This window comes from Solanum dulcamara, chromosome 2 (genome assembly GCF_947179165.1).
Source record: "Solanum dulcamara chromosome 2, daSolDulc1.2, whole genome shotgun sequence".
Lineage (NCBI taxonomy): Eukaryota > Viridiplantae > Streptophyta > Magnoliopsida > Solanales > Solanaceae > Solanum > Solanum dulcamara.
In genome coordinates this window covers 67,379,588-67,451,676 of record NC_077238.1, presented here as the reverse complement: position 1 = coordinate 67,451,676, position 72,089 = coordinate 67,379,588, and the positions used below count along the sequence as shown (strand labels likewise).

The 72,089-nt window shown below is 35.2% G+C and overlaps 3 protein-coding genes across 8 annotated transcripts; 1 reads left to right on the top strand and 2 right to left on the bottom strand.

Moving 5' to 3' along the window:
• Window positions 1-34,365: 34,365 nt before the first annotated feature.
• On the top strand, window positions 34,366-43,317 carry LOC129880637 (thymidylate kinase-like). 3 transcript variants are annotated; one of them, XM_055954754.1, is made up of 5 exons: window positions 34,366-34,790; window positions 35,635-35,746; window positions 35,825-35,884; window positions 36,197-36,301; window positions 42,901-43,317. In XM_055954754.1, the coding sequence occupies exons 1-5, from the start codon at window positions 34,378-34,380 to the stop codon at window positions 42,901-42,903; spliced, it is 693 nt and encodes a 230-aa protein (XP_055810729.1). In that variant the 5' UTR covers window positions 34,366-34,377; the 3' UTR covers window positions 42,904-43,317. The 3 variants fall into 3 exon arrangements, 2 of the variants coding, with proteins under 2 accessions (XP_055810729.1, XP_055810730.1); XM_055954755.1 differs by lacking the exon at window positions 42,901-43,317 and having other exon boundaries at window positions 35,635-35,741; window positions 36,197-36,222; XR_008765460.1 differs by lacking the exons at window positions 34,366-34,790; window positions 35,635-35,746; window positions 35,825-35,884; window positions 36,197-36,301 and adding an exon at window positions 40,784-41,009.
• Window positions 37,644-46,054, bottom strand: LOC129880638 (uncharacterized). 2 transcript variants are annotated; one of them, XM_055954757.1, is made up of 4 exons: window positions 45,719-46,054; window positions 45,566-45,647; window positions 38,982-39,140; window positions 37,644-37,943 (listed from the first exon to the last, which is right to left on the bottom strand). In XM_055954757.1, the coding sequence occupies exons 1-4, from the start codon at window positions 46,019-46,021 to the stop codon at window positions 37,852-37,854; spliced, it is 636 nt and encodes a 211-aa protein (XP_055810732.1). In that variant the 5' UTR covers window positions 46,022-46,054; the 3' UTR covers window positions 37,644-37,851. The 2 variants fall into 2 exon arrangements, with proteins under 2 accessions (XP_055810732.1, XP_055810731.1); XM_055954756.1 differs by having other exon boundaries at window positions 37,644-37,949; window positions 45,719-46,049.
• Window positions 46,055-49,572: 3,518 nt separating this feature from the next.
• LOC129880636 (probable serine/threonine-protein kinase WNK11) lies at window positions 49,573-53,246 on the bottom strand. 3 transcript variants are annotated; one of them, XM_055954753.1, is made up of 3 exons: window positions 52,923-53,246; window positions 50,921-51,455; window positions 49,573-50,279 (listed from the first exon to the last, which is right to left on the bottom strand). In XM_055954753.1, exons 2-3 carry the CDS (start codon window positions 51,422-51,424, stop codon window positions 49,899-49,901), a joined length of 885 nt encoding a protein of 294 aa, XP_055810728.1. In that variant the 5' UTR covers window positions 51,425-51,455; window positions 52,923-53,246; the 3' UTR covers window positions 49,573-49,898. The 3 variants fall into 3 exon arrangements, with proteins under 3 accessions (XP_055810728.1, XP_055810727.1, XP_055810725.1); XM_055954752.1 differs by having other exon boundaries at window positions 50,921-51,432; window positions 52,923-53,244; XM_055954750.1 differs by lacking the exon at window positions 52,923-53,246 and having other exon boundaries at window positions 50,921-52,896.
• Window positions 53,247-72,089: the final 18,843 nt, after the last annotated feature.

Below are 72,089 nucleotides of genomic sequence, written 5' to 3'. Positions count from 1 at the left end.
GAAAAATAGGAGAATATATAAGTAGTTTTGATGATTGATAAAGTGAGCTCGGTTTACTACTAGTTGTCTTATGTGTACTCTATTAGGTGAACCAGGTCCCCAAATATGAATGCGGACCACATAGGATATTGGAGCAAAAAAGGAAACAAATAAAGGAGTGAAAAAAGAAATAAAGAAATAAGTGAAATAATGGAGTAAAGAAGGAAAGAAATAAAATATTAAATCAAATAGTAAGAGCACAATTAAATTCCAAAGAGGACTCAAGTTTCCTTATAGAGTAAAACTCCTTTCAAAGAAGGAAATCAGAAATTTCCTTATAAGAGGACAAGTACTATTCAAAGTAAAAGTCCTAGTCTGTGATACATTAGGGCATAACAAATCTCCAGTATATAAATGGCATGCAGAACATTGAGAGCCGCACCTATTGTATATTGATGAAATTCATCATCTTGAGAGCAATAGCGATTGAAAGAAAACTACCCACCAACAATTATTTATAGGAACCTAGTTCCTAGAGTCGTATTAGAACAAAAAGTAAATAACACTTAATTTTTGTTGGAAAAATTCCTTGCTCAAGGGAATAAAAAAAACCACGAGCTACAGTGTGTAGGATTTTCAGCACCCTCCACTAACTTCAAAGAGAGGTTTCAAATTATAACTCTATAATCTAAGGGACTAACTCTAGTACCTCAACTTAACAGTTCACTCAAACTCTTCTAACTACTCTCCAAGAAGTCAAACTCGCTTCTTATTATAAAACTCACTAAAAAGGAGTAAAGAAGAAAACAAATAAAGAGTACAATTAAAGTCCAAAGAGGAGTCAAGTTTCCCTATAGAGTAAAACTACTTTTAAGGAAGGAAATTAGAAATTTCCTTATAAGAGGATAAGTCCTATTCGAAGTAAAAGTCTTAGTCTGTGATATACTGGGGCATGACAAATCTCCAGTATATATATGGCATGAAGACCCTTAAGAACAGCACCTATTGCATATTCACAAAATTCATCATCTTGAGAGCAATAACCATTGGAGCAAAACTGCAACATTTCATCACAGCAACATTGGAACCTGGTTCATGAGTTGTGTTCGAGTTTGAACTATTGAATATTGAAGTTTGATCAATTAAAGTCTAGGGTTATTAGTCTTTATTAAGTTTGTAATAAGATTATTATTGAGTTGTAATAATTTCTAGATTGAAGAGAGTAGTTGTGTGGGTGAGGTTTCTAACAAAAAGCGAATTTGACTTTTTGAAGAGTTGTTAGTGAGGTTTCTAACAAGAAGCAAGTTTGACTTCTTAGAGAGTAATTAGTGTGGTTTGTAACAAGAAATGAGCTTGAATTCTTAGAGAGTAGTTAGAACAGCTTGAGTGAACTGTTGAGTTGAGGTACTAGAGTTAATCCCTTAGATTATAGAGTTGTAATCTGAATCCACTCTTTGAAATTAGTGGAGGTTGCTAGAAATCCTACACACTGTAGGTCATAGTTTTTTTACTCCCTTGAGCAAGGATGTTTTTCACAAAAAATTATTTACTTACGTTCTAATAAGACTCTAGGAACTAGGTTCCTAGAAATAACTGTTGGTGCATAATTTTCTTTCACAAGGAAAACCAAGGTGAAGGGGAAGAGCCTCGCGATGCCAAGGCTAGGGCGAAGCCCACTGACTCACTCCCGCAAGGCTGCAAACATGGGGAAAAGTTTTCCCTTTCCCAATTCTACTTGGGAGGGTCCTTTTAGGTTTTTTTACATATTATAAACACCCTATCCTTAGATGTTTTGAGGGGAGGATCATTATTTCTTTGGAGATGAGCCCTAACGAGGCTTTGAGGGGAGGATCATGTCACGACCCGATTTCTTAGGTCATGATAGTGCCTACTATGACCCACTAGTAGGAAAGCCAACCCATATTCCGGAATAGTGAGTAATGGGATGTTAGGGTAGAAGACCAACAATTCAATCTAACAATAGTAATGAAATAATAGGACCATACATAAACAGGCAGAAGCAAAGCTAAATATATACAAATAAAAAATCCCTCTCATAACCTGGACGTCACATTATAGAGCTACTACAAAAGAGTACAAGTCCCCAAAGTGGACCACGGAAGAAGAGCTATCTCAAAAAGAAAAAAACATGCAAAATATATGTACAGAGGGAGATAGGTAGATCCAGAATGCAATGTGCTCACCCTCCCCTCCGATCACCACGGCAACAGGCTCGAATCAATGTCGGTAGCTAGTACTTAGACCTGCATCACAAAAATAGATATAGAGTGTAGTATGAGTACTAAAACAATAAGTACCCAGTAGACATTATAGGATGACTAAGTAAGAAAAGAAAAAGTAAACAGATATTTGAGTAAATAACCACAACCAAAGACGAGAAAAGAAGTAAATATAGCTATGTACACAAGAGTACTCAATTAAACAAAGAGAAAGAATCTAGCTAAGTCCGCCGGGCTCCCATAAACCTGACGGGTACACTCGTGCACAAGGATAAGGAAACAACCTGAACGGTCTTATGTATGTTCGTGCACAAGGATTAGGAAAAAACCTGAATGGACTCCCATAAGCCCGACAGGAGAAAGAATAGTGGAAATAAAATGAATGGAGCCCATAGAGTTGTAATAATACCACCGATTTCCCAGACTTGAACTGAACCATCCTAAAATCCTGAAACTTTAACCCAAAGCCGAAAGTAGATGAAGACTTGAATTGAAGATTCATTAGGGACTCAAGAAATTGAACCACGTGTAAGCTGGACCATGGACTTTAATCGAGTAACTGTAGCAAATGAGTCAACACGAGTAGGATAGAACATGGACTTCAACCAGGTAATTGTAGCCAAGGGGTCAAACATAGGTAAGCTAAATCACGGACTTCAATTGGGTAACTGCAGCTAACTAGTTGAACTCTAGTAAGCTAGACCACGGACTTCAATCAGATAGTCGTAGCTAAGGGATCGAACTAAATTAGAATCGACGGCAAACCGAGCATCACAAGGAGTACCCCCAAATCGAGTTCCATCAATACATCACTCCAGCCTGAACCATATACAATCAAAATCATTGAGAATACTTCCAAAATCAAGAGCCAAGCGGTACAAGACCGATAGAAGAATAGGGCATTATGGAGGTAAGGTCACAAGTTGTGTTGCTACCTAGATAAAGCTCAACTCTTTGACTCAAGTTAGCTATATCAGTCTACAGGGAACTAATTTTCTGAAATGACGTAGGAGAAGTTCTAAGGCCCAAAAATAATAAAAAAGCACTCTAAGGCAACACTAGTCTAAGCCTAGACTAAAGCCAAACATGCTTCTAGACATATAACAACAGGACCAGCATACACCACAAGGCACGTCTGATTAACAATAATAGGAGTCATGACTGGCCGGTCCAAGAATTTTCCGAAGAACAACACCTGGGACATGAAATCTAGGAATTTAGCATGCTCGATGCCCAAACCCCTCCAAACTCATACAAATCAATATAAAATTTCCTAGACATGCTCAATCTCATGAGAGAAAAATTGTAGTCTACCTATAGGCCGACTATGTGCGCTTCTACTCACTAAACTAGAGTTTTTCCCTTTCGATCAGCCTCTGAATGCTACCACGCTATCAATAATATAATCACAGTATTAATACGGTCGTTATGACACTAGAATTATCAAATTTCAAAATAGGCCAATTTCGGAGTCAAAAAATGGAAATTATGGGGCCCACTCCATATCTCACAAAATTAACTCCGAGAATAGGCTCTAACTACTACTCCCATCTCATGTTCCTTAAGGGAACACAATTCACACACCAAAACTGAACAAAACCTAGTATGGATAAATGATCAACTTCAAGGCCTAAGAGCTTAGAAACACAAGGGGGAAAAGTTAATTTTACCTCAAAGGAGGAGTCAACTCCTAATTCTGAACACATCACTGGGTTCCCCTCAAAATCTACACAATTTCGCCTTTTGAATAGCCTAAATCCCATTAAAGGAGAAACAAAGTTTGAAATTGGAGAGAAATATGAAAATTGGGTCTGAACGACCCTCTGATATTGCTTTAGTGATACCCCGGTGATCTCTTAAGCGTCACCCACAAAAAGGTGGGCATCGCTTTAGCGACACCTTCCTAAGAGGACTGGTCGCTTTAGCGAGCTCTTGCCACTGCTTTAGAGACCAGGAGTCTCTTTAGAGACGGCACCAAACCCTGCTGGTGCAAAAATGAGCTTAGCATGCCAAATCCTCAGACGGAGTGCTCGGGATTCACTTAGAACCCTGTGCCTTCAAATAAGATATATTACCCCACCAAATTCGACATTCTAGAATTAATGGTGCATTTGAAATTCCTACATGAGGTCATTTTAATGAAAAGTGAGTCCCACACCCAAGTGCCATTTTGAGTCCATTTCCATAACGAGGCTGCGAGATTAGACTGAAAGTCTTGGGAAGCAAACGAAGGGTCATTCTAGACCAAACTCGACATTATGGAGCTAACTGTGCTATTAAATTTTCATCTAAGCACATTTAATAGGAATGTTGACCAAGGTCAAATATAGGATAAATTTCAAAGGCAAAAGTGCCAAATGGTCCTAAACTCATACCGATTTCCTCGATACTTATGTCGATCATGAAACTAGCCTAATTTGGCCATTCTAAAATTGATGAAATCGTTAGAATTCAATTCTTAGGTCATTTTCTTGAATTTAAGACTGAAGTCAACTTTTTAGGTTATGAAAGATTAAAAACAGGGAAACAAGCCTAAAACACAAACGAACGACCAGGAGACCAAACAATCAAGGCCTGTAAGTCATAAATGACTTGGGGTCGCTATAGGAACACTCTAAATGATGGAATGAATGCTTTAACTCAAAAATGACCCAGAGGGTTATTACAACATTCACTACTAAAAGAACTTTCATATACTAAAGTAAGAGTCAAGAAGTACCTAAAGGATCAAATAAGTCGGGGAACTATGCCCGCATCTCATGCTCAGTCGCTCAGGTAGCCTCCTCAACTGGACAATGCCTCCAACAGACCTTAACCAGAGAAATGGCTCTGGAATGCTACTGCTTGACATCTCTGGACAAAATAGAAACTTGCTAATCAATACAGCTCAAATGAACAACTAAGTCAACCGCATTATACTGAAGCACATGGGACTCGGTTGGAACTTATCAGCGTAGCATCAAAACATGAAAGACTGTGTGAATAGTTGAAAAGGCCAAAGGTAAAGCTAATTCATATGCAACCTCTCCAACTTCCATCAATATCTCAAAATGGCCAATATACATGGGACTAAGCTTGCCCCGCCTCCCAAATCTCATCATGCCCTTCATGGGCGATACACAAAAGAATACTCTATCACCAACGGCAAATCTCAATAGTCGATGCTTATGACCGCATAAATCCAGTATTTACTCTAAGCTTTCCCGAGCCTATCCTAAATCATGCTCATATGATCTAAGGCCTCCTGCTTCAAGTCTGTACTGTGCGGCTAGGCTCCGTAGACTCAAACCAACCAATCGGAGAGCAACAACGCATACCATACAAGGCCTCAAATGGGGCCATCTAAATATTGGAGGGGTAGCTATTGTTGTGCACAAACTCAGCAAAGGGCAAAAACGGATCCCACTAACCCTCCCAAAATCCATGACACAAGCCCGCAACATATCCTTGAGAAACTGTATAGTGCACTCTGACTGGCCATTAGTCTGATGATGGAAAGTTATGATGAGGTCGACATGGGTACCCAACTCCTCTTGAAAAGTCCTCTAAAAGATGGATGTGTATTGTGAAACCCGGTCTGAGATGGTAGAAATTAGCACACCATGAAGGTGAACAACCTCTCGAATATAGATCTGGGCTAACCTCTCAGCACTATAGGAAGTATGATTGGGAAGGAAGTGTGCTGACTTAGTCAATTGATCCACTTGACCTAAATACTATCATGGCCACGGGAAGTACGAGGCAACCCCATAATGAAATCCATGGTGGTCCGCTCCTATTTCTACTCGGGAATGGATAATCTCTAAAGTTCGCCACCAGGCCTCAAATGCTCAGCCTTAACCTGCTGACAACACAAATAACGCGACATATAATCCTCAATATCTCCCCTTATGTTGCTTCACCAATAGTGCTGCCTCAAGTTATGATGCATCTTAGTAGTGGTGGATGGATAAAATATCTAGAATCATGGGCCGTGCTAAGGATCAACTGAATCAAACCCCCAACTCTCAAAACATCGACCTCCAAAACTCAAAACCCCATCTGAATCTAAGGTAGCCGGGCCAAAATCACCTCCTAAAACCTAATCTCAAAGTGTAACTAACTCTTTATCCTCAAACTGACGGCTATAAATCTAGTCCAACTGAGATGAATGAGCTGTCACATAAGATAATACACACCGAGAATCAAAGATGTCAAGTCGAATCATCCGGTAAGCTAAAAACTAGATATGCAAAGCTAATGGTCACTCCACAATAGAAAGGAAGGCTAGAATACCCATACTCACTATCTTCCGACTCAAGGCATCCACTACTATATTTGTCTTGCTTGATGGTAGAGAATAGAGAGGTCATAGTCCTTGAGGAGCTCAATCTAGCGACGCTGCCTCAAATTAAGATCCCTCTGGCTTATAATAAACTGAAGGCTCATGTGATCAATGTAAATCTTGCATCGAACTTCATACAGGTAGTGCCTCTAAATCTTAAGAGCAAATACTACCGCTGCAAACTGTAAGTCATGAATGGGGTAGTTGTGCTCATGGAGATTAAGCTGCCTCAATGCATAAGCAATAACTCGGCCCTGCTGCATCAGTACACAACCCAAACTAGCGTTGTATGCATCATAATAAATGGTGAATCCCTCGCCCTCCACTAGAAGAGTCAATATAGGAGTGGTGGTAAGCAACTCCTTGAGGCTTAGAAAGCTCATCTCACACTCCTCTGACTATACAAATGGAATATCCTGCCCAGTCAACAAAGTTTGAGGTGTCGCTATAGTAGAAAACCCCTCAACAAAGCACTTCCAATCCGATGAAGCTATGAATCATAGTCATAGAGATAGGCTTGGCCCAATCACGGATAGCCTCAATCTACCCCAAATCTACCATAATGTCATCCATAGACACCACATCCCTAATAATGTTATGGACTTAAGAGAAAACTCACTCTTTGAGAACTTAGCATAAAGCCGATGGTCTCTCAAAGTATGGAGCACTACTCTCAAATACTTCTCATGCCCATCCAGGCTCCACGAGTATACTAGATTGTCATCAATGAAGACTATGAAAAATGAGTCCAAGTATGGCCTAAACACCCAAGTCATCAAGTACTTGAATGTTACAAAGGCATTAGTCAAGCCAAAAGACATCACCAGAAACTCATAGTAGTTGTAACAAGTCCTAAATGCGGTCTTATGGACGTCCTCTACCCTAATCCTCAACTGGTGGTAGCCGGATCTCCAATCAATCTTAGAAAATACCACGGTACCCTGAAGCTAGTTGAATAGATCATCAATCCTAGGCATGGGGTAAATATTTTTCACCGTCACCTGGTTCAACTACCTATAATCGATACATATCTGCATAGTACCATCCTTCTTCTTAACGAACAGGACTAGGTACCCCAAGGCGATACACTAGGCCAAATAAATCCCTTATCCAAGAGATCCTGAAGATGTACACTAAGCTCCTTGAGCTCTACGGGGGCCATATGGTACGGTGGGATAAAAATAAGATGGGTACCTATATCTATATCAATGGTGAAACCAATATTGCGGTCAGGAGGAAGGCCAGGCAGATCGGCAGGAAAAACCTTTCACAAACTCTCGTACTGTAGGTACTGAATCAACTATAGGACCCTCCCTACTCACATCTCTAACATAATCCAAATATGCCAAACACTAGATAGATAATAGCTTCCAATCCTGAAAAAAAAAAGAAATCACCCCAATCGACGTGCGACTATAGAAGCCCTGCCACACCATCGGTGGAATACCTGGCATGGCTAAGGTAACGGTCTCGGCATAGCAATCCAAGATTGCTCGATGAGAGGATAACCATTATATGCCCAGAATCAAATCAAATTCCACCATATCAAGTAAAATGAGATCAACCCTAGTGTCACACCCCTGAATAGTCACCACAGGATCTAAAGACCTGATCCACTACTAAAGAATCACCTAATGGGGTCGAAACACGCAATAGCTCAACTAAGGTCTCCAAGCTCATACTCAGTCGAGGGGTACAATATATAGATATATAAGAATATGTGCAGCCTGTATTAAATAAAGCTAATGCGGGCTGATGACATAATAAAACCGTGCTTGTGATCATATTGTCCGAGGCCTCAGGCTCTGCCCTAGTTGGCGCTGCATAGAAGTGGGTCTAGGCTTCTCTACCCTGTACAGTGACTCTGCCTTCTGATCTGCCTCCCCGAGGACCTCTTCGTACACCCTGATGTCCACCCCTATGGTCCTGGCCTTGGCCTCCACCTCTAACTAGAGGTGCTAGTGCTGGCATATGTCTAGCTACCTGTGGAGCTCCTAAGGCTAGCCTGCGATGAGGGAACTCATGGGACCAATAATCTAGCTACCCACACTCATAGTACCCCCGGGACTGTCAGCTAAAAACTGGAGGTTAGTCACCTCAGCCAGAAGAACCCATATGCGAACCATCTCAGTCCTGAATTGGACCGGCACTAGAGCCACCCTGACGGTATTGATCACCCTCTGAAGTATGAAGAGAGGCCTAGAAGGGGCGACTGGACTAACCCGACTGAAATCTCTGGCGAGATCCTTCATAGGACTACCGGGGTCTAAAGCGGCGCTCACCCTGACCACGGTCCTGTCTAGCGCTCTTACTGCTGCCCCCTTGTCCTCGCGATGGAGCTTCTTAATCGTATGGGCATGGTCTACCACCTACAAAAAATAAGCAGCCCACCAAGACTAAGGACTGAGTCTTAATTCATAGCTAGAGTCTTAATCCTCTGATGAATCACCAAACTCTCTCCTCCTTTGTAGATAAGATCATGGTGGCATGTCTGGAAAGCTCATGGACTCGGGCCTCGTACTTCGATACAGTCATGGAGCCCTACTCCGATCAGGAAAACTAATCTCAAAGTTGATCTGTAATGTTCCTGGGAATAAAACGAGCCAAGAAGGTCTCTAAAAACTATGCCTATATCATCGGTGGTGACCCAACTGACCTAGTCTCAAAACATGTACGCTACCACTGCCGGGCGAGATCGTCTAGCTAATACGCAGTAAAGTCAGCTCCTCTCAACTCCACTAGACTAAAGGTCTACAGCTGCTCATAGCAAGTAACTAGAAACTCATGGGCATCCTCACCTATAGCACCAGAAAACCTCAATGGTGATAGTCTAAGGAACACCCCAAGTATCTTCTACTCTCGAAATGGCATGACACCCTCTAAATCATTTGGCTGAGCTATAGGTGCCTATGGCTACTGAACATCCGGTGCCTCTGGCGTAGGTTAATCCTACGGAACTGGAATAGCTAGAGCTGGGGCTTGCTGTATTCCCCCAATGGCAGCCAAAGTCTAGGAGAACATCGCTTATAAGTCTAGAGTTATGACTGGCTCGGGCGGTGGCTAGGCTGGTCTTGGGTCCACTAGCTACTTACATGTCGAAGATACTGGCGGCTCCACCTCCGGCTTTGGAGTTTGCTCTCTACCCCAGTCTAGTTCTATAGCCCTGGCATGACCTCAAGGTCGGCCCATACCTCTAGTGTGTATGCTAGCTATCTTGTAAAAGAGTGGAACAAGTGACATTTTTGGAAACAAATAAGACACACACTGCTCGACAATGATACAAAAGAGACACGCTCCTAAATACATCATGTAGCCTCCCAAAGATAAGTCACGACCGTCTCTATTCCCATCAGTAAGACTCTACTAGACGTTAGCTCTATAGAAGTGAGATCAGTGAACCATGGCTCTGATACCAACTTATCATGACCCAATTTCTCAGATCATGATAGCGCCTACTATGACCCACAAGTAGGCAAGCTGACTCATATCCCAGAACTGCGAGTAATGGCATATAAGGGTAGAAGACCAACAATTTAATCTAACAATAGTAATAAAATAATAGGAACATACATGAATAGCCAAAAGCAAAGCTAAATATATACAAATAAAAGATCCTTCCCAAAACTTGAAAATCACATGTACACAGCTACTACAAAAGAGTACAAGTCTCAAAAGTGGACCATGGAAATAGAGTTTTCTCAAAAAGCAAATAAAAGAAAAATATATATACAGAGGGAGATGGGTAAATCAAGAATGTAATGTGCTCACCCTCGCCTCCGATCACGACTATAGCTGGCTCGAATCAATGTCAGTAGCTAGTACTCAAACCTGCATCACGAAAACATATATAAAATGTAGTATGAGTACCAAAACAACCGGTACCTAGTAGGCATTATAGGCCAACTGAGCAAGAAAAGTAAAAGTAAACCAAAATATAAGTAAATGAACATAGCCAAAGATGGGGAAAGAAATAAATGTAGGTATGTAAATGAGCGTACTCAATCAAAGAAAAAGAAAGAATCTAGCTAAGTTCGTTGGGCTCTCATAAACCTGACAGATATGCTCGTGCACGAGGATAAGGAAAGAACCTGCATGGACTCCCATAAGCTCGATAGGAGCAAGGATAGTGAAAGTAAAATGAATGGAGACCATAAAGTTCCAATAATACCACTAATTTCCCAAACTTGAACCGAACCATCCCAAAAGCCTAAAACTTTAACCCAAAACTAAGAGTAGATAAATACTTGAACCAAAGATTCATCAAGGAATCAAAAAATTGAACCACGTGTAAGTTGGACCACAGACCTCAATCGATAGCTGTAGCTAAGGGATCAAACTAAATTAGAATCGGCGGCCAACCAAGTGTCATGGGGAGTACCCCTAAATCGAGTGTCATCAATATATCACTCTAGCCCGGACCATATACAACCAGAATCATCATGAAGACTTCCATAATCAAGAGCCAAGTGATACAGGACCAATAGGAGAATAGGGCATTATGGAGGTAAGGTCACAAGTTGTATTGCTGCCTAGCTAAAGCTCAAACTATCAAACTCAAGTCTGTTATATAAGTCTACATGGATTTAACTATCCAAAAGGACATCGGTGAAATTCTAAGGCCCAATAACACCAAAATTGTGCAAGTCTAAGGCAACACTAGTCTAAGCCTAGACTAAGGCCAAACATTGTTCTAGACGTATAACCACAGGCACAACATACATCACAAGGCATAGATGATTAACAATAACAGGAGTCATGCTTGGACAGTCTAACAATTTCCTAAAGAACAACACCTAGGGCATGAAATCTAGGAATTTAGCATGCTCGACACACAAACTCCTCCAAACTGATATAATTCAATATACAATCGCCTAGACATGTTTGGTCTCACGATGGGAAAATCGTATCCTACCTGTAGGCTACTGCGCATGCTCCAACTCACAAAATCAGAGCTTTTTCCTTTTGATCGGCCTCAGAATGTTCTCACTCTATCAACAATAGAATCACAACGTTAATATGGTCATTATGACACTAAAATTATCGAATTTGGATATGGGCCAATTTAGGAGTAAAAAATTGAAAATTGTGGGACCCACTCCATATCTCACGGAATTGACTCCGAGAATAGGCTCTAACAACTATTCCCAGCTCATGCTCCTAAAGGAAACCCAATTCACACACCAAGCAGACCAAAACCTAACATGCATAAATGATCGACTTCAAGTCCTAAGAACTTAGAAATGTAGGGGAAAAGGGAATTTTAGCTTAAAGGAATCCTCAACTCCTAATCATGAACACACCACTGGTTACCCTAAAAATATACATAATTTAGCCTTTTGAATTGCCCAAATCTCCTAAGAATTGAAGGAGAAAATAAAGTTTGAAATTGGAGAGAAATCTGGAAATTGGGTCTTAAGAACGACCCTCTAATTTGGATTTAGTGACCCCCCGATGGTCACTTAAACGACACCCACAAAAAGACGGGCATCAATTTAGCAACACTTGGTTGCTTAAGAGGCCATTCACTTTAGCGATAGGATCATCGCTTAAGCGACACCCTCCCAAGAGGGCTTCTCCCTTTAGCGAGATCCTGGCCGCTTTAGCGGCACTCGCTTTAGCGAAGGCACCAAACCCAGCTGGTGCAAATATGAGCTTAGCATGCCAAATCCTCCGACGAGGTGCTTGGGATTTGTTCGAACTCCGTGCGCAAAAATGAGATATGCTACCCCACCAAATTCAACATTCCATACTCAATGGAGCATTTTAAATTTCTATATGAGGTCATTTTAACAAAAAGTGGGTCCCACTCTAAAGTGTCATTTTGAGTCTATTTCCATAATGGGCTTCGGCATTTAATCGGAAGTCTCGAGAAGAGAACGAAGGATTATTCTAGACCAAACTGGATATTCCAGAGCCAACTGTGGTGTTAGAATTATCATTCAAATGCGTTTTTCAGGAATGTTGACAAAAGTCAACTATAAGCCTAATTTCAAAGGAAAAAAGTGTCAAATGGTCCTAAACTCGTACCGATTACCTTGATACCCATGTCGACAATGCTATCAGCCTAATTTGGCCATTTCGAAACTGATAGAACTGTTAGAATTCTATTCTGAGGTTGTTTTCCTAAATTATAACCAAAGTCGACTTTTCAGGTTATGAAAGCTTCAAAATAAGAAAATGGCTTAAAACCCAAACGAACGACCAGGAGACCGAACAGTCAGTGCCAGCAAGTCATAAATGGCTTAGGGTTTCTATAGAAACACTCTAAATGACAGAATGAATGCCTTAATTCAAACATGACCTGGAGGGTCATTAGAGATCAACAGGTCAGATTTTCTGAGGTTTACTTCTTTAACTTTTGACTTAGCATTATCTCTTGTTGATACAAAAATTATAGGTTTTGTAATCTGAATTTGAGTCACTAAAAGTCCTCTATATAGGGTTATGGACATTGTATTCTTTATATAGATTGTTATTGCAGAATTCTACCATCAAATTTTTATGCTCTTAATATTATTCCTACTATTTGTTTCTTAGCTACCAGCAGGAAAAATGGTTAACCGCTAATAGAACTTGAGATTATCGAAAAATTAGAGATAGAATGTGGGTTAAGGGGAGTAGGATGTATTTGCGGATGTATATGCGGTAAGGATGGAAATCATACCTAGATGGTCCTGTTTGGCTCCAATACAGGAAGATAAATAAATGCATTTGATTTATTATAATCATCATAACTTAACAATATAGGTATGAGGCTAATCTGTGCACACAATTAGAGGATCGGCGAACCATGACATAATATCAACCTTGTGTGTTAGAAAAATGATAGATTTCTTAAATTAGCTCATCAATTTTATATAGATACAGCGGGAATACATAACTCTTATAGCGCCACTTCACTGCCTCAAACAAGGTAATATCCTCTGCTTCATTCATTTTTTTAAGTCTTCGCAGATTCATATGTTTTAAATTATGAGCATGCATTTTGCATTTTTTAATTTGTGATTTGAGTATAATTTTTGTGTTTTCAATTTGAATTTAGTTTAATATCGATAGTTGGTTATTCTTAGAATATCTATCATTGTTTGGTTTTAGGTGCTAATAGAGCACAAGGAAAGAGGGAGGTTCCGATAGACAAAACAGGATAAATATAGGACATCTTGTGGTGTTCGTTAGTTATACCCATCCTTTACTCGAAAATACTCCAGAATCTTCTCATTTCTGGTCCATCTTTAAGGTTCAATTCTTGAAAGAAATGATGTGTTCATTCAATCTCTTTGTATCTGTTTGATCTCGGTATCTAAACATTAGCTATAAAAAAAAAGAGCATTATTTGTTTCCTTGTTGTTTGGTTTAGCTGTTTTGACAGTATCAGGTAGAAGGGGTGTCTTCTTTTTGTATGCCTTTGTGTTGATTCAATTTTTTTATGATATTTTGTTTATTGATTGAACTTTAATGATGAACATCCCATAGTGTTAATCGACTTACGCCCATCCTTTGCTCTTCTGATACTACAAATTTTCCTATACCCCCTACCTTTTGTGTTTTCTTCAGTCGTTACATTTATGTTATACAAATCGACCCATAAGTCACTATTTCTTGTTCGAGTTTGGATGAGGTCGAGTCTATATTGACCTTATGCTCATATTTCCAGTTTCCTTGAGTCATATGTAAAAACATTTTCAGTTGCTTAAGCTCTAAAATGTGATGTCTGCCTTTGAATCTTTTCTCCTTAATAAATTTTGTTTTATATGTAAGTTCAAGCAACATGTTTGTTTGTTGTTTTGGTTTGGTTTGAGTTTAAAGAAGTCGATTCCAACTCAACCTCATCTCAAAATATTCCCAAGCTCAAAAAATACTCTCGTGTATCTTAAATAGTCCAACTATTTTAAGTTATGAAGTTTTGATTAAGTTCAAAATTGATCGAAACACAGGGTATTCAGGCCAGCCACCTATATTTATGCTTCATTTTCAGTTTCTCAGAACTGGAGAAGCAGAATAGAAAAATCATAAGTGAAAAGCTATGTCAGACAATATTGCAGAAAGGCGGATATTACGAGAGCTAGAACTTGAAAGGAAGAGAGACACTCTCAAGTTCAAATGAGTATTTCAAAAAATACATTCTCTTTTTTGGCTAAAACATTCGTTCAAGCAATCCAAGTCATATGAAACAAAATAGTCTATAAAATTAAAATGAAAGATAGAAATTTCAGGTTGAGAAAACAACTTAGTCACTGATAAAATAGAATCATCATGTTGATTATTCATCAGGAAATTTTCTATTCTTGAACTCTAGACAATCAGCGTCTCTGTCACCTGCACATGTAGTATGTCATGAGTTAATTGAGTGACCATCTCAAAAGTCAATTCAAATAAATAAAGAGTAGTAAGGGAAGTGAGATAGAAGCACAAGCTTACTGCATGCTCATTAGGTAGGGTAGCACTTGGAGATATAGGATTTTGGAAGAGATCATCCATATGATTGAAATTGAAATACGCATCATTTTCCCATTCATTTGAATCACTTCCTTCTATATCATTCGCATCTGCTGCCGCGACGATGTCGCTTGGATCAAACATGTTTTGTTCACCAACATATTGCTGGAAATTAGCATTTGTTTCTCCCAATCCATTAATTGTCGTATTTCCAATATTTATATTAGACATCATTGCGCTACCTAAATATGTTGTTACATTGGCTGGATTGAGATTCATGTTATAATCATTTTGAGTATGATGATCCAAGTCGTAATCATGATGAACCCCACTATTAAATGTCACAGAAGACGTATAACTAATGTTCCCAATATTTAGGCTTTCTGAACCCGACATTCTAAATAACAGACTATGTTGTTGTAGTCCACCACCAGCATCATTTTGGGCCGAGAAAGATGGGTTGGGGTAGTGGGGTTGAACCTGAAGTTGTGGGTGATGGAGTTGTTGTTGAGTTGAAATAGCAAAAATGTTGCTGGTATTAACGGGTGAAAACTCTAGGACTCTTTGAGTTTGATTTGGAACATTTGTTTGAAGACGAGGCATTCTCCCATATTATTTGTAACACCTTCTTTTTTTGCTTTCTAATGATGTGTTATATCTATTTCTTTGTTCAGAATCACTTGAGGATCCATGATGAATATATTTTCTCTCTTTCGGAGGTCTCCATTTGTTGTCACGACACTTCTGAAAGAAGAAAAAAATCAAAGAAGAGTTAGACTATGAATATAATTATTATCTCAACTAATTGTAATTTAGGTGTGCTTGAAATGCGTGACACAAGTCATTTTTAATAGAAAAACATTTTTGTTGATATTCGATAAACAATAAAAATGTTTTAAATTAAAGATTGACAATAATATTATAATTTCATTGAATGTTCATTACAAGAAATAGAAATTAGCAACAAATAACTTCTATAACTAAACATGCAATAAAGGTCTTTTGCTAGTCCTCTTCACTTTGCGAGTGTTTTGATAAAACATTTGAGGACTAAAGATGAGCATAGTTTCCAAATGTTTACTAGTGGAAGTGATGTAGAATTAAAATTTTGATCTGATAAATAATTTTGATATAAAATTAAAATAAAAATCATTGTAGAAAGTGGATCTCAGAAGTGTGCAGTAAAAAATCATTCAAGCAAAATACTTTTTAATAACCGAGTACCGGAAAATAACTTTATAAAAAATATTTTTTTTGTAAAATAATCCCCTCCCCCCTACCAATAAAACATAAATATATGATAGATATATAATTTAGCACTTTATTTTTTTAAGGATGTACCCGGAAGTGACTAGCAACTTGCATCCTGGTAAGATCTGGCACATTCATCACTTTAATAATGTCTGCTAGATAACATCCTACATGTTCCATTAGGATGTAACTTTAAGTTAATCACTACTTCAGTATTTCTATATCAAGTCGAGGTACATGTAAATAGAATAATCACTACTCTGTAATCCCAAACAAGTTGACGTTAGATATAACTATGAATTCTCATTGTTTATATCGCTACATATATAGAAATGAATTGTAGACAAAATTAATTACTAGCTAGGTAAACTTACTTCCTTCCCCAAGTTATTGCATAGCTTTCATTAATTTGATATGAAGATCAACAATCCATTTTGTGCGGTCCTTATATGTACCAGTCTTATTAATAACACCTGACTTTCACCTTCATTAATCTCTTTTGTACTTTTTCTGCCTCTCTTTCTCCTCAACTTGTATGTACCATTTGATGCAACATCATTTTCAGCCTTATGGATATTATTGCTCCATTCCTCAGTATCAACAAGCATATTCTTCTCTCCAGCATGTTCTTCATCTCTAACAATATTATTATTATCAATGTCGTCAACATTCATATGATCTCGGCCATTTGCTTCTAGTCCTTTCATCGATTTCTCCCTTTGTATTTTTTTCCTCAATAAAAACTGCCTTAACTGTTTCACAATTACCTCGTTAAGTGGCCTTTTCAAGCAAAGGTAAGATTCATAGTCCAAAGCATTCTTTGCTAAGAGTTTATTGTGTTCATCACATACAATTACATAATTGTTTCAAAAAGCTAACTATTAAAATTGAACTATATAACTATAAAAAAAAAATAGGATTAACAACGGATAGCCTTTGACGCTTAACAACAGTCCATCGACACTGGTTCTATTTAACAATAGATTAACTGAAAATCATATTAGCTGCATGTGGACTATGTATTTAACGATTTTTTTTTTGGGTAGTGTATAGATTAAAATAACCAACTTAACCCACTATAACAATAAATCATAAAAGATATTCATGTCATAACCATCTAAACATTATGTGACTAGTTAATTTCCTGTATATTATTTAAAATTTATTAATTATTACAATGATTTTACAAATTAACCACTTGTCCTATATTAAATAAAAAAAATTAGCGATGGATAGTTTAAGTCGCTTAACAGTAAAAATCATCTCTAATCTTATTTAATGGTGGATTATTCCAAATTTGTTTAGCTACAGACTATTTAAAAATAGATTAATGATAAATTTTATAGTTAATTATCTTTCTGTAGTGTAATAATTAAAATAAAGTTGCTAATCTTATTTAATGGTGGATCATTCCAAATTTTTTCAGCTATAGACTATTTAACAATAGATTAACTATAAATTTTATAGCTAATTATTTGTTAGTAGTGTATTAATTAAAATAACTGGTTTTACCCAATATAACAGTAAGTATAAATATAGAATTATAAATTCTTACAGAGTGAAATTATATTTAAGGCTGCAGTTTGAGCCATGAGTTCAAAACAATGTGAATCTAGTGAATTGACATTGTTTATCATCACACCATTTTTTTTGTTTTCTTTGAGAGCATTGACATTGTCGTAGGAGCCATAACTATCGTAACTGTATATATCTGTGTACTTTGAAGTCAGTGAACAACATGAAAAAAATATTATACACAAAGTTATCATTTGGAAGTGTTTATTTCTCGTTCAAATTCAATTATGAAATTTTATGTTATGTTGCTACACCTTAATTTATGAAATAACACATATTAATCAACTTATATTGTAAACGATGTGTGCAATCTTACTTAGAATGGTTTACATAAAAGGCTATATATAATATTATTGTCACGCCCCGGGAGGGTACCCTAGACGTAACCGGCACTCGAAAGTCATTTTTGACTTTCAAGCGAACCACCTGATTCAGTCACACTATCATTCAATCACATTCACTCAAAGGAGAGTTCAATCATAACATACTATTCATGATATAAGGGCCGAGGGCCAATCACTATCAACTCATCAAAACAGATATAATAAGACTTCTCAAAAGTAGCAGTCCAACCTTCCCACACTCTAGTCTATGAAGCCTCTATCAAAGTCTAGAAGGTGCCAATGACAAGCTCATGGCTACCAACAATCAAAATAAAGGAAATGACAACAAAACTATACAAGAAAGCTCAACATCCTTCAGAAACTAGGAGGACTCACCAACTGGCTGGAAGTGTATGTGGATCTTCAACGGAGCGTCGGTTGATGATCTCTAGTACCTGTCTCTGCATCATGAAACGATGCAGGCCAAATGGCGTCAGTACATGAAATGTACAAGTATGTAAAATGGCTGGATGAAACAAATATCAATATCAACTCAGGATCTCAACTCATATATATATATATATATATATATATATATATATATATATATATATATATATATATATATATATATATATATATATATATATACATAACAACTCACTTAAGGGTCCTAAGTCTAACAAGAAGTGTTTTAGACCGGAACAAATCTCATGCCACTCAACTCAACTGACTCGGAGTACTAGCAAGACCTAAATGGTAGTTTCTCTTATCCGACAACCATCACTTATGAGCCAGTGATAGTACAACAATCAGACGTTGTTGCCACGTCCGTCCATACCTTGCCAGGGCATGAACGCCTCCCTAATCATGGATTCCATCGATTAGTCAAGTCCTATCATTTCAGGACAAATAAATAGGAAACATCCGACTTTAATGGTTCGATCCCATGGGAAGCATCCGACTTTAATGGTTCCATCCCTACCTATGTTGGCGGTGTAGTTCCTGGAGTTCGAATACGGACTATACTCTCACCTGCCTCGGTGATCGATACTCCTCCCATGACTCTATGCTCATAAGACTTCCTCCAATCATCTCAAACAAGACCTCACGGCTAGTTTCATGTGGGACATTGACAACTCATCAACTCTTTCCTCATTTCAACTCAATTAAGTCATAATGGCAAGTTCCATTTAGGACTTCGTCCACTCGTCAATTCTATCCTCTAATCAACTCAATCAAGCCTCATTTAGATAAGCATTTATGACATCTCCTCAAGACTCATCACAACTCTATGACTTTAGCTCAACAATTTAAGTAGAATAACACATTTAAGGAAATTGACTTATGCAACATAATTACATGGTTAAAGAGATCAACAAAACATATTAATAAGTCCTCTCCATCAACTCACACTAACATGAAGGTTTTAGAAACTTCTTAGCTCAACAACATCAACACATATAGCATCAAATAAATAGGGGATAAAACTCATTCAAACATAAACCATACCAAGAAGCTCCATTTTTCATGGACATCTAACCTCAAATCAAGAGTAGGGCACATGGGTAAACTCAACTCATTTTTTGGATAGCCTTATATACCTTAGTGAAGACTTGAAGAAAACCTTGTTGTTGGACCTTCAATGGGAACTTGGAGTCTTGAAGCTCTTGGAACTCTTCTTGTTGGAAATGGAGAAGAAGAAGAAGAGAGAGAGAGAGAGAGACTCCTAGGGCTTTTCTAGAGAGAGAGTGGGGCTGCAAATTGTGATCCCAAAATTCCCAAGGATGATACATATATAACTTGGATAAGTTCCCAAATTGCCCTTTCTTAAAAATTCTGAAAATACGCTAAAATTCTCCTGGCGCGATAGTGGTGCGTCGTGCCAGTGCAGCGCCAGGCCGATTACGCCTAAAAACTTGCACAACTTTTAGTGGCTCACCGCGCCAGAGACAAAACTACTGAGGCATGTTTCTGGCGCGATAGTGGCGCGTCGCGCCCTTATAGCGCCAAGGTCAGTTTTTTCTGGGTTCTGGAAATTTGGCGTGAAAAACCCTGCACAACTTTTAGTGGCGCATCGCGACAAGGACCAAACTACTAAGGCATGTTTCTGGCGTGATAGTGGCGCGTCGCGCCCTTACAGCGCCAAGGCCATTTCCCCAACAGTTGCAACCCAGGCCTAAAATAAAATTCCTGCTGTGCTAGTTCGTCTTAGGATCGTCATATCTTTTGATTCCAAACTCTAAAATGTACATTCTTAGTGGCGTTGGAAAGAAAACTCGACGATCTTTAATTCAATAGGCCGTGGGCCACCCAGATCGTCATATTTCAAAAGATAGGATCGTTAGAAGTCAACACCTTATGCGAACTCCTCCTCAAACTTAGCTACGATGAATCTTTTGGATTTGATTTAGTCCTAGGGGTCCTTCATGACCCCACATCACCTCTAAAGCTACTCAATTTATCAAAACTCATCTTAACACACGCAAATGCTCCACAATACTCGAGTTCGACCCTACCCGAATACAAGAAGGGTCCGAATCTTAGGAAAAAATTTTGAGGGGTGTTACAATTATTTTAGTGTGAATAACTGTCACTAGTATGTTTTTCTTTTTTCTTCTGTCACAATTAGACAGACCACTTAGTATTGAAAATGCTAACACTAAAGATTGCAATATTCTTCAAATCATTAACTGAATGAACTTTGAATGCTGATGAAGTTGTTTATGACTTCAAATCAATTTCAAATTCAGACAGAGCACAAAATCAAGAGGATTTAATCTCCAAAAACCAAAAATACAACACTGTTTCTAGTTAACGATGAAGTTTTTACATTCTTCAAATTGTTTACCCTTTATATTCTTGACGAAATTTTTATACTCTTCAAGTCAGAATATTCATTCAAACATAGTGTTTGATAAATTGGTGAAGTTTTTATATTCTTCAAACTAAATGCACAGTCTGATTTATTCGGTGAAGTTTTTATATTCTTCAAATCAAAGGAGTAAAAAATCAAAAGATATTAGTTTTCAAATATCAGACACAATCGAATTCCATACATAGTAGAAAACTACACAAGTTTTAATCTCCAAAACAGAATTAGAAAATCATAAGGATATGATTTTCTTTTCAAAAAACTTTCCTTCATTAGCAAGTTTGTTAAACTGACTTTAAATCTATGAATGGTAAATTCTATAGAGCTTCCACGTAGTCAGACCAAATAATATTTTCTTTTATGGAACAAATTTAATATTCGATGAAGTTTTTTATATTCTTCAAATCGATTATTAAACTTTTCTTTTCTTCTTCTTTTTTGAAAAAAAAATATCTTGTTGTCTACGTTCTTAGATTAAGATCCTTGAAAGATGCATCCAATATTGGATGTAATACACACAAAAGTATTTGTCTACCCAATTTTATCACAACAGATAATAAACCTTTGAAAATAGTTTGTGAAAACTATTAAGACAATAAGACATTATTTAACTTAATCATCTTTAATTTGACACAGGTTATGGTAAGAAAATAAATACTACTTTGTAGTATCAAGTCTAAGATTCCTTAATAATGTACTTACTTAGACATAGCAGATTCATATAGATACCATGTCAATGACTTCTAAGATATGTCGTGCTCCAATCCAAAAATCTCAGATACAGAAAAAAAAATATTAAATTCCTTAAGATTGTTATCCCTCCTGTATTAAGGTTAGCAAATCAGAAATAATAAATATAAAAATAAAAAATAGTATCTGAGTCCACAGAATTCACTGTGTGTCCTTAAGGAATTTAATTCCCTCACTATATCCGAGGTTATGGATTATTTTATCCCAAGATAAAACGGATAAACTATTAAAGAAGTAGCAGTACCTCAAACTTCAAGAATTTCAGCGAATTCAAAAACCAGCAACAAAATCACACAAAGACTCAACTTGGTTTGAAAGAAAATATATGTGCAGAAGAAGGAGAAATTTTATGTTTAAAAATGAGAGGAAAATCCTCTATTTATAGACAACAAAGGGTAGTGTGAACAGGTGCTTATTGTGGCTTATCGGAACAGACACAACCTTTCAGAAAAATCACAACTCTTTTAAAAAAGTCACAACTTTTTTGAAAAGTCACAACCTTTCATTTCATATTCACAGCTTTAAAACCCAACATAAACAACAAGAAGCTCGAACCACAATGAACTAGGAGTTTGAGTCCTTCCAGCGCAACCAACAACAATAGCAGCCAGATCGATCCCTCACCATCTTCGACAAAACCCTTATTACTAGACGAGCTCCGAGCTTCAGTTCAGGTCAAATGCTCTCATCTCCGGTGAAACTTAAACTTTCTCTCGTTCTACCTTCATGGTTATTTTATGTACTTGTAGTAACTGTTCATCGTTGTCATTCTACTCTTTTGGACTGATTTTCTTTTAATATATCTTTTTAGTTGATTCTGTGTTAATTTGGTTAGAAAGTTTACTGTGAATCTCACAATGCTGTGTCTATGGCTAATATTAAGTATAATTCCTCTTACGTTTCCATCAGTTAAAGTTCTTGTTCAATAATTGTCCTAGGGTTATGTTTATCTTGTATTTTCCATAATCTTTTCATATTATTTTTATTAAGCCGTATAAACTTTCCATAATCTTTTCACATTGTTTGGTCAAGTTTGTTATAGTTTGATTTCCCTATATTTTTTTTCTAGTTTATTTATTTTTTTATTTTATTTTTTATTATACCACCACGTTTTGAATCTTAAGAAAAAAGCTTGTGCACTGTTTTTATATGTTGATTTCTTTATTGTTTATTAGTTGTTGCTCTTAAGATAATTTTGCTATTTTTACTTTTACTACTATTATAATATTTTACGTTAAAATTGGCCAATGAAAAAAATTCTCTGTCAATTTTTGAGGCCTTGCCATTTCAAAAGACGAAATTTTTAGTTTAAATTTGTTCATATCGGTAATTTTATCTATCTTCAGCTGCCTAGTTATACGTTTTTTTTTGGTTTATTAACTGTCATTTTTAATGTTCCTACTTTGTCATTTTACTATCATTTTCTATGGGTTGTAATGATGACTTTTATTAATGTTGACTACTTGACTTTATGATTATTTTGTTACATTTAATTGTTAACTTGTAATTATTTTGGCAAAAAAAAATCATTTCAGTTGAGTTTTACATTGTTTTGGTCATAGCATATTTTATTTATTTTACACTGTTTATTTTTGTTAAATTTCTTGTTCATGGATATTACTATTTGGGTTGCTTCCCTACAATTGATTATATATATATATATATATTTATATTTTATTTTTATTTTCTCAGATTACTTTTTTCTTTGTTTTAGCTATTTTTAACTTCATATTTTACTTGTTGGAATTAATTACATGCTTCTTTCTAAAAAAATTCACAAGTTAGGTTGTTGGTCGTTATTATTTGATTACTTTTTTTTTACTTTTTCTTCTTTTTAAAATTTTCAACAAGTTAGGTTGTGGATCATTATCATTTGTTTACTTTTTATTTATTTATTTACTTTGTTATGATAATTAGTATTTAAATGTTGCATGTTACTTTATATTGTCCTTCTTAGCTTCGTATTTTTTTTAAAGTTTGTTGGTTGTTGCTATTGTTTTACATTATCTATTATTGGTCTTATATGATTTTGTATTCGACGTATGTCTTTATATTAAAACTGGCCGATAAAGAAATTACCATCGATTTATAAGGCATTCCATGTTCATCATCATCATCATATATTCATTATTAACACTTTTACTAAGTGTCTTTACAGGTACCCAACCCAGGGTTGTTTTCCGTAGAAGATATTCGAATAAATTTCGAATAGTAATTTTAATTCATTATTATGTATATTATCGATGTTAGTCAAATATTAGGTTGTTTCCTATATTATTGTTTTACTTTATTGTGTATATCTCATTGTTTATTATATTTATTATGTTATTTATCTCTTCAATTTAAAATAAAATCAATCGGGACCTATAGTTGTGGATTCTGAAAGATGCTATTACCTTTTCTTCGGGATCACCTGAGCCCCTTACCTAGAATCTAATGGTTTCGTGGAATATTTTATTAATTAATTGGTTTCCTAATTATCCTAAAAATTAGGTGGCGACTCCTTAAGGATAATCTTATAGCTAGGCGTAGCTTCTGATAGCTTATTATTGATAGTGTACCTTTATGCTAGAGCCTAAGACCTCAATGGCTCATCGTAGCCATAGGTTTGGCTTAGCTGTGTTCATTGAGAGATGAGATGACATATTTTGGGGTAAGGTGTTGATCCTAGAGATATTTTCTCCCCCTATCTCATTTTGAGTCGTTTCCCAATTTCTTCGCTTTATGTTTAGAGGTAGGCTTGTGATGCCATTATATCTATTATCTATTATTGGGCTGAGGCAATATTCAAGGAGCGATTGGATCCCAAGTTAGTTCTTTTGCCTTGATAGTATGGTATGACTCGATGTTACTCTTCCGATCATGCATGTCTTATTTCGTCACAACCCGACCTAGGACCTAGTTGTAACACGGCGATTGAAACCCCGAAGGGCTCCAACCAAGCCTCTTGTATATATCATAAGCATACATAAGGAAAAATATAAAAGCGGAAACATCATAAGAGAGTCTAAACCATGAATAGAGATCTGAAAAATGTCTTATGACAACATAGACTCAAACATATGTCCAACTAGATGTCTCTAAACATGAGTATGGGCGGGGGCTAAGACATGTCCCTAGCTCACCCTCAATTTACGACATAAACAAAAGTCTTTTAAAAAGAAAACAGTAATCAACTTGAAACTAGTCCCCAGTCAATGAGGACAAACCACAACAGCTTTGAAAGAAACGCCTACTAGTTACGTGGATGATAAGGATCTTCAACCTCAACCCCTACATTATGAGACAATGCAAGCAAAAAGCATGCATTAGTACATTGGAATGTACTAAGTATGAGGGCGTTACATGTAATATAAATCATTGTCACGCCCCAGGAGGGTACCCTAGATGTAATCGGCACTCAGAAACTATTTTTGGCTACCAAGCGAACCACATAGCCTGATCACACATCCGTTCATTCATTCAATCAGCGGAAGACAAAAAAAATAAAGAGAATATTCAGTGGGCAACTCAAAACATCGATCTAACTCAAAGAATAAAGGCCATGGGCCAACAAATCAACTCTAATATTTGTCATTAAAATAGTTTGACAAGAATAATTTAAGAAAAGAAATACTTAATCGACCCTTCACTATCTAGTCTATGAAGCCTCTATCACTACTATCTAATTGGTGCCAATGACATGTTCATGGTTACCTCAATTCAAAATGAAAAGGGCTAACTCGATGCAAGAATGATATAAGCGGTGTCCTCCGGATGTAGGGAAGGACTCACCAATACGCTGAGTGTGTATAGATCCTCAATGGTGCTTCTATTGACGATCTCTTAAATATGTCTCTGCATCATGAAATGATGCAGGTCCAAATGGACGTCAGTACATGGAATGTACGAGTATATAATATGGCAGAATGAAACATACCTCAAGGAAGAATAACGTTGGTTCAAATATCTCTGAATCAGAAAGATAACAGAGACTCAAATAAGGTGTCATAAGTCTAAAGTAAGAATATATTTTTAGATAAAGACCAATCACACATCATACAATCCAATATAATCATACACAATACAGTTCAATCAAATCGTATACCATCTGATTCAATCCAATCATATACAATCGGTTCAATCCGGTCATATACGATCCGATCCCATCCAATCATATACCTTTTCATCGTACACTATCCAATCACATATCATATAATCCAATCCATCACACATCACCTAATCCAATCATATAAAATCAACTCAACAATCAACTCAAAGGGTTCAACTCGATAAATTTGCAAATTAAATTATGCAATGTTTTACAATTCAACTCAATCATCTGCAATCACAATCAAACCAATCAGATCAAGCACAATCCATTCAATTGGGAGTTTCTCTAACTGACAACCATCACCATATGAGCGAGTGATAGTACAACAAGCCGACGTTGTTGCCGTGTCCGTTCATACCTTGCCAGGGTATGAACGCATCAACCAATCATGGATCCAATCTAACCAAGTCCTATAATGTTAGGACAAACTTTTTGGGGAAGCATCCGACTTTAACGGTTTAATCCCCTCCTACGTTTGGCGACGTAGTTATTGGATTTGAGTATGGACTTTACTCTTACCCAATTCGGTGCTCGATACTCCTCCCAAGACTCAATATGCTCATATCTATCAAGTGAGTAACATACTCAAAATACTTATTTAGCCTTATTGGACTCCTTCAAATCAACTCAATCAAATCTGGCCTCCTTGGACCTTCTTTCAAATAGACTCATCTCAACTCATCAAACTCTTCTCTTTAAAATTGATACCATCTCAACTCAATGGATGTATAAAATATTATATGCATTTAAAATATAATTCCAACTCCTCAACTCTACCTCAAAATAGACATTTTTATGTAAAAATGTTCAACTCATTTATACTCAAAATACTCATGTTCAAAATAATTAAAAGATTTTTCAAACTCAACTCATGCTTAAACTCTTTTTTAAATCATAGATGAAAATAATCATTTCTTAAACTCAAAATAGTGTATAAATAGTTTATGCAAAAATTCTCACAAATTATGTATTTAAAATTCCTTCTCAAAAGATTCTTTATTTTCAAAATACTCATAAGACTCCAATCGACTCAAAATATGCAATTCACATATCACATAATCACATTAGACTTCAATTCACTTCATCACATAACATCCTCATCAACATACCTCTTCATCAATCCTTCTACACATATTAGATAATCACTATTCACATCATCACTCACACCATCATCAAAACACCACCATTCACATCACCATCAAATATTATCATCACATCATTGTCAAATATCATCATCACATCAATCATCAAACATCTACTCCAAAATCCTTATTTTTGTCATATGTTCATTTTATAGAAGCAAAGGGACATTCTTAACTAACTAATTTATTCTTTTCATTCCAATCAATACATATATACACACAACTATCCATCTCAACCTCAAGACATTTATGACAAGAAATCTCATCTTGGGTTCATGTGAATGAAACATGAACCCATATTCTCAACAAAACTCAACTCAAGAATATCGTCAATACCTATAAATCTATATACAAAGATATATTTGTAGTTAATAATATGAAAAATAGTTATTTAGTAACTCAAGTCATTAAAATCATCAATCAACCAATAGTATCTAAAAACATTCTATAGTTTAGAAAAACTTTCAAGAAAACCTCTTAGAAGGTTCAACTCTTTTACAACTCCTATCCAACATATCTATGGGCATATGGAAGAACTAAATCCATATTTTAGGTTAGCCTTACATACCTTATTTGAAGACTTTGAAGAAATCTTGATGTTAGGTCTTCAATGGAAGGCTTGAATTCTTGAAGCTCTTGAAGGCAATCTTTGTTGGAGAAGGATTTGGAGAAGAAGAAGAAGAGAGGGAAAATTTTAGGGCTTTTTAGAGAGAGAGAGGACTGAAAAATGGTTCCAAAACGTTCAAGGATAGGGTATATATAATTAGGGAAAAATCCAAGTTGCCCCTCTTCAAAAATTTGAAAAATTGGGCAAAAACCTTGCTGGCGCTATAGTGGCGCATCGCGCCACTGCAGCGCCAAGACAAAATAGGCTTAAAATCCTGCACATCTAATAGTGGCGCATCTCGCCAAGCCCCAAACTACTGAGGCTGTTTTCTAGCGCTATAGTGGCGTAGGGCGCCACTAGAGCGCCAAGCCTAAATTTTGCCCACGCCTGAAATTCTTGCAGTACTAGTCAGTACTGTAGTAAAATGGCCATAACTTTTGAATCCGAACTCCAAAAATTGCAATCTTGGTGGAGTTGGAAAGAAGACTCAAATACCTTTAATTTGGTAGGTCGTGGACCACCTAGTTCTTTATATCCTAGGAGATATGGTTGTTTGAAGTTGACCCTTATACTAACTCGTCCGAAAACTTAATTGATTGGAGTTCTTTGGACTCGACTTGGTGTTAGAGATCCCTTATGACCCCTAAACACATCTAACACACTTCAATTACTTAATAGTTGATCCTAACTCATGTAAAAAATTACAAGTCTTTCGGTCCGAGTCTACACTCACGTGAAGAAATGTTTGAATCTTTGCAAAAACAATTCCAGGGTATCACAATCATGGAATGCAAAGGTCAAGTAAATCACATGATAAGATGGAATACGTAAAGTCATGAAAAAATAATATTGACCAAAGCATTTAAAAGAATAAGTTCAAAATCATAACATACTTAAGAAATCATACATATGTGGGATATGAACCATAACTGACAATAAGACCATGCGAGCTATAACATGGAATTTGATGATACCCACATTGAGAAGGACGAGGCTACTTTTCCAAGGTAGACTCCTAATCATGAACATGTGCTATTTGTGGATCCACTAGCTAGGCTATAAAGGCAACCTACGGTGGCACGTAGTTTATGGGACATGAGGCTGATACTAAGGCTTTTAGTAGGGCCCCCATCTCAAGTTCACTCGATGCTAAGTCAAATCCCACAGAATAATACATAACATAATATCAAATTTCATATATCATAGTCATGATCGTAGGCTTGAAATCATAGAGTAGCTCATTTTCATAACATACTTATAATGTGAGAATTGTCCTTTCATCATTACAATCATTTTTGCATAATTCATATCGTTAGGCCTTAGGTCACCACATAGGGCTCTAAGTCACCTTGTTTCATAACTTGCATGAAATTCCATAATTTGAGATGTACTTATAATTCATGATCATACTGGAAATACATAGTCATAATTCATACTTTGAAAATTCATGACCCTAGTTTGAACTTGAAATTAGGGTATGTCATGAATGCATGATCAATATACTTGAAAATCATGAAATTAACTTGAAGATATGCATGATTAACTTCATATCAGCCCATACATAATTCATATAGATAATATCATTTGGAAGTATAATTGAAAATACTCATAATTTACACCATGAACCCTAAAAATCAAAATAGGAGAATTTATGGAAAAACTCTTCAATTTAATTCAATAACCATCAGTTTATATCAAAATAGACTCATGATCATATTTTAAATCAAAATTCATGCAATTGGAATAGAGATCACAAAACTCATAAAATACCATACTTTAATTTGATAGAAAACCTTGAGCAGTTGACTGGGCTTCATGGATGAAAGGATTCATGAATCAATACCAACATACCTTGAGTGAGAACACAAATTAATTTGGAAGAACTTAAGAGTTTTGATGGAGAAATTGAGTGAATTTTCTTGAAGTCTTCAATGGAAACCCTTGAGAGCCTTTTTGTAGAGAGAAAAATATTTGATAGATGAATTGTAGAAGAATGAATAGAATTAGAGGTTTAAGTTAATTTATAGAGTTGAATTAGGTCCTAAAAACGTCTAGGTTCATTAACTAATAATTTGGGAAAAGTCTAAACCGCCCTAAAAAAAACTTAATTCGACCAGAACTGCTTCCTAGGTCTGCGACGCAGTCCTGTCGCAGACCACACTGTTTTGTGAATTCTTCAAAAATCTTTCTTTCGATCTACGGGTCCTAAAAATCTATCGAGACCATTTTTCCGTAGGTTTTGACCCCTTGATCGATATTCCAAATTCGGATTTTTCAAAAAGACTGAATAATGCGTTAAATGAGCGGCCTATTTCCAAGGCATTCTTAGGGTATTTTGTGGGCATTTTTGAGGGATGTTACATGTTTGGATGCTGGTGATGGCATTCTTGCATTGTTTGAGCATCTTCGCACGTTTTGCGTTACGATCCCGATTTATTTATGAAGTTTCACTATTGTATTTAGAAGTCTTTTTCACGCTTTTACCATTTTTGAAACTGATTTTTAATGAGAGTCGTACCACCTATATTACTTGGTCACTTGTTGATGCCTCCGAATTTACTTTTGCTAGTGGGTTGATGCCCCTAAGAGTTTACTGGCTGATTGGGCGAACACTTTTTAGGGTGCCTATGGTTAGAGGTTACTAACTTTTATTGATATCGGGTGCGACATCTCCCTTTTTATATATTGGCTTGGCTACACACTTTCGAGTACCACTATGGGGATGCTATATGTTTATATAAGACCTGATCCGACCCTAGACAGTGTGTACAGACTTTCCACCTGCCCTATGTGCCCTTTTGGTCGGTGCACCATTGAACTAAATGAGGAAGCTGCCTGGGTCCCACATGAAAAGACGAGGGCAGGAGTGGGTCTATACACTTTTTGATGATCGTTGAGAGCCACCGACGATGTTACTGGTTTTACTACAAGATTGCATTCATTAGCATCGCCTATCATCCGTATATTTGTTTGTTGCTTGTCCCTTTATTTTATGGGGGGCGGGGTTATGTTTGTTATTGTTTGTACCTTCTAGGGGTATGGGTATCCGATTGGTTGTTATTTGATTACCCTTGTACTTATCTCTTATTGTATTTGTAGTTGGTCTACAGGGTGTCTTAGCCTAGATTTGTTGTTGGTACTCCCGGTTAGGTTGAGTTGGATTAGTCCTTTGGTGGCTATGTGATTAGTGGTGACAGTTAGTATTCCATTCTTGATTAGTTGACTCCTATTGTGCCTTCTTAGTGTAAATAGGTTGTTGGCTTGCGCTTTTAGGTGCTTTTCTTGACCCTGTATTCTTTTCTATATGTAACCTATCTCTTTTCTCTTAATTCTTGTACTACCATTTGTTAGCTCCTTATTAGTTACTTGTGATGTATTTACCTTGTTATATGTTATCTATACTTGCTTTATATGTGGAGATCAGTCGGTCTATACATATTGAGTATCATTCAATTGGTACTCATACTACACTTCTGCATTTGGCAAATCACAGTACGAGTTATCACCGTTGAGTTGGCTTGGTGCGGAATGGCTTGCATTCGTAGATTGGCTGAGCTCCTAGCGTCCAGAGTTGTCGATTTCCATCCGTTTTGAGTTAGGACTAGTCTTTACTTACTTTCGAAGACTGTCTGTACCTATTTTGTATTTGTAAAAGCCTTGTACTCTTATTTTATTTAAATGCTCGATTACTGACTGATGTCAGGTGTTGGGGTGGTTCCTTGTAGATGTATTACTATTGCTCCCTTTCTTCTTCTTACTATTATTGTTTCGCTTGATTCTTTTGACTATCTTCCACTTGATAGCCCGTTGCCTCTAGTTCCGGGCTAGGGGTTAAGGGATAGGCTTACCTGTTGGTGAGTGTTAGTAGGTGTAATCATGACCTAAGAAATCGAGTCGTGACACTTAGTAATTATGCTGACCTGTTTGTTTGTCACAATGTAATTACATTGTAATTACAAATGTATAGTTTGGTTGCACAAGTTCAATCATAAGATTCTATTAAATTTTAAAAATAAAAATTAATTATCTAAGATTAAAAATTTATATTAGAGGCATTTATAAATGATATTAAATGAAATATTTAAGATATATATTATCATTTGAAACTATATTAATTAATAAATATATGTTCTTCACTACTATTATAAAAAAAATAAGGATTTATTTTTTTCAAGTTAATATATTTTAATTAAATTAATCATAAAAGCTAAATGTACAAGATTTCTATGAACATCATCAAATGCATGTTTGACAAAAAAGATTAATATTATAAATATAATATCATAAAATTATTAAAATATTTGACAAAAAGATATTCTATTAAGTCTAACTAATAAATATATGGTTTGCAATGTGAAATATCAAATCAATACTTCTAAAACAAATGAAATTGAAAATATAACATAATTTTTAAATTCAAAATAAAAAATATAACATAATACTCTTATATCAAATTACAATATAACGTACATAAATATGATTTAAAAGAAAAGAAAAGTGTTAGTATATATATAACCTTATTCAAAAATAATTCTACTTTAATTTAAAATTGGAATACTAACAAAATTATGCTAATGAAAAAATAAACATAGAATAAATAAAAATATATATAATACAAAAACTTGCAAGGAATCACATGAAAAAACTGTTGAGAATGGGAAGGAAATGAAACATTAGTAATAAAAAATAAAAAATATATTTTTATAAAATATTAAAATAATAAAAATTAAAAATAAATTTAAATGGAAAAAATAAATATAGAAATAAAAGGAAGAGATTAAAACGTAACCAGCTTGTAATTACACCATGTAATTACTAGCAGTTCACAACTCTTCCTTGAGAATTGGAGAGTGTAATTTCCTATGCCGATTACACCCAATTACCTGATGACCAAGTAATACCTAGCCAACCAAACATGTCAAACTGTGTAATTACACCACATTCAATTTTCAAATAGGCCCATGGTGAATTTATCAAAAAAAATTATATTATGTATATAAAAATTTATATAATATACATTGATCAATTGTTTTCCATATGTATACATTAAACAGAAAAGGGTCAAAAATGTCTTTAAACAATGTGAAATGAACAAAAATGCTCTCAATTGATAGTTTGGTAAAAAGAATGCCCTTATTGTTATTTAATGGGTCAAAAATGTCTTTTTACAAATAAATATATATTTCTTTTCTTTTTAAACACATTATTTTCCTAATGATGATTTTTTTCTATTAAAAATGTTTATTCTACTTCAATTCGGAAAAGATAATGAAATTAAAAAAACTCGTATTAGAAAATTTTAATCTTTATCTAAATGAAAATTAATAGCGGGTTACCATGATCTTATATATATGACATGTATTATCAATTAAAAAGGTACATGAAGTTATTCTATTTTAATTGTTAAAGTGAGAATAAGAAAAAAAATAAAGATTATTTTCCTACTTATTTATAAGTTAAAGTGGTTTTAAAAGAAAAGAAACAAGAATATGGTTCTTTGTAATATTTTTATCGGAATGTCCTTATAGTAACACCATCTTTAATTTTCAATTATATAATGATAATATTTTTGATAAAATAGAAAATATTTTTATTTCTTAATATTTTTTACGATTTGAAGTAGGATAAATATTTTTTAATGAAAAAAAATCATTAGTAAAAGAATGTGTTTAAAAAAGAATAAAAATAATATATTTATTTGAAAAAAGACATTTTTGACCTATTTAAGTAACGCATTTTTGAACCAAAATATTGAAAGTAAAAATATTTTTGAACCAAATTATCAACTAAGCATATTTATTTTTATTTCACATAATTTAAGAATATTTTAATTTTTTTTCCATATATTAAATTCTAAACCAGATCATGGGATTTGGAGTAACGAATAATTATTTTCATGAAACTGAATTATAGGTTTCATGGTGAGATGAGATATGCCTGCAATTTTCTTTACCTTCAGTAAGGCCTTGTAAGTTTCTTAGCGCTCAATTTCTTACTTATAGTGAAAATATGTATGTGGATGTTCATTGATCGATCTCAATTCTTTTGGTTATGTAGAAACTATAAGATCGTTTCTCTATGTCCTTAGTACCTATGTGTATACACTATCTCGGTGGTTTGAACTTAGGAGGCCCTACAATATGGAATTTACTTTGATTGTTTGATGACTTGTGTTTGTCCTTTGTCCTTGTTAGAGTGGGTTAGAGTCTCACATTAGTGTGGAAATAGATTGATGGTTTGCTTATATGGATTTGAGTTAGTCTCTCCTCATGAGCTAGGTTTTGAGGTTGAGTGTCACATCTTTACATAATATCAGAGTCAGCTTCATTCCCATTTGGGCTCCCGCTCCATGCTCTAGTTGGGGTGAGCGTTAAGGATGTGTTAGAGTGAGTTAGAGTCTCACATTGATGGGAGAATTGACTATAGTTTGCTTTTATGCACTTGAACAATCTCCCCTCATGAGTTAATTTTTGAAATTAAGTTAAACCCAGATGTCATATCTTTATGGTCCCTTTACCAATTGTGATTGGGCTACTTTACTTCTAGTATTATTGTAAATGAACCTCTTACTGAAAAGTATGTGATAGTATTAAGCAGCGTGTAACTGTATATACATTTATGTCTATATCTAGATTAAAAATTCATGTATACATGTATGGATGCAGAACATGTAAATGAATATACACATTTTGTTTGAAATGACTTCCAGCAATAGCATATTGCATTAGTATGTTCATGTTTTCCTGTACCTGTTAGTTGTGGTTTTAATGACTCTAAGCTAAATGATGGGAACTCAGTGGAGTAACTTATGCTTACGACAGCTCTGCTCTAGATACAGTTTCTGTTCTTTCCCCATAAAATTTGGTGCAGTTGCGGCTCAGGGGTCATTGAAGTCTAGTTTGAGTTTGACATTACCTTTTAAGCCTTCAAGAAATATTCATATGGAAAACAAAGAAAATATCAGTTCAAGAGGTGCCTTAATTGTTTTAGAAGGGCTTGACCGTTGTGGGAAGACATCACAATCTAGCAGACTATACACGTACCTCGATGAGCAAGGACATTCAGTTGAATCATGGAGATTCCCCGACAGAGATACAGGTGTTGGGCAAAGGATTTCTTCTTTTCTTGCTAACAAGGCGCAGTTGGATGACCATGCAATCCATCTTCTCTTCAGCGTAAATCGTTGGGAGAAGAGGTATTTCAATTCATATGACCTAATTTGTATAGCAATGATGTATTTTGTGAAAGATGATGCAAAGAGTGCCCAATAGACAGAAGTCATCTATTTGTCATAAGTTCATATTTAGGCATATAGTATTTAGCCATATATTGAAAGAGAAACTAAGTGGTATTGAAATTTTCTCTGCTACTATTAATTTAAAGTAACTACTTGACAAGTTCTCCACATTAATTGTTATGTTCTCAGGAAAATATGGACATAACAAACTGAGAGAAAATACAATATGATTTTCTGGTCTTCAACATTCTTAGGTTTGATTTAGAAGTAAGAACACAACGCGTGACGTGTGCTTAAGGCGCATGTCATTGTTCAAACCCTGCTATGTGGTATTTGTGTTGGGTAGAGGATAGAGGGGTGGGTCAATACTCCTCGGAGTTTCAAACCTGTGTGTCAACTGCACTGGGGCCAGAATCTCACAGAGGAGAAAAATTATCTTAGGTTGTGGAAAGATTTTCATCAACTCACCTTTTCCTGCAACTAATTCAGTAACTTTTTTTTTTTTGAATATGGTGTGATCTTCTGACCAAAATGGAAGTGTTAATAATCTTTCACCTGCTTCTTTCTTTTCTATTCCTTTAAATTAAGCACCAGTCTTCATTCTTATTTACCAACATTGCAATGAATTTTATCGTCATTATCTGGAAGGTTTTACCTGGTTTAGCAGCCAACAACTTTATTTCCATGTTTAACCGTTTATGTAAGAATTTTCAGTCGAATCCGCTTGATGTTATCATGATTTTTAACCTTCTATTAAGCTTGTGCATTTACGTCGTTCTAAATTTTCTTTGCAATAATGCAGAGTGTTAATGGAGGACAAGCTGAGGAGTGGAACTACTCTCATTTTTAACCACTATTCTTATTCTGGAGTAGCATTCTCATCTGCCAAGGGACTTGATATTGAGTGGTGTAAGGTGACATCATGTCTTACTTCCTCAACATTGCTATTTGGTTTCTCAGACAAGTTTTAGCAATGAGATCTTTTACTGCAGGCTCCAGAGATAGGGTTGTTAGCTCCGGATCTAGTTGTATACCTTGACATATCACCGGAGGTACTTTTTAGTTTCTATTATTGTTTACTTCAATGGTCTTATGTTAAAGAGATAAGTGTGTGAATTGCATTTTACGCAATTGAAATCTTAAGTTTGGATAGATGTGGATTTCTTAACTTATCTCTGCTCCTGTCAGATATGACACTTTGTAATTCAGGATAAGCTGTGCTATTTCAGTTCAAATTTCTAGTTTTGCCATTGCTTTGTTATATATATATATTTATTTTTTCATTAGTTATTTTTAATCCGGAAGAGTTACACTTATAGTTGATTGAATTGTGGATATTGATGATTTGGTCTTGAAATAACCAGAAAGCTGCAGAAAGAGGAGGTTATGGAGGTGAGAGATATGAGAAGCTTGAGTTTCAAAAAAAGGTTGCCAAGTCTTATTTGGCTCTTCATGATTCCTCATGGAAGGTAGTTTTCTTTTCCTTCTTTTTCCAGGTGCCTCAAGAGCGATGGTTTGATTAAAAAAATTACGTAGCAGGTATCTGATATTAAGCATAGTTTTCACCTCAGTCGTTCTCTTTGAGTTTGTTTGGATTTTTCGGTCTGTTTACATGTCCACTAAATCAGTATGATAATTAAGATTTATTTTTTTGACGCCATTATGCTACACATTATGAATCTATGCTACCTAAATTGATTAAATGATATTAGCTGAGATTCTGATTTGATATTCTTTGGAGCTTTGAATACAATAGCTACTTCGTTAACCTTGTATGGGTGCAAGCATCACATTCTAAAGCACAAGCAATAACTGTCCTTTTAATATTGTGTTGTTTATTCTTGGTTATCGATGCGACCCTTCCTCTTGAAGATATAGAAAAAAAGCTGAGAGAAATTGTTTTAGACTGTATGACAATATGCCAAAAAGGGAAACCGTTGTTGCAGTTATGGTTATCTTAGGTCAAGTGTGCAGAACATCACACATGAATCTGCAACTCCATGTAATGATCTTTTATTTTGAGTTTTTGGCATATATTTAATCTTAGAGATTTCTTTGTCAGGGCAGAAGTACTTTGTCTTATAGATCCCTGTGTACCAGCTTGTTGTGAGTTTGAATTTTCTCCACATTTTGTGGAGAGTGTGTATCTGGATTAAATGGTGAATGGTGATGTTATGGAGTCACCTCAGATTTTTCTTGTCTGTTAATTCAAATTTGCATGTTTGATAGATCTGGGGGAAGCAGAAGCCAAAGTTTTGTCTTGATAGTAATGAGTTGATGATGGATGATGATTATTCAACTAATAGTTACTTTCTCAAAAAATAAAGTACATTTCTTCTAACTGTCTATTTTGCTCTTTTGAAAAGGTCTACTAAAGGGGCTGTATAAGCAAAGTTCACAAAAAGCATCCAGCTGATTGTGTTTTTTTTGTTTTTTTTTTCTGACCCTGTTTTCTACCAAAAAGTAGCTCTTTTTCTTCATGAACCAAGTATTCTCATGAGTCCAACTGGACAACATTTGCTGTTAAAAGGGGCTTACCCTGTGCTCGAAGTACTCCAAATTAGTGCAAAAATAGGGGAAGAGCGGTTTATAGAGTCCACATATACCACATCTTTCCCTTGCATTTCTTTGTTTCCATGGTTCGAACATGTAAGATGTGACATACATGTCACCATTAAGCAACTGTCATGTGTCAAGACTCCTTCACAATTTTGCTGCTAAGCTTTTAGAAATTTATTCACCAGAGCTCAAAATTTTAGAAAACATTATAGAACAAATTGCTTGTGTGTCAAAGTGTGCATATAGAACAAATCGAAGAATTACTATCCTTTTTCTATGAGGACTAGAGTTCATTCAAGAAAATGTGTAAGAAAGAATACAAGTGATTTACAGATTACAGTAAGTAAAGCTTGTGAACATATATTTGCAGAACTTCTATTGACTGGTAAAGTGTCAAAAGCCAAAAGGTTTACTTGATGACTTAATCTATACATCTTTTGCCACAAAGTAGTATTATGCTTTAGTCCTTTCTGGGTATTGACATCTCGTCTCCTGCCATGCTGCTGCTTTGTAGGTACTCCAGCACTACTTTCATTCCAGTAAGATACTCCACTAGTCCTTTAAAGTAGTCAGTTAGTTCTTACTCAATGCCAACAACATACCCAGTGTAATCCCACAAGTGTGGTTTGAGGAGGATGGCGTGCAGCCTTACCCCTACATTGTGAAGGTAGGGAGACTGTTTCTAATAGACGCTCAAGTAAAGCATATCAAAATTAATATGAAAAGGAAATACAGTAGTGAAGGAACCATGTAGAAACAATGGAGAAAAGAACAATAGCAGCAACAAACAATACGGTAACCAAAACAAAGAAAACAACAACTAATAGTATAATCAAAGAATAAGATAGTAGGAGATTACTTAGAACAAACACTGATAAGGGAAACTAGACCACACTCAACTATTTACTAACATTTCACTCAATGACATGCACTATAAATAATAAATGAGAAACTACCTTATTAGACACACATCCATATCATATATACTAATTCTACCTATATTTTCAAATAATTACGTATCTTACCATTAATTAAGAGTTTTCTATCATATATTGAAGAAAATACATCTACATACATGTATTTTTGCTACCAGATAAACTAAAAATAGGGAGAGAGGCGAGCGAGATGGGGAGGGAGGCGAGTGAGAAAGTCATGTATCCCAGATACATGCGAATCACACTAGATACATGTATCTGAGGTGAATCACATGTATCTGGGATACCGATACATAGGAGAGTGACGAGGGAGACGGGGAAAGAGGCGAGTGAGATTTGTCTATGTATCTTATATACATGTGAATCCACTTGGATACAGTGTAAACTAGAACAAATTACACTTAATTTTGACCCATATATCCCGAGATATATGTATTTGGATGTATCAAAATCTGATAAGATTCGTAATATTGCAAACTAGAGTGTATATAAGTAATTAGCTCCTAAACTAGTGAGATTTCTGTAAGTTCCCTAAAGACCTACACAATTAAGAAATTTACATGTATATGGCTAAAGTAATGGTATTTGTTTCTGATTTGGTGACAACCATAGGAACATATTACTCAGTTTGCATTGCTTTACTGAAGAGAATTACCATTCGCATAGTTTCGACAGTCATGATGGTTAATCCTCAAGTCAGTATCCCATCCTTCGTTGAATCTATTTGCCGCATCTATTGCATCACCCTCAGAGTAGCTAACAAACCAGCATTTCCTTTTAGGCAGCTTCTTCAATGTCCTTGTAAGAACAACTCCTGTCATGGTATAAACTTGTAAGATGTGAATTGCTTAGGAGACTATTTTTGATATGAACTTATAATGGTTAAGTGACAGGAAAAGCTTGTTTTTACTTCCATACAACTTCGATGATCAAAGTTAAAGTGCTCATTTCTTACGGAATGATGACCATAACAGGTGTTGGCTGAAACCAAAGGAAAGTATGCACAAAGGTCAGACATATTATGAGAAATTGATCCCTATGATTATCAATTCAAAAGAGAGAGACCAGATTGGATATAATGCTGATTCAGAAATTGACTAAGTCTTACAGATTCAACGTTTAAATACATTGAAGGTTTGAACTTGTTTATCATTCAGATAAGTTAAGATTATACAGTAATCTACCCATTTCTCCTGTGGATTTTAGAGAACAGTTCAAGTTTGTATAAGCATCTTAGATGGGGTGAAGTATATAGTTTGAGTAAAAGTCTGGGGCTTCATGATGGAGGATATATGATAGTTCAAGTTCACCAAAAAGTAGTGTGAGTTTGACAAAACAATGATTCACTGATGCATCATAGCATTACTCATTTATCATCTCCTTTCTTTGAATAATTATAGAAATTTAGCTCAAGGTTAGGAGTTAGGACGTTAATCATATATATAAGTATTTATTTTTCCAATCTACCTTTCTTGTAATTTCATAACTATTAGAGCATGCTTGGAAAGTCACAATGCAATTAGGATTTGGTGTAATTGGGTGTAATTACATTCTTTGGCATGTTTGGTAGACCAAGTAATTACTTGGTAAGAGAAAAATTGGTGTAATTGAAGGTGAGTAATTACACTCTTCAATTTTCAAGGGAGGGATGTAATTACATGAAACTTTTTACAATTATTCTTTTATTTATATTTATATTTTTTCATTTTAATTTATTTTTTATTTCTACTATTTTTAAAAAATATTTTTGTTATTCTAGTATTTTTAAATATATATTTTTTATTTTTTTATTTATATTTCATTTCTTTCTCATTCCCAGCCTTTACTTTTTCATTCATGCAATTTTTATATTATTTATTTATTTATTATTCCCAGCCTTTATATTATTTATTTATTGAAGGGGAGCCTTGGAGTAACTGGTAAAGTTGCTGCCATGTGACCAGGAGGTCACGGGTTCAAGCCTTGGAAACAGCCTCTGACAGAAATGCAAGGTAAGACTGCGTACAATAGACCCTTGTGGTCGGGCCCTTCCCCGGACCCTGCGCATAGCGGGGAGCTTAAGTGCACCGGGCTGCCCTTTTTTTATTTTTTTTATTCTATTTTTTTAAAAAAATAATTTTGTTAGTATTCTAATATTTAAAATCATGTTTATGTACGTTGTGTTAAAATTTGATATAAGAGCATTATGTAAAGTTTTTTGTTTTGAATTTAGAATTTATATCATATTTTCAATTTCGTTTGTTTTAGTACTATTGACTTACACTACAAGAAAATTCCTCATTAAAGACGAACATTTAGGGACGGGTTATAATATGGTCCCAAAAAGTATACTTATAGAGACGAAATTTTTTTCTAGTCTTTAATTTTACTTTTTATTTTTTGAGTTAGCGAAGACTGTAAATCTGGTTCCTAAAATAATAAACACCTCGTCCTTAATGCTGTATTTTTTAGATGGACATGCGACAATATAAAAAGAGACAAACATAAATGTATTTATTAACCCCTCCTCCTTCACATAATAAAACACTATACTTTCTATTTGTTTTTTCTATGTTAAAGCTTATGAATACCTAATAATGGGCTCTCCTAAATTCCTCTCTCAAAGTCTATAGTCGCAATCGATATCTATCTAATGTGGTTGAAGATTTGCGAACCGAATGACAAGATTTGTTTATCTGAATAGGTTTGTTTACTTTCTTCATCTTTTCATTTTTGGGTTTAAATCAACGTTTTTCTTTTTCGCTGAACATTGTTTTTTGAGAATGGTCGTCTTTGAAAATCAAGAGTCTACTTGATATTGATTATTTTGGCATGAGGGCCATAACTTAGAGTATTAGGCTTGGTGTGAAGAATTGTGGCTAGGGTTAGGTATTAAAAAGAAGATTTGAGGGGAATGAGGATTTGGGAATGGAAATCTCTATCTTTAACTGTTTGGTTCACATGATTAAATAATTTTAGGTAACAAAAGGATTTCTTTTTTGAATGTCCTTTAAGATGCAAATATGAACATTTTTTCTATGAGGTGAATTGGTTGAATTCTAACACATTAGGTGTTCTAATTTTGTTCATCATTCTAGAAATTTATTGTATGTTTGTTTAAAGAATTTTATTATTAATGTAGTGAGGATAATACCCATTGAATAGGTTAATTCTACTATTTCTAAGAAATATTTAAGCTGGCAGTTTATCTATACTACTCATTTTAACTATCTATGATGTTAGAAAACAAAAGTACTTTATGAGTACCTGTAGATGACTAATTTTGAGTTGTTCACTTGGTTAAACATTTCTTGGTGTGAATGTAAATATTTGGAGATTCTTGTGTTTCTTTATTGTATGTTCTCTTTAAGCATCACAGCTAGATTAGCAAATCTTATAACTAGAACTTGCAGGGAAGAATGTTAGTAAGGTGGAGTCTGCAGTTGATCTTTACCATAAACCAAGGGCAATTATAATATTTTGTACTGAAGAAAGGAGTTAGCTTAAAAACAAGAATCGTGCTTTCCAACTATTGAGAGCAAAACTATAAGGGATATTGATTCATAAATCAGTTTTAGCCTAATGAAGTTACTAAATTTTATTATGCAAAAATAAAAGATAAAACAACAGAATTGCTCAACTTAGATATAACTGAAATTAGTTCTATGGATTAGGTGAGATGCCCTTGCTTGTATAGTTGACCTCTTATGAGAGCAACTAGATAGGTTTGCTTAAGAAAATAATTTACTTACTCATGTGAACTTGAAAAACTGTTTTATAGATCCAGAAAATAATTGGTGTTTGAGCTTTCCACTATGTCTGGAAAAATGTGGATTCAGTAATTAAAATTTAATGGGTTTAACTTAAAAGATTTTTCGTATTGAACTCATTGTGCTGTTAAAATTATGGGTTCAAATTTAATAATTGTTGAGAATTTAGTAGGGTTTTACATATATATATATATGTATATATATATATATATATATATATATATATATATATATATATATATATATATATATATATATATATATATATACACACACACTTAGTTATGGGTTAGATGAACCCATTGTCAAAAGACTATATCCGTCCCTGTGTTTGGATCTTTACTTCAATTCTAGAATAGTTTTATTTGTATGTCAAAAAAATTCACTACTTAGAACACCTTCATCTGCTAGTTTTGCCAGTTAAGAGTGAAATCACAACTTTTATTGAAAATGCCCATGTGAGATTTGCTTTTTATTAAGCATGTGGTATATATGTTCTTCCTATCTGGATAACTTTGGCATATGACAGAGTGAACTAAAGAAATATGTGTGATTAAGAAATAATCTAATTAGTGTTTTGCTATGTTTTATGACAGTGATAAGAATAGAGCTGCGCAAGGTTAAAATGTTTCACACTCTTGATATGGACTAACTTTTAAATTTCCCATGCATCAAACACACACACACATATACAAAGTTTGAGATGGATCATATAGGTCTATTATTGTTAGTATTTTATATTTTAAGGTGTGTTTATACTTAAATTCATTTTGTTACTATTATTTATATACATTATATGGTTTAACACTTCAATTGCTTTTTCAGTGAGTCCACAAGGCTATGTGATTATGGGGTTGTCAAAATTTTTGGTCATTGGCTGATAGAGCTCGTGATCCATGAATCAAGACAATCACTGGAAGGAAAGTCCAAGAGCTGATGACCCTCTCTGTCATTCCTTTCCTAGTCGATCTTCACCATTTGATAATTTCTATGTTGATCATACGAATCTCTATATAATTTTGCTTTCACTGAAATATGTCATTAGTTTCAGATGTGCCCTATCTTCTATTGAAGTAGAATCAAAATCTTGTTGTTCCTTAAATTCACCAGAATAACTGTCTAAGCTGAAGTGCCATGTACCGTCTATATCCTTTTGTATATGCATTCTCTTTATACATTGGCCCATTCTTGTCATTTCACTCCTATGTATGCTTTTTATTAATACTAAGACATTGTGATATATATATGTGTGCGTGCGTGCGCGCGGGGATGATAGAAATCCCCATTAAGACAATCATGCTAATTTAGTCTTTGTGCAGTCTTTTTCTACTTTATATCAACAAGAGTTACTACAAGAACTTGCTAAATCTTCCGGTGCATCTGCTTGAAAATTTGAGACCTTTGTTTACGCAAAAAAATTCTACTTCGTTCATAGAAACACTTCTCGTACAAATCCCTGATAGGTCCTTGGATCAACATTGTTTAAATGGACTGTTAGGATGTCATTCTTGTTAGAATTGTTGTCATTTTAAGATTAGTACAAAAGAATGAGGAGATCTAGTGCTAACCAGAAGCTCTCTCAAATCCAATTTTAGAACTTCGCTTCTAAATGTTACAGAACACTTCAACAAAAAGTTCATTATTGAAAATTAATGTATTCATTGTGCATATTTTCTTGATCAGTCTCCATCATTGTAGATGCAGTAAACTACTGGGTTTCATGAACACACCGATGACCTTGCAATGACGATTAGTGTAATAGAATACACTAGGCCTTCACAATCTGGCTGGACTTTGTCAATTGCTAGACCTACAGTAGGCAAATATGGGTTTCACTCCACTCCAAGAATGTTGGAATCAATATGAAGCTCATCTCTTCTCTATGTGCTTGCTAAAAGTTAGACCCAAAATTGCTCAAAATAGTTGTTGGACCTGACACTTTTCAGATAAGGGTACTGCTAGTTTTGAAACTCAAAAAAGCATAAGATACTGGATAGGCCAACAAGACATTTACATTTATCTTATTTGATAAGATCGAGGATGTTAGTTTTTTTTTTGTTAAGTAGTTCGGTAAACAATGACTTGATTGATGTATTATAGTGTGTATTTATATGCATGTATGTCTAAATGTAGATTATGTTAATTTTATATATATGCATTTGAGTATTGCTATTAAAAATTGTATTTTATATAGGAAAAATTACTTGATTGAGTGCTTTTTAAAAATTAATTATCGATTTTAGCGATATTTTTTATTTATTATCATTTATAGCAATATATAGCAATACTATGATAAATCTACACTTGTATTAAAAGTGAATTATGCATACAATATAAATGTATTATAAGTGTTTTAAAATATATATTATGTTTGTGTAGTAAGAAACTATCATAACGTATTATAAATTTATTAAAATATGTGATAAATGTATTATCCATCTATAAAACTTGTATTATATATGTTTTATAAATAGTTCTCTGCAATATGTATTAAAATTGTATTATAAATGTATTATAAGTGTTCACTGAAAAAAAATATTTATTGCTATAAATGATAAATATTTTCTTAATATTGTATATTTATGTAAGTTTCTCTTATTTATATATATATATATATATATATATATATATATATATATGGACCACAAGTTACTGGTCCTAAAAAGCCCACTAAACTGGTGGTTGAAAATCTTGAAGTATCAGTAGATCTTTTATGCAAGGACCAGTCAATAAAGTCCCTAAAAATATTGAAGGACCAGGTTCTTGCTAGTAGGGGCCAGAAATATAGTCCCTAAAATAATTTTGGGGACCAGTTTTATACCGATCGCAGAAACAAATTAAGGACCAGCTAGTTCATTCCGTCCTTAATAACCTTTAGCGATGGAAGCTATGGAGATGGGGTGGAGACCATATTTTCCGGTTGTTATTGATCTTTAGGGACCGGAATCTCACTTTTAGTGATCGGTTTTCCCTTCGCTATAGTGTTTTTCTTGTAGTGTTGATATTTCACATTGCAAAATATTTATTTTTTAGTTAAACTTGATATATTATGTTTTTTGTCAAATGTTTTAATAATTTTATGACATTATATTTATAATATTAACATTTTTGTCAAACATACATTTCATGATGTTCATAAAAATCTTATATCTTAAATTATTTAAAATATACTAATTTAAAAAATATAAATAAATTACTTTTTATAATATTAGTTAAGAACATATGTTTATTAATTAATATTTAATTTAATATCATTTATAAAGATCCTTATTTGTCTAATATAAATTTTAAATTTAAAAAATTAACTTTTATTTTTAAAATTTAATATAATCTTGTAATTATACTTATGCAATCAAACAGAATAATTATAATTACACTATAACAAACAAACAAGCAATCATAATTACTAGACTAATAATTACTAACTTACTAATTACACCAACTTCAATTACTTTCCAAACAGTTAGAAAAGTCGGTAAAACGGTCTCACCCGGTACATTTCTGCCAGATAGAGCTGCAACAGCTACAGCTAGGTTTTCCGGATCTTGAGGTTGGAAATCATACACTAAAACCTAAACACACAGATTAGTAACCTGTTGCCTAATTTTGAGGAGAAAATAGAGTATGGGAAGGGGAGAGAAACCTGAGAATGGAGGGAGGAGGAGGAGTTGATAATGACCATGAAATGCTGTAAATCCCAGAAATTGAGAGAGTAAGCAGTGGACATGAGTAACTGGGCAGGCCCTTTTGTGGCTCTCAAAGGCACAGCTGCTACGTATACTTCATCTCTTCTTCCTCTTCCTATGGATTTCGCGAATGAGCACGATAGCATTTTCCTCTTCTTCTTTGTTTTTGTGTGGCTGGTTACAGTTGTTTCAGGACCACCTACAAAATTTAATTGTGAATTCTTTGATACGAAAGAGAATTGCTGTTGCAATAGCCACATAATAACGATAAAGTTGAGAGGTTTGATTTTTTTTTTCTCCCCTTGAAATGAAATATATTTACAGTTTTTGCTATTGGTACTTTCAAGACCCTTAGAGTTGTTTGGTTTGAATATAAGTTAATGAAAAAATTAATTATGATGGATAAGTTATATTGAAATTTGTAATGATGATATAAGTTATCATGTAATTTTTTTTATTAATTTTTTGATTTGTTGTATTCAAAATAATATGTGTTGTTTAAATTTTAAGAACAAGTTGTTTGTTTACAAAAATCCTTCACTTTATTTAGTTTTTTTTATATATTTTTTTTACAAACTTTAGTTATTCATTCTTAAAAATAAAATTTTATTTTATTTAACTTAAATATTTTTGTGTGTGCATTCTTATGATGGTACCATATGTATTTAAAAATAATTTTTTTTATCATATTTAGCATAAAAATAGAACTTCTATTGTATGTCTAGGATCATATAGAAGTAGTGGTTCACCCTTGCTTCGGGTGGTTGGCATGCACTATTTGTTCCCTTCAAGAGCACAAATAAGAAACGACAAGTAAAATTAGGAAATAGAACTACAAAGTGAAATAACAACTAATAGAATATTTCAAAACCGTATTCTCCGGCAACGACGCCATTTTGATAACGCTCAATTACACCTCTCAAAAAAAATATAGACGATCATTAGCAGTATATTTTACCCAACTAAGAGTCGGGGTTGAACCCATAGAAAATAGGTTGAAATAAGTCTATTAGCTATCACTATTCAGTTGTAATTACTACTTCCCAAAAATAAACTTGCATAAAGTAAAAGTGGGGATTTTGGTTTTAGTTTAGGAACAAGTAACAATGCAAAAATAAGTAAAAAAGATTAAAGTTGTAAACAATATGAAAACTAGACTAGAATTGTGTTCCCCATGACTTGTAAGTTGATAGGCTAGTTGTATCTATGATATCGTTCATTGTATTGGATGCAAAATCTAGCGAGTTAGGTAACATCTAATTTACCTTCCGATCCTTCTTAGACATATTTCATTCATCTCCTCCTAGTATCAGAATGTATACTTTACTAACCCTTGCCCTGGATCCCAGAATACTATCTACTCCCGGTCTCAAGTAACTTAGACGAAGTTTATCCCTTCTTTCGTAGCCAGACTCTTTGAATTTCTGTTGTAAAATTCTTTTTCTAATCACTACTTTCCTCCCGAGCAAGTAATGAATATGAACAAGTTCTTAATGCGTGCACTCACTAAGAAAGACTTTTGAATGAAGAAATCACAATACATACAAAAACAAATCACGAATATCAATCCTACTTTTTCCTATTTTAGTTAAGTCGTCATGGTTTCCACAATCCTAGTTGTGGGTTTAGCTACTCATACTCGTAAGTAAAAAAATAAAAATTTGTGAATAATTCATGAATTAATATCTATGCAGATGAAAAAGTCAATCTTGAATCAATCACACAAATCACAAATAAAGGATGAAAACCGAAATGATATACCAAGAATCAATTTTAAAAAATAACTAAGTATATCCTCACTATGTTCACAATGTACTCAAAAACTAGTAAAAATGCTCAACCCTAAAAATAAAATAAATTCGGATATTTATAGAAATACAAAACCAAATCCTAAACCAACTAGAAAAACTGAAGTCGGCACGTTTCACGCTCGACCACCACAGAACGTACTGAAGTTCACGGTCTGTGGTCTTTCTCCCGTAGTGTTTAACTTGGGCTTCAATACTGTGTAGATCTTTACTTCTTCACGGGCAATCTTTACGACCCGTGGTGAGGAATACGATCCGTACTGACCTCCGTGGTAATAGACTTTGCCAATTCTCCCACATCTTCCCTCAGCCTTCATGATCACCCAGCACGATCTATAATGGACTCCACGGCTCGTGATGAATTTCGTGGAGTTACACTTGGCCAAAATTTGTATCATCAGCACCTTCAATAGATCAGTAGTACGACACCCACCACGGCCCGTGCACGGCACTCCAGTCCGTGGGGTTGTACTTAGCACCTCCGGCACAGCTTCCTTCTCTCATCATCTCCATGACCACCACCATGGCCCGTGCAAGGAACTACGGTCTGTGGTGAGGCTCATACTCCTCAACACTCAGCAAAACAGTACTCAGACCCACACAATCATCAAAACTTGTGCGCGACTTAATTTTCCTGCAAAACAAACAAAAAATCCACATCATATCTACAGAAACATGCTTGCAACGCACACTAATTCACCATTTTGAGCGTCGAAAATATCATAAATACTCAACACTTCAGCTGCGGAGAGACCTCACTTAGAGTAGTGATAGTATTCGAGTTCAAGGGTGATCTATTCTTTCAAGCTGCCGTGGACTCTCTTTTATTCTAGTCCTTCTTCCGGGACTTAGATGTTCACACTAGTTTATTCTTAATGATTTTCTTTGGGAGATTGCATTCCCTTTCTAGACTTGTTAGTTGTTTAGAGTTTTGGTACGATTGATTTTCAATTCCTAGGATGATTTTCAGCATGCTTTAAGTTCGTTGATTGGTTTTTGGTTGAGTTTATGGGAACTCAACCCTATTATCTACATTTAAGCTACTGTTGTATCCTTAAGCTTGTTATGTCTTGTTCGTGTTGTTATTTTGGGGTTTTATAATTGGTTCTCCCCTGGAGGGTTAGTGCGGGTGAAAGTCACGGCGGATCGGGATCGTGACAAGAACTCTTTGCAAACTATGTTTTAGGTGAATATTTGGACAAGTTTTTAGGTTTTGATTCTCTTTTTAGGTTTGATACTTCTCAGAACCAATTGATCAAACTTGGGGATAGAAAGGATTTAAAGGGATATATTTATCATATTACCTATTTTATCTCGGGATAAGTTATTTCAAAAATATTATACCATCCAAGAGAAGGGATAACTTATCCCGATACTAATTATTAATTTCGGAATAAGTTATCCCAAACTTACCAACCAAATAACAAATTGAGTGATACTATAATTTTATCCAAGGACTATTTGATGTTATCCTTAACCCAAAGTACCCCTTAAGACTAATTTAGCAGGTTTAACTATAGAGATACAAATGTTGATAGAAACACAAATAGGATATCTACACTTCAAAATATGAGATTTGAAATTTTAAAATTAAAACATGTAACACATGTTATGGCGTAAAAATTACTTACACTAACAATATATATTATTTAAACTCAATTAAAATAAGTATTCCTTCCGTCTCAATTTATGTAATACCGTTTGATTAAGCACAATGTATTTTGAAATTCTTCTACTCTAAAATAAACCTTAGACATTTGTGTTAAAAATTACTTACACTAACAATATATATTATTTAAACTCAATCAAAATTAGTACTCTTTCTATCTCAATTTATGTAATACCGTTTGATTAAGCACAACGGATTTTGAAATTTTTATCCATAAACCTTAGATATTTGTGTTAAAAATAAAATTCCCTCACCAAGGAAAATTATCAATTTGATTTAAAAAATGTAATGCATTATGCTACAAATAGATAGAAAAAATATCGTTTTAGTCTCTGTTTTTGTGAAACTCATTATAAATGACGTAAATTTTACAAGAATCTAGAAATTGAATCTCATATCAAACATATTCAACTAACTAAAGTTCAGACTTTACACCTCTATTGGATTACTATATTACACTCTGTCACTCTTACAGAGTTAGAAGAAGGCAGGTCGTCTCGAGCTACAAAGATCAGTACTCAACAGACTAAGACAGAGCTGATAGATAGTAGTGAACAGCCCCATAATGAAACCAACCGAAAGCAGCCTTTGGTACTTAAATTGTTAAGGTTTGGAACCCTTGCAACTATGATAGAATAGCAGAACTTGAACATAAATGCATCAACTATCAAGATCATTCTCATCATAATCAGAAAGGAATGGATCCTTCAACAATTCAGCTGCAGAGGGTCTTGCTCTTGGCCGTCCAATGCATCTTTCAATGAAGGCCTTTAACTCGGGATCGCTCACCCTGTTAAAAGCTTGAGGCTTTATTCCAGAAGTTACTATCTTGTATAGTTTGGCTAAACTGTCACATTCACTGTAAGGTATCTCCAAAGTAGCCATTTCAATCAAACACATCCCAAACGAGTATACATCCACCAACTCTGTGTAGTTCTCTTCATAAAGCTCTGGTGCCATATACTCTGGAGTCCCTAATAGAGAATGTGCTGCATGGCTCTTCCCCACGATTGTTGCCAAACCAAGATCACCTATCTTCACCTGTGTAACATGATAACCAGGATGTTTAAGGTCGACCAATCCAAAAGTATTGTATTTGTTTAGATGTACATCTGAAGCTCACGAGTAACTTTACCTTTTAGAAGCTCTTTATAAATAACCAAACACTTCCAAATGTACTTCAGTGCCTAAGTTTACATTTCTTTTTAATCCTAAGGGGACGTTAGATTCCTGATTATACACAAAAGTGTGATGAATTACCCACAGATTTTAAGTTAGTGAATATGGATTCTAACTTCACCGGCTTCTCCACTGTGACAGTCGGTGCATAATTTATGTCTATCCCGATTAACCCACTCAACTAAAGTTAGGATTTAAGTTCCATAAGCTTTCTCTAATTATACTAGGCACCAATTCTCTTCCCAGAGTAGAGGATATGCAAACAAGATAAAACCTGTCATTTCCCTTAATACGTTGACAAAGTAAATGACACGAATTTTGCAGCTTTAGAATCATAAGAAAGGAGAAGGAACAGGTTCATAGGAATGCGCATCATCATTACGTAGGATTTTTGACATATAGTGGAGCTTTGAAGTATCTGACATTATGCTTTGAGCCATGAAAGGGTGCATATTTATGTCTACAGCAGAGAAATGGTAAGCCAGTATCAACTGAGTTCATACCTTTCCAACATTCCCATTGATAAAGATGTTACTGCAATTGAGGTCTCTATGAATGACACAAGGATCATGAGTATGGAGAAAATCCAAGCCCTGTAATATTTGTGTTGACCACTTCTTCAAGGCCTTGATTGAAACATGACGATGCTTCTTCCTGTATTCCCTCAAATTACCAGAGGCGCACGCCTCGGTTATGAAATTCAGAATGTTATGGTCACTGTCTTTCCAGAAATGGTACATGACAATGATGTTTTCATTCTTCAACTTCTTCAGCAACTCGATTTCAGAATGGATCTTATTGATGATGAAAGGACTGCCACTGAATTTGTTCAATCTAATCTGATTCCAGGCTACTTCTCTGCCTTCCTCAAGATCAAACGCTCTATGCACCATCTTTACTGCACCATGGCCAAGAAGCTCCTCGTACCGTCCAAACCTCCCAGATGGATCAATCTCAGCAAATAATTCATTTTCTTGATCAGTTGCATCAGGATTTGCTGTAGGCATACTGAGTTCTATAAGAGTAAACAGAAGAAGCCTAAACATTTAGAAGATTCATCAGAGAAAACAATCACACAATGGGTTGAAACAGGTCAAGACTATAAACGGGTCACAACCCATCCCGCCCAAAATTTTGCTTAGGTCAAAATGTGTAAAATAACAGGTTATAACCCAACCCGTGCAATATAACCCAAACATCCACTCCTTACTTTCTCGAAAATATTTCTCTCAATAACTAATCACACAATGTCTCTTTCCATGATAGGAACTAAAATTCAAAAAAAGAAGAAGATCTGAGCTTTATTGCACAAATCACAGATCCACCTTTACTGGTACTGGTGATTCACTCATTGCCTTTGGTTCAAATTACTGTACATAACGCTGGAAAAAGAAAACTTTTGTATTTATATAGGTATCTCAAGTCTGCATAAATCCATACTCCTATAATTCAACTTCATTGCTAAACCTCAAATCACTTATCAGTCTTCTGCGAATTGAACTACTCAAGATTCAAAAGTTCCCAACTTGGTTAGATGAAATTCATAAATATGAACAAACTACAAAATATTTAAACAACACACCAGATCAAGAACTGTGGCCTATATATATTGTAAATTTAGGAAAGAAAAACTCCTACTCACTAGAACTCAAGGGTGTGGGTTAGTGGTCAATGAAGTTGTTGAGAGCCATGAGGTCTCAGCCCAAATTCCAGAGGAGACAAAAACACTAGGTGATTCTTTCTATCTATCCTAGCCTTGGTGGACAGAGTTACCCAGACATCAAGATAAAAAATCAAAAAAACCTCTAACTCATTAGTAATTAAGGTGAAATTAATTGTGAGAAGAAAAACAAAACCTTGAATTTATCTAAGAAATTAATATAACCTAAGTTAGCTATGCTCAAAGGTTTGTGGAATCATAAATAAGGAAAACCTCACTGTGATTATACCACAATTTATATAATGATAAATTTCCTAGTTCCTAGAGGCAGAGTAGTTTCATAATCTCTTCAAACCGTAAACCCACAAGAAAAGCTTTCTTCCACCATATTACTTTTCTTGAAAAATCATGTTTAAAGCTAGTACTACACACTACAATTACAAGTAACACTCCTGGGAATATAATCTCAATTGTTTAGATAAAATAATAAAAAACAACCTCTTTGCCTATAGCTAATGATAAGGCTTGCACACACTCTACCGCCAGCCTCCCAGACCCAATCACTGGATATGTTGTTGTTGTTTAGATAAAATAAAATCACTAAGTCCCAAATAATAAAAATCTAAACTTTGCAAGATAGCACAGCAAGAATCAACAAGGAAAGCAAGAAATTGATACACAACAAGAATGAGCAGTTATTAATGAAGTAAGGAAGATAAAAATTAAAGATTCTTTATAACAAATAATAGAGCAAGAAGGAAGGAAGAAAAAAGGAAATGGAAATTGATAGGGTGAGATAACAATTGTGATACTACTACAAAGAAAATTGAAGGAAGTGATTTTACCTATGGCAGGGGAGGCAGGCAAAAAGGGAGAAAGAAGAGGAAAAGAGGCAAAAAGCAACAAGATTAAATGGAAATAAGCCTATTTATATAGACTCTTCCACGTATGCATGCAATCTTTCGATGTCGTTTCAGTTTATTCATTACTAAATGAACTTAAGTTCCGGTGTAAACAAAAAATTAGACATTATATTTAGGGATGGCAATTGGGGAAGGGCAAACGATAAATGGGGCAGGGCAGGGCAACTGTTAAATGAGGCAGATTGGAGCAGGGCGGGTCAAAACTTTTATTTTCAAAACATTAAATAGGGCAGGACAAGTAGTAGGGCAGATCGAAGTTTTGAATCTTTTATTAGTTTTTCTTGCAATTTTAATTGCAAAATCCGCTAAACTTTGAAATATACGAGAACTTTTTTTTCTTCATTTGTGTTGTTATTTTTGTGCTCACATCTTTAGTTTAGTAACATATTTTTATAAATAATCTTAGTCTCACCAGAGACAAATCCTAATAATAAGCTTCACTGTAATGTATTACTAGTAAGTACTTTATGTGAGCTACTGCTAAAAAAATGAATTTTATTATAAAAGCAATTCACGTGAGAATAGTAACTTAATTAAAATGGATTAGCATTAAAAATAAAATTAATAAATTACAAAAATTAAAAAGAAGTTGAGGATGATGTTAAAAGGATTAGGTCAACCAAAAATATTCTGATAAGAAAAGTAATGAGCATGAGAATGGGGTTAAATGAGGCAGGGCAAAGCAGGGCTAAAAGGGGCAGGGCAGAAATGAACCTAAATTGGGCAGTGACTTAAACAGGGTAAGGCGGGGTAGGGAAAAACCTTAGTAGGGAAAGGCTTAATCCGCCCCGCTTCACCTTACCCCGCCCCATTGTCATCTCTAATTATATTGACTCTTGAGTTACTTTATATTTATATATAACAAAATATCTTTTTTTTTAACTATTTAATAAAAATGGTGATTAATTTTCTATGATAAATTAAATTAGATTGAACCATCACCTATCAGGTGAAAGTTCAGAGAAGGAACTTTTAGAGGAATACAAATAAGGAAATTAGGGAATAGTTATGCCACGAGTGTGGAAGTCTCGATGACTTTATCAAATTCTATCCATTGTAGAGCATAGAGCGCGCACAAAAACAAACAGGGAAAGGAAAGGAAGCAAGAAAAATCAGGCGATCCCTCAAGAGGATGATTTAGCTACGAGAAAGGCTTTTGCAGCCATGGAATGCAAAAGTCAAAAAGAGCTGCCAGCAGCCTTAAAAGGCAAAGATTAGGTAGCAATCTTTTTTGACAAACTTGCTCATCACACGTTTTGAAAACGCGTATACGCGTTTTCTTTCTCCTATAAATAGAGGACCTCTTGCCCTCATTTAGATCATCCTAGAAAGAGAGAGTAAGAATACAAAGACAGTTATACACCAAGATAAATATTTTAATTTTGAGTGTCCTCTTTAGTAGTTGTTCATTTTACAAGAGAGAAGTGTTATTTGTTGTTTTCTCCTTGTATTTGAGAGCAGTGTACTCCATATTTTAATAGTGAGATCCTTCTACTCCGTGATTTTTCTCCTCTATCTGTTTGAGGAGTTTCCACGTAAAATTCTCGTGTCCAATTTATTTTCATATTTATTGTCATATCAAACTTTAGTTGTCGTGCTTTCTCTTCCCAACAATGGTATTAGAGCCCTCGGTTATTTTATCTTTTTTATGCGAAGATACTATTCATAAATAGTAAATTTTTGTGAATAGTAAATTTGGTGAATAGTACTATTCACATGAATAATAAATTTCGGTGACGGTATAGTTTGTCACGATTATTCCCAAAAATATTCAGAAATGATCTAGAAGGGTGTGAAGCAAATAACAATGTCGAGTACAACAAAGTTTGACGCTGAAAAATTCAATGGGACTAATTTTTCATTGTGGAAAATAAAAATAAAAGCGATATTGAGAAAGGACAATTGCTTAAATGCAATTGAAGGCAGACCCACAAATTTTACTGATGACAGCAAGTGGAATGACATAGATAGCAACGCAATTACTGATTTACACTTGGCACTAGCTAATCAAGTGTTGTCTAATATTGCTGAAAAATGGACGACGAAGGAAATATGAGATACTCTTACGGGGTTGTATGAGGCCAAGTCTTTGCATAATAAAATCTTCTTAAAAAGAGGGTTGTATACTCTTTGAATGACAAAGTCCATGTTAGTTACTAAACACATCAATACTTTGAATACTCTATTTTTGCAACTTACAACAATGGGTTGCAAAATAGAGGGGACTGAACGTGCGAAGCTTCTACTTCAAAGTATGCCTGACTCGTATGATCAACTCATCATCAACCTGATGAACAATACAAACAGTCTAGTTTTCAATGAAATTGCAGCCGCTGTCTTAGAAGAAGAAAATAGGCACAAAAATAAGAAAGACAGATAAGCAAGTTCGCAGCAAGCTGAAGCTTTGATGATGGTGAGAGGAAGACCAACAGAACGTGGCCCCAGTGGGAGTCACAATCATGGTAGATCTCAATCAAGAAGTAAGAAGAATATCAAGTGCTACAAATGTGGCAAAAAAGGGCACTTCAAGAAAGATTGTCGGTTCAAAAAGAAGAGTGAACACCTTGAGCCATCAAATGATTAAGGGAATGTTACATGTACCTCGGATGATGGCGATATTTTATGTAGTGAGGTAATATCAAATAATGAAGGCAGAAAATATTTCGCTGATGTCTGGATCATGGATACAGGAGCAACATGACACATGACTTCTCAGAGAGAATGGTTCCATCAATATAATCCTATCTTAGAAGGGTCTGTGTTCATGGGAAACGATCATTCTTTGGATGTTATTGGTATTGGGTCCATCAAAATAAAGATATATGATGACACGGTACGCACCATTCAGGAGGTACGACATGTAAAAGACTTGAGGAAGAATCTATTATCTTTGGGACAATTAGATGATAATGGATGTTCATATAAGACTCACGGTGGAGTCATGAAAATATCCAAAGAAGCACTTGTAGTGATGAAAGCGGAAAAACTTGCTGCAAATTTATATGTGCTTAAAGGTGAAACACACCAAGAAGGAAAACATCAACCGCGTCAGCAAGTTTATTTGAAGAATCAACGATGATATGGCATCGTAAACTTGGCCTTATGTCGGAATGAGGTTTGAAGATTCTTGCCGAGGAAAAGCTTCTTCCAGGGCTCAAAAGGTTTCACTATCCTTTTGTGAGCATTGTGTTACCAGTAAGCAAAATAGACTGAAGTTTAGCAGTTCCTCTGCTAAAAGTAAGGAAATATTAGATCTGGTCCACTTTGATGTGTGGCAAGCACCGGTGGAGTCCCTAGGAGGAGCAAAATATTTTGTGTCATTTATTGACAATTTCTCCAAGAGAAGTTGAGTGTATCCAATCAAGAGAAAGACAGATATTTTTCCAATTTTCAAACAGTTCAAAGCGCGGGTGAAACTTGAATCTGAGAAAAAGATCAAGTGTTTGAGGACAGATAATGGAGGAGAATACACTGGTGATGAATTTGATAACTTCTGTAAACACGAAGGTATTAAATGGAAGTTCATGGTGGCATATACTCCACAACAAAATGGAGTAGCAGAGCGGATGAACAGAACTTTGTTAGAACGAACAAGAGCTATGTTGGCAACTGTAGGGTTGGAAAAACAATTCTTGGCAGAAGCAGTTAAAACTGTCTGTTATGTGATCAATCGGTCATCATCAACTGCAATTGATCTGAAAACGCCAATGGAAATGTGGACAGGAAAATCAACTGATTATTCTCACTTACATATATTCGAAAGTCCTTCTTATGTTATGTACAACACCTAAGAAAAATTGAAGTTGGATCCAAAATCTAAAGAATACATTTTCTTAGGGTATGTTGATGGAGTCAAGAGGTATCGCTTGTGGGATCCCACAACCCGCAAGATGGTAATCAATAGAGATATTGTATTTGTTGAAAATAAGATACAAGCAAAAGAAGGTATCACTTCAAAAGAAAAATCAGAGACTACTAGAGTTGAAGTTGAAAAAATAGAAGAAATTCCAATTTCTTCTGAAGCAGCACCAGAGCACGAAGAACAAGAGCAAGCTGAGATCAAAACTCCAGAAGTTCTATGGTCAACTAGGGAGAGAAGAGAACCAGCTTGGCACTCAGATTATTCTATGGAGAGTAATATTGTATACTGTCTACTAATAGAAGATGGAGAGCCTTCAACTTTTCACGAGGCTATGAAAGGTCAAGAATCATCTCTGTGGGTGGAAACAATGCAAGAAGAAATTAAAGCTCTTCATAAAAATAAAACATGGGATCTTGTTCAATTACCATAAGGAAGGAAGGCCATTGGAAACAAATGGGTCTACAAGATCAAATGCAATAGTAATGATCAAGTGCAGAAGTATCGTGCAAAATTGGTGGTGAAAGGATTCGCTTAGAAAGAAGGTATAGACTTCAATGAGATATTTTCTCCGGTGGTTCGACTCACAATAATTTGAGTGGTCCTGGCGATGTGTGCTATATTTGACTTGTACTTGGAGCAGTTAGATGTCAAAACTGCATTTCTTCATGGAGAACTTGAAGAAGAAATTTATATGCTCCAACCAGAAGGTTTTGAAGAATAGGAAAAAAAGAACTTGGTTTGCAGGTTGAACAAATCTCTATATGATCTCAAACAGGCGCCGAGATGTTGGTATAAGAGATTTGATTCCTTCATTATAAGCCTTGGATACAACAGACATAGTTTAGATCCTTGTGTTTATTACAAGAGATTTGGTGATGACAATTTTTTTTATTTTGCTGTTGTATGTTGATGACATGTTGGTAGCAGGCCCCAACAAAGATCGTCTCATAAATTTAAAGGCACAGTTGGCTAGGGATTTTGAAATCCAGCAAATAAGATTCTAAGGATGCAAATTCACCAAGACAGAAATAATAGGAAGATTTGGCTTTCTCAAAAGACCTACTTGAAGAAAATCTTGCCACGCTTCAAGATGCAAGACTGTAAGTCAATTTCTACCCACTTCCTATTAATTTTAAGTTATCCTCAAGTATGAGTCCTAGCAATGAAGAAGCGAGGATGGAGATGTCTCAAGTACCGTATGTATCAGCAGTGAGAAGTTTAATGTTCGTCATGGTATGTACAAGACCTGACATTGCACAAGCAGTGGGAGTGGTTAGTCGATACATGGCTAATCCAGGTAGAGAGCATTGAAATACTGTTAAGAGGATCCTGAGATATATCAATGGTACCTCAGATGTTACAATGTGTTATGGAGGATCAGACTTTACTATTAAAGGTTATATTAATTCAGATTATGTAGGTGATCTTGATAAAAGCAAGTCCACCACAGGTTATGTGTTTACTCTTGCTGGAGGAGATGTAAACTGGGTTTCAAAACTGTAATCTATCGTAGCTACATCTACGATGGAAGTAGAATATGTAGTAGCTACACAAGATAGCAAAGAGGCAATATGGATGCAGATGTTACTGAAGGAACTCGGGCACAAATAAGAGAATGTTGCTCTGTTTTGTGACAGTCAGAGCACTTTGCATCTTGCAAAAAATCCAATATTTCATTCAAGGACAAAGCACATATGAGTTCAATATCACTTTGTTCATGAGAAGGTGGAAGAAGGTAGTGTGGATATTCAGAAAATTCACACTAATGACAACCTAGCAGATATGTTTACGAAGCCGATCAACAGTAACAAGTTCATATGGTGTCGATCTTCCATTGGCCTAGCAGAAACATAACATTACAGCAGTTGGGTAGAAAGGATGGTGTGAAGACTTAATTGATTCTTAATTAAATCTTCAAGTGGAAGAATGCAAAAGTCAAAAAGGGCTGCCAGTAGCCTTAAAAGGCAAAGATTAGGTAGCAACCTTTTTTGACAAACTTGCTAATCACACGTTTTGAAAACGCGTATATGCGTTTTCTTTCTCCTATAAATAGAGGGCTTCTTGCCCTCATTTAGATCATTTTAGAAAGAGAGAGTAAGAATACAAAGAGAATTATACACCAAGGTAAATATTTTAGTTTTGAGTGTCCTCTTTAGTAGTTGTTCCTTTTTACAAGAGAGAAGTGTTAATTGTTGTTTTCTTCTTGTATTTGAGTGCAGCGTACTCCATATTTTAATAGTGAGATCCTTCTACCCTGTGGTTTTTCTCCTCTATCTGTTTGATGGGTTTCCACATAAAATTCTCGTGTCTAATTTATTTTCATATTTATTGTCATATCAAACTTTAGTTGTGGTGCTTTCTCTTCCCAATATGAAAAACTCATGAAATGAAGCGTAAGCTGATGAGGAATCAGAAAATCAATCCCTGCTAGCCGTAGTAGAATTTGATGATGAAGGTGTCTTGGCCTTAGTGTCAATGTATTGTCTTAGTGGCAATGCCACACATGGATGGAGAGAATCAAGAAAGTCAATCCAAAGTAAATGCGGAGCTAAAATTTAATGTTTGTGGGTTTTGAATTTTAAAACAGAACAACATCTTAATCTAGTGTAGCAACCATTAAATTAACAAACAATTATAAATATTTAATATTATATATATATATATATTATTTTTTTAAAAAAATGATGAATATGTAAGCACTATCATTACAATTGCACTGGACAAATTGTTATGTTTTAAAAATTGTCAATGATCGCATCATTAGGTACACTTTCAAATACTTCATTTATTATATGAAGATTTGAGTAATTTAATTCAAAGTTTTAAAATATTTTCAGCAAATGATAGATAAGTGTTCTTATATAAATTTTAAATATTTTTTCTATAATCTCAATATTATTTTAAGTAAAATTATAATTATTAAATTCACCATTAATATTTTTGGGACCTAAAGCGAAGATTTTACTAGATTTATCCTTGAGCCACTCCTGCCTTGAAAGTTGAAGCTTCAGGAAGCAAACAACAATTTAAATAACATAATGAATTATAAATATGTGAGAGTGCCCTAAATCAAAGATTTTCATAAAATCTTTGAATAAATGGTTACACAATGTGAAGACAAACAAATTAAAAAATAAGGACAAAAGGGAGAGCCGAAGAGGAACTAGGAAGAGTACATAGTACTTACTGGGGCAGAGGTCCGGACTCTGACAACAAGCAGTCACAATGAAATCAACAATAAGAGTTAGAACTATAACTTTTTTGAAAATTAAATTTTGTGTTTAAGATTTTTTGAGTGTCTTAGAAGAAATCAATAGTCATATGTTGTTTTTGGGTGTAACACTATTTTTATTATTATTTCTATTTTATTATGTAAAAACGAATTTAGAAAAATCCACATATAGGAAAAGTTGAATTAAACAAGGGTAAAAGTTAGGTATTAAGCCCAAATAAAGCAACTAATAACTAATGATACTAGTGTGGCTCGAACCCACATCCCAAGGAAATCAAAACATTGATGACGAAGTATATACCACTGCGTCATCCACCTTTTTTTCATGTGGTTTTGCACGCAATATTTACATATATTTATACTTGATTTTTTAGTACGAATATAGGGTCTACGCAAAAGCTACTGGGTTCGTCCGAATCTCCGTATTACACTATAGCTCCGTCCCTGATCCAAAGAGACCATCCTAGCACTAATAGTAGGCTTTGACTCTGACCTAGACGACGATAAACAACAATCAAAGGTAAAATTTTTAGATACTAAGCTAATCTTAAATTATAATTTAAGAGAAAATTAGAATATTTGTTCTTACTCATAGATGCGTACTACTCCATAAGCTCGGGAGAGGATCAACTAATGAAGGAATATGAATCCTTGAGACTAGAAAATGAGAAGCTTGAAAAACTTAATGCCCATATTTAAGAGAAAATTGAAAATCATGACTCATCTCGAAAGTAAAACATTATTGCTAACCATAGGTAAGTAGCCCTAGAAGAAGACATAAAGAGATTAATCCTAAATCTCCATGATGTCTACAAGAAGAATGAGACTCTTCATAATGATCTTAATAAAGCCAAAATGAAATTCGAACGAAATATGAGATGGACCAGTTCCTCTGAAATATTCATTCAAATCTAGGAATACTATTCCTCTAATAGACAATGAATATGGTTCAAAAGGAAACAATAGCTAGATCGAGGGCCAACTAAAATCACATATTTTATACTCACTACGATCACTATGGTCATCTGAGTCATCTATGCCCAAGTAAAATAAAAGCAATATACTAAAAACTTGCACTAGTGAAAAAACAAAAGCAATGAAGTGCAAGAAACTTGGTTCTCAGGACCAAGACACTTCCTTACTGGGCTAACAAGAATTTGATTGATCTTTTCATTCAAAAAAGGGACCCAAGTTGATTTGGGTGTCCAAACCTGCCTTATGATTGCTTGCTCATGAGCAAATGAGAGGAAGACACAAAATGTGATATATCAACAGTGCATGCTACAAACACCTGATTGGAACACTAAATTGTTTTTCTCTCATTCACTAAATTCTAAGGGGGAAGTGTCGCTTTTGAAAATGAAAAGAAAGAAGAAATCATTGAAATTAGAAAAGTAGGAAAGTCACACTCTCCTTCATAAAATATGTGTACTATGTCCTAGTGTGGAACATAACCATTTGAGTGTCTCTCAAATGTATGAAAGGGAATGATGTACTATTCATATTCACTGAATGTCAAGTGTCAAAATCAAAGTCAGGAGGCAAATTCTACTATAAAAAAGACACATGAATGTGTACAAAACAAGTATCATGAATCCAGAAAGAGAAAAGCTTGTATGTCTCATTGTTTTCATCAATTATTCACTACTCTTGCACAAGAGACTAGGATATGCAAGTTTCTCATTGCTGAACAAGCTAGTGTCTAAGAACCCGATTCTTGGTCTACCCAACATAAAGTAAAGTGACATGATCTATAATGCATGTGTAAAAGGTAAACATGTGAAGTCATCCTTCAAACTAAAAAAGTAGTAAGTACCTCTAAACCCTCTAAAACTTCTTTACATAGACTTATGTGTACCTATGAGAGCTTAGTAGAAGAAGAAATATGTATGTCTTTATTATTGGTCATTACTACACTAGATTCACTTGGACACTATTTTTTAGTTCAAAGGATGAAACATTCGATGTGTTTTCTATCTTTATGAAACTAAAAGAATAAAGGCATCAAACTATCCTCCAAATTATAGTGGAAAGTTGGATAGGAAACCATTGTAATACTTACACAGTTCGATGATCATAGCGTCGATGATCAGGTAAAAACTCAACATAAATGATAAATGTACAAGAATAAGAATCCATCCATTCTTCTAGTGGTCCTCTCCTACTCTTCCGAGTTGAAAACATGCATGCTTGATTCCTATTTATAGTTTCCTTGAATATTGAGAAGGTGAAATACCTTAATCACCGATGAGTGCTCCTCGATCGACTTGTCATGTTTGGCGATGGATTTCTTGGGGAGAGCACCTCTTGTCATGCTTGGCAATGGATTTCTTAGGGGGAGCAACTCTTGTCATGTTTGGCGATGGATTTCTTAGGGGGAGCTTTTTTGTGACAGTCATTATAAACATTTGGTCTTGAGATTGTCAAGATCCACCTTTGCGGCTTTTTTTTGGGACAGTCCACCGCTAGTAGAAATCCTTCATGAGATGATAGCCTTTATAAGTGAGGTGGAGTTGACCTCTGAGCTGTCGCAAGTAGTATCCTGAGCTTCATGACTTGTGTTTGAGTCTGAAGACATGATGAATTAGAAATACTTAAAGGAAAGGTGAACATTTTTTTACTAGATTTCACTCGGAGTACGAGAGCATGTCTGTCATAGAGAGAGATTGGGAAAGATAAGGAAGAAAGTTGAAGTTAGAGAGAGAAAAGAAAGTCAAAATTTCTAAAGTTTGAATGTGGGAAGAAACCCAAAATAAATACAACAACATGGAAGAATAACTATTTGGGTTGTTTCTAATAATGGGAAGTCATCATTACCTCAGTAACTGTCATTTGGTGTAATCCAACCCAATACTGGCACAAATTTAGAGAATTAAATACAAGGAGGCGCCCATCTAATCAATCATGTTAGAAGTCTTTTCACATATTTTTCGCTAAAATTGATTAAACTTTTCCACTTTTCGGTCCAAATTACATAAATGTCTGAAAAGTGGGGGTTTATCTATATCGGGTGAAAATCAGGCTAGACACGTGGCCGATCAGGGAAGAATACATGGACAGAGTGACACATAAAATTTTATTCAAATGAAATACTACACTAGATATACTCTTCGTCGTGATCAGAGGAAGTAGCCTTATTCCCGAATACCTCGAGCTCTCGACACTTGAGTCCGATGCTGGGTCCATAGGCCCACCTATCTCCTGTGCTATGAAATTTAATGGTAGGCTGCACATACCGAGTCAGGATAACTTATCCCAACCTTCACCGAAAGATCTACAGTTCACCTATCCAATTGTTGTACAACAACCGTAGACATGAGTCTATATGAGTCTTCATTTGTGGCAAGTCTCACTGAAGCTGCTTATTAGGATTTAGTTATAAATAGTTTTCTAATCATTCATTGTAGATAATATAAATTTTATTCACTCACTTGGAATACACTGTTATCTTTTGCTCTCAATCTCCGTCGTTCATTATTTTGTTTAATATCAATAACATCAAGTTTATCTGGTGGCATTATCTACTTCTATTAACCGACTCTCCACTGAGTAAATACCCAACCCACTTGTTATTTTATTATTTGTATTCTTGTATTTTTCATACAATGTAATGGTATAAATAGTGGACGCTTCTAGAATAAAGGCAAATAGTTATTTCATATTCTTCAATTAGATTTTTTTCTCCTACGTCTCCTTTGTTCTTATCATATCTACTTAGATTTTTCTCTGTTTCTTCTAAAGATTCCATTGATTTGATCAAGTTAATATAGTATCAGAGCATGGATTTAGAATTTCCTCATCATCAACTCCACTCTGATCATAACCTTGATCAGTATTTCGAAGTTTTTCATTTCATTGTTCGATAAAAATCGACAAAATGAGTTTAGGGTTTTATTTATGATTTTTATAATTCTTCACCGTCTCATCTCTAATTTTATGGTTCTCCATCTTCTCACCTCTAATTTTGTGGTTGTTCAACATCTACGAGCTCAGAGGATCTCAGATTCTAATATGTTTTTAGATCTGAACTTGTGTGGTTGTTTGATTGAAACTTGTGTTTGCGAGAATGCCTAACGTATTTAATACTACTACTACTGCTAGTATTCACTCGAATTCAAGAATTGATAATGCTTTTGGTTTTGTTCCATTCACTTTTGACCCATTACACCCTTTCTACATCTATCTTTTCGATAATCTTAGTAGCCAACTAGTGATTGTACCCTTCTCTGGTTGTAGGTTTGTTCTTTGACGAAGTGTCATGCTCACTTCTCTATCTGCCAAGAATAAGTTGGGGGTACTAGATGGTCGACATTCCCAACCTACACCAGATTCTCCTATTATCCTTATTAGGAGAGGTGTAATGACATAATTAAGACCTGGATAATCAACTCTGTTTTTAGAGAGATAACCACTAGTTTCGTGTGTCTTCGAACTAAGGTCTGGTTGGATATCAATGAATGATTTGTTCAATCCAAATATATAGGAAATCAGTTCCACAACTCAGGGCTCATCCGACATAGTTACATACTTCATAAAACTACAAACTCTTTTGGATGAACTCAATTCTTCTTATGTTGGACCTGATTGTACTTGTGGGGATTTAGTCAAGTTCATTGAGGATCAAAGACTATTTCAATTTCTTAACGAATTGATTGAGATCTCTTCCATACATAAGTAGGGCTTATTCACTTCTACAGCAAGACGAGAGTCAAAAGGAGACTCATTTTACCCCTCTTGGTTTTTCCAGTGGTTCAACCTCATTTTTTACTCTATCCTCTTCATCTTCTACATCCAATAGTGGTAGATCATACAATCAAAAGGTGAGCTTTGATCCCAAAAGAAATATCAACTCCTTGTTCTATAGGTATTGCATAAAGCCAAGACACAGTGTTGAAAAGTGTCACAGACTCCATGGTTTTTCCAAAGAATTCAAATTCACCAAGAATAAGAGATCTGCATTATGTGTTCAAGTGGAGGTCCTATTAAGTTCTGGTTCTCCTCCTACTTCTCTTGCTCCGTCTTCTGAGTCTACATCTCATGGATTCAACAAAGAATAATATGTGGATTTGATGACAATGTTTCATTTAGCCCAAATTTCTTTTTAGACCACCATCTGATGCTTCTTTCCTAGACAACACTGCTCATGCACACTTTGTAGGTTTATTTAGTTGTTATGCTATAAATTTTGATGGTAATCATGTATGTGCAACTTCCAATCAGGGATAAATCCTTGGATTTTAGACTCGGGGGTAGCTATCACATGACACCCCATAAACATTTACTATTTGACCTTCAACCCTTACCTAAACCTTTCCTTGTCACTTTAACTAATGGATATAAGGTTAAAGTTATATCCACTGGTTCCTTACATCTTAGACATGATATCATATTTACTTAATGTTCTTCTTGTGCCAACTTTTCATTTTAATTTAATCTCTATATATCAGCTCATTTATCAACTGGATTGTATAACTGTCTTTACCAAATACAATTGTTTTTTATAGGTCCATTCACAGAAATGGACTTTGAAAATTGGTAAAGCCATTGGAAAGCTGTACTTTGTACATCCAGATACTGATCTGTTCTCGTCCAACTCTTCTACTTCTCCATCTACTTTAGTCTCATCTTCCTTACATGCTCCTAATAGTAGCTGTACTAATGCTATCAATACCAGTTGCAATAATCTTATTTCTAATGACTTTTCTATTGTAGATAACTCAAGTTGCAATCCCATTGTACCCTCGATTCCACATTCAATTTTTGCTTTCACTTGTAAAAAATATCTTGTTACAAATAAAATGGATCTATTTTGGCATCAAAGATTAGACCATATACCATTTTGCAAAATGAAGTCAATTTCATTCCTCTCTGATAAGGTATTTCCAAAATAACCTTTCGTGTGTCCTATATGTCCTATGGAAAGACAACAACGATTATCATTTCCAAACAGTACCATTCATACTACCAATCCTTTTCAACTTGTTCATATTGACAATTTGGGGCCGTTACAACACCAAAACCTATAATGAGTTCAGATATTTTTTTAACTCTAGTGGATGACTACTCTAGAGCCACTTGGACTCATCCACTCTCTTGCAAAGGTAATTCCCTTTCAGTTCTTAAAGCTTTCACTTCCATGGTCAAATTTCATTTTCATTCTTCCATTCAAATGTTTAGATCTGATAATGTTTTATGAGTTGGGATGCAGTTCAAAAACTACTTCTTTCTTCACTAGCCAAGGGATACGCCATCAAACCATCATTCCTCACACTCCTCAACAAAATGGAGTTGTAGAAAGAAAATACAAATATCTTTTAGAGGTTTCTAGGGATCTTCTCTTTCAATGTAATCTTCCTGTCACATATTGGGGTGAGTGTGTCTTCATGGCCACCTATTTGATCAACCATATTCCTTCTGTTATACTCAACAACCTTTCTCCTTGTGGAAAACTTCATGACAACCCTCCTACCTATTCTCACTTAAGATCCTTTAGTTCCTTATGTTTTGCCACTTCTCCTAAATCAGGGAGAAATAAATTCCAATATAGAGCCATTTCATCATTTTTCTTAGGGTACTCCTCTGGGAAAAAGGGATACAAACTACTGAATCTAGTAACCAAATTTGTGTTCTTTTCTAGAGATGTTATGTTTCATGAACAAATTTTCCTTACAAATCTGATTCTCCTTCCATATTTCCTTCAGTTCCCACTCTCGACTTTATGGACAATCCACTTCCTCATGTGTCTTCTTCTGTTACTCCTCACACTCTTGGATCCTCCTGTGGTTCCCCTTCACCTCCTGGTCCATCTTCTCTTCCTATTTCTCAACCTCCTGTCCCTTCTAGACAATCTACTAGAGTCAGTAAATCTCCTTCCTACCTTACTGATTATATTTGCTCCTCTGTACTACCTCACTCAACTCCTACTCTTATTTACAAGGTCTCTGTTGATGATTTACATGTACATGAACCTTAATTTTATCAGAAAATAGCCTAACATACTGCTTGGCAAGAGGCAATGCAAAAGGAATTTCAAGCTCTTGAGGCTTATCAAACATGAGATATTGTTCCTCTTCCTTCTCATAAAAGGCTATTGCTTGCAAATAGATTTACAAAATCAAACAGAAGGCCGATGGTTCCATTGAGAGATATAAAGCCCGTTTGGTTATTTGGGGTGACACCTAGAAAGAAGGTATCGATTTCCATGAGACCTTCTCTCCGATAGTCAAACTCACTATTATTAAGTTCCTTCCTACTCTTGCTATTAAAAGAAACTAGATTATTTTTCAACTCGATGTTAATAATGCCTTCCTTCTAGTAAAAATGACTACCCCCTTTTCACCAAACACAACTCTGGTTCTCTAGTTGTTTTGGCTATTTACGTGGATGATATTCTCTTCGTTGGGGATGACACTGCTAAATTACTTTCTATCAAATAATTTTTGGACCATCAGTTCAAAATCAAGGATTTAGGGATTGTTCATTATTTTTTAGGACTGGAGGTTTCTTATGTTCCTCAGGGTTATTTGATCTGCCAACAGAAATACACCCTTGACCTCCTCAGTGAATTTAGTTGCCAGCATTTTACCCAGTCCTAACTCATTTGGATCCTTTAATCAAGCTCACTTTTGATATGAATGCTCTTATTTCTGATCCTAGTGTTTATAGGAAGCTCGTTGGTAAACTCCTTGCTCAAGGGAGAAACAACCACGACCTTTCCAACAAGATTTTCAACCAATCTTCACTAGATGCAAGAGCAAAGTGATTTATTACAATCTATGTAACTAGATATAAATCCTCTTCACCCCTATGCTTGCAACATCCTATAACAAGACTTCGAGCCTAAGCAATATGACTATTGTCCACTTCCCCAACTCACTCTAGTTGACACAGACTTCAACACTCCGATCAAGGCTAGCTCTAGCAATGACTCAAAACCTAAGCAATAAGACTATTGCGTACTACACAACCACCCCTAGGTTAATGTAGACTTTTCTAACTACTTCAATGCTAACTCTAGCAAAGAAGTCACAATGACACAATACAAAGAGAAGTAATCAATATTCCTTTATATGATAGGAACTGATTTTACAATGTTTAGCACACTAGACTCAACATTATAATAAAGAAACAACCTAAAAACTATTCTTTAATAGTAGCCCGATCAGGTCCCTGCTGCCTTGAGGAAGTGTTCTTTCTTTTGAGCACACATACCCTTTTCCTTTTGCTTTGTCAAAATGATGTATAGAAACTAAGTTGTTTTATGTCCTAAATATAGTATTTAGCATATGGACAAAACAACCTAGTACCTTTTGATTGGCTGGACGTATCTGTCCTTCAGTTGCTGCCCACCAACCACAGCAAGTGGTGGCAACTTTTACAGCTGACTCCCATTTGGTATGTGACACATACTAATCATGGGACCAAGTCCGTCAATCAGGTACCATGGTTTGTTGATGCATTAAAATTTGAATTATAATATTTTCCCCTTTTTGATGATGACAAACCATGTGGACTTGTGTTCATATTTCTGCAAACAGTTAGCTGATCCTCCTGTCACATAGCTATGAGATATACCATGGACACAACTCAATTCCCCCTATCAGTCTGACCAGATCTCTCACAAATTCACCCTATCAGTTTGACCAGGTCCCTCATTTATTCCCTCTTTCAGGCTGTTTCCCCTGTCACATAGCTTTGAGACATATCATGAAGACATAACATGAACACATAACTTCCCCGTTTTGGCATCATAAAAATAGATCATAGTAAACCAAGCAAAAGTTTAGTAATTGTACAAGAATCCATGGCCGCTAGGGCATACACGAAGTATGAGAGAAATAACACAAAATAATTACAGACCAGTAGAGACAAGACAAACACTTCATTAATTAGAGAATAACATTACAAAACATAGTTAATAAACTAAAATAAGAACTGCCAAGACTGCCACTGGACAAAAAAATAGTTTTAGGTAGTTAGAATGGTTTGGGGAGATTAAGTAGGAGGAGGTTTAGGAGATAATGATTGGAGAAGGAGGGTTATTTAGGCATTTTTATCAGTATGAGCTTGAAGAAATTTCTAAGTAAGAGTACTGACTTCAGCATTTAAGCTCTTATTCTGGACCTTCAAAGCAGAAATCTCGGCCGTACCAGGTCCCTCACTTTGCATCTGTAGCATCTGCGCATTCAACCTTGCATTATCAACATCACTTCTTGCAAGTGTTACCGTTATCTCCTCAAGCTCCGGGTTTAATCTCTCATGTTTTTCTATGAGATCACAAACTTGGGTTTTGACCTTGTTTCTAGTTTTCCCTCAACACACTCACATTCAAGAAGAGTGATTTGTGAGAAGGCTTGCTTGATTACTCCTTTGATCCATTTTCTGAATTTGATTAAAAATTGATCAAATACCAGGTCCTAAGGTAACCGTACCACAACCCATGTTTGCTATCCTTCACCGTCATATCAATCAAGCTTTTGAAAACCCAATCTTCTCCTGCTCCCAGAATATTTGAACCTGTGTATTTATTTATTTATTTATTTAAAAAATCACCATCGAAGTACCTTTCTGGCATGGTTGATGGCATGGGACCAGATTGAGAGGTTGAGGTGCGGTCTAAGGAAGGTTCAGTTTCAAGAGGTTTAAGAATGGACCTGACCTTTGAATGAGTAGAGGCATCTTGAGATGGAGAATGAGGAGTGGTATAGATACAAGTTTGCACTTGATCATGAGAGAGAACAACTTCAGTAGTTGGGATTTTTAGATCAGATTACAAAAGAGGTGAGAGAACAGGAGTGGATGATAGAGTGTCAATTTTGTGGGACACTGGAGTTTCGTCATCAGCAGTGGTGATCTTCTTTGAGGATGAGGGAGTATGAGACATGATTTTGAGGGCAAGCGATGAAATATGATAGAGAGAAGAGACAACTTAAGGATTGATTCTTTGAGTTCTAGAAAATAAAAGAAAGAATGGTTAAGTTAAACATTGTCTCAAGTACCTAGGGTAGGCGATGTTTGAATGATCAAATGTGACAAACGCCTTTTTCAAAAAGGGGATGAGTGACACATGTCAATCCCAACGGATCTCTTATAATTTTAAAGTAATGTTAGGAATGCTAACCTCTGAGTAGTGTCTAGGTCCCTCTCAAAAAGTAGGAAGTTGGTTTGCACATATCTTTCTTGCCTTTTTACCTGCTTCAGCTATCTCACCATATGTGTATACCTGCAACGGTATGAAATTGAATTCAAGCCAATTATGTTAACAAGAGTTCGGATACCTGTTTTTTAGATCTAGCCACAAAGGGTTGGGTGCATCCAGTTGAACTAGTCAGCATTTTCATGATCTGAATCAACACCTCCAGACTGAGATTCAGGCTGATATTATTTATGCCTCTACATCTTCAGGGACCAGGTCCCTCAGCTGGTTCCTTGTCTGCATCATCATTTCCTTCACCAGGATTCTTTCTTATGCTTGAATATGGATTTGGTTTATTTTTCTTTGACACATGCATCACACACTTTATTATCACCAAATTTTATTTTTGTCATCCCACGAACCAAGTCCCCAGCAAAAGGTTAGTTGAGTAAAGATGTGTTCACATGCTCCTATCTTCTGCGCCATAGATCAACACTTTCATCTTGAGTCCTAAGACATGTCAGACTATCACCTTGAGCTGAAGTGAGATCATCCACATACTTGTCATCTCCTGGCCATGAGGATCACCTTCTTTGTAGAAAGATTAGTCACCAGTCATTTTTCAGACAAGAATCTGACTTCATTCCCTTTATCACAAATTTGGAAAACACTCAATAGGTTGTATTTTGACCCATTTTCATAATACACATCTTCAATGAAATGTTCTAGGGATTTTCAATTCTTCCTATCCCCAGAATATGATCCTTTTTGCCATTTTCAAATGAGACATTACCACTCTGTAGTACTTTTAGAGAGAGAAAGTTTGCAGTCCTCCAATCATGTGCTTGGAGCATCCATTTTTCATGAACCAACACTAATTGCATCCTCCTGACTTTTCTTGAAACAAAGGATTATTTGTTAGCTTTGGGAACCCATTTAAGCTTGAGCTCCCAAAAGGCAGACAAAGGGGTAACCAACACTTTCTTAGTCCAGAAGGGAAAGTTTTGTTTTCTCATTTTAATGCTTGGACCAGGTCCCTTCTTCAAGTTTTTTTTTCTACTTAGAATATTCTGAGGATTTTTTCACGCTTCTTCTGAATACTTCACAATCCCTTTTAATATGCCGATTTCTACCACAGTGAATGCACAACAGGTCATCAACTATAGACACAAGCTTGCTATGTAGATTGAAAGGATATTTTATTCTTGGACATCCAAGACCTCTTACATCATTTTGTCCCTGGTTGATTAGATTAGTCAATATCTTTGAAGAGTTGTTCCATTTTAGAGCCATGTCTAACTCTTGCTTGACTCTAACCAGGTCCCTTTCTAGCTGAAGATTTCTCTTTAGTGATAATGCTAATTTTAACTCAGAGTTCTTCAAACTCTCTTCAAGTTCCATATCGATTTTATTTGCCTTACCCTTTAACTTGACATCAGTTAGAGGGTTTTTCTTTATCATTTCAGTGAGATGGTTATTCTCAGTATCCAGCATAGCATTGTTTTGTTCCAACGCAGTCATTTGAGTGACTAAAGCAATTTTCTCATCTTAAAATATATCAATGCTATTATTGAGAAAATCGTTTTTAGCAGTCAACTCACAGAGTGAGTCAATCAAGACACCAGCCAATTTTCTTAGTTTCTTGATGGAATAACAGTCAAGATTTTAATTGAGGTCAAGCAAGATTATCTTTTCATCAGCTTCATCTTCAGATTTTGTCAAAAAATCAAAATGCTATCTAAAACATTTTCATCGTTCTTGACAACCAACATGGAGACATCCTCTGGATGTTCATACTCTTCAGAATCACTCGAGGAATTTCCCCAAACAGCTAGAGATCTCTTTACCACATAGACAGCA

Coding starts and splice junctions, on each gene's coding strand:
- LOC129880636 (XM_055954750.1), bottom strand. CDS start 51,463: ATGTTTAGGCTTCTTCTGTTTACTCTTATAGAACTCAGTATGCCTACA. Junction 50,280..50,920: donor TCAATGGGAATGTTGGAAAG/GTATGAACTCAG, acceptor CATGTTACACAG/GTGAAGATAGGTGATCTTGG.
- LOC129880637 (XM_055954754.1), top strand. CDS start 34,378: ATGATGGGAACTCAGTGGAGTAACTTATGCTTACGACAGCTCTGCTCT. Junction 34,791..35,634: donor GTAAATCGTTGGGAGAAGAG/GTATTTCAATTC, acceptor GCAATAATGCAG/AGTGTTAATGGAGGACAAGC. Junction 35,885..36,196: donor ACCTTGACATATCACCGGAG/GTACTTTTTAGT, acceptor TGAAATAACCAG/AAAGCTGCAGAAAGAGGAGG.
- LOC129880638 (XM_055954756.1), bottom strand. CDS start 46,021: ATGTGGCTATTGCAACAGCAATTCTCTTTCGTATCAAAGAATTCACAA. Junction 39,141..45,565: donor ATCTGGCAGAAATGTACCGG/GTGAGACCGTTT, acceptor ATACCATGACAG/GAGTTGTTCTTACAAGGACA. Junction 37,950..38,981: donor CTGTCGAAACTATGCGAATG/GTAATTCTCTTC, acceptor ACTACTTTAAAG/GACTAGTGGAGTATCTTACT.